The sequence below is a fragment of the Ambystoma mexicanum genome, chromosome 4q (genome assembly GCF_040938575.1).
Source record: "Ambystoma mexicanum isolate Mex_15411 chromosome 4q, UKY_AmexF1_1, whole genome shotgun sequence".
NCBI lineage: Eukaryota > Metazoa > Chordata > Amphibia > Caudata > Ambystomatidae > Ambystoma > Ambystoma mexicanum.
Genome location: NC_090928.1, coordinates 775,546,182 through 775,618,270, shown reverse-complemented (window position 1 = coordinate 775,618,270; position 72,089 = coordinate 775,546,182).

The following is a 72,089-nucleotide window of genomic DNA, read 5'->3' as shown; positions in this document are numbered from 1 at the left end:
CAGACACGGGGCATGAGCGGGGGTGGGGGGAACAGGAGACAGACACGGAGCATGAGCAGGGGGTGGGGAGAACAGGAGACAGACACGGGGCATGAGCGGGGGGTGAGGGGAACAGGAGACAGACACGGGGCATGAGCGGGGGGTGGGGGGAACAACAGACACGGGGCATGAGCGGGGGGTGGGAGAGAACAGACACGGGGCATGAGCGGGGGGTGTGGAGGGCAACAGGAGACAGACACGGGACATGAGCGGGGGTGGGAGGAACAGGAGACAGACACGGGGCATGAGCGGGGGATGGGGGAACAGGAGACAGACACGGGGCATGAGTGGGGGTGGGGGGAACAACAGACACGGGGCATGAGCGGGGGGTGGGAGGCAACAGGAGACTGACACGGGGCATGAGCGGGGGGGTAGGGGGCAACAGGAGAGAGACACAGGCATGAGCGTGGAGTGGGGGGGTACAGGATACAGGACACGGGGCATGGGTGGGGGCAACAGGAGACAGACACGGGGCATGAGCAGGGGTGGGGGGAACAGGAGACAGACACGGGGCATGAGCGGGGGAGTGGGGGGCAACAGGAGAGAGACACGGGGCATGAGCAGGGGGTGGGGTGTCAGGAGACAGACACGGGGCATGAGCAGGGGGTGGGGGGCAACAGGAGAGAGAAACGGGCATTAGCGGGGGGTGGTGGGTACAGGAGACAGACACAGGGCATGAGCGGGGGTTGGGGGGCCACAGGAGAGAGACACGGGACATGAGCGGGTGGGGGAACAGGAGACAGACACGGGGCATGAGCGGGGGGCAACAGGAGGCAGACACGGGGCATGAGCAGGGGGTGGGGGGTACAGGAGACAGACAAGGGGCATGAGCGGGGAGTGGGGGGCAACAGGAGAGAGACACAGGGCTTGAGCGGGGGGTGGGGGGCAACAGGAGACAGACATGGGGCATGAGCGGGGGGTGGGGGGCAACAGGAGACAGACTTGGGCCATGAGCAGGGGGTGGGGGGCAACAGGAGACAGACACGGGGCATGAGCGGGGGGTGGGGGGGAACAGGAGACAGACACGGAGCATGAGCAGGGGGTGGGGAGAACAGGAGACAGACACGGGGCATGAGCGGGTGGGTGGGGGGCAACAAGAGACAGACACGGGGCATGAGCGGGGGGTGGGGAGAACAGACACGGGGCATGAGGGGGGGTGTGGGGCCAACAGGAGACAGACACAGGGCATGAGCGGGGGGTGGCAGGAACAGGAGACAGACACGGTGCATGATCGGGGGATTGTGGGGAACAGGAGATAGCTACGGGGCATGAGCGGGGGTGGGGAGAACAGGAGACAGACACGGGGCATGAGTGGGGGGGTGGGGGGCAACAGGAGACAGACACGGGGCATGAGCAGGGGGGTGGGGGCAACAGGAGACAGACACGGGGCATGAGCGGGGGGGTTGGGGGCAACAGGAGAGAGACACGGGGCATGAGCGCGGAGTGGGGGGGTACAGGAGACAGACACGGGGCATGGGTAGGGGCAAGGAGAGAGACACGGGACATGAGCGGGTGGGGGCAACAGGAGACAGACACGGGGCATGAGTGGGGGGTGGGGGTACAGGAGACAGACACGGGGCATGAGCAGGGGGTGGGGGGCAACAGGAGAGAGACACGGGGCATGAGCGGGGGATGGGGGGAACAGGAGACAGACACGGGGCATGAGCGGGGGTGGGGGGAACAACAGAGACAGACACGGGGCATGAGCGGGGGCTGGGGGGCAACAGGAGACAGACACGGGGCATGAGCAGGGGGTGGGGGGCAACAGAAGACAGACACGGGGCATGAGCAGGGGGTGGGGGGAAACAGGAGACAGACATGGGCCATGAGTGGGGGTGGGGGCAACAGGAGACAGACATGGAGCATGAGCGGGGGGTGGGGAGAACAGGAGACAGACACGGGGCATGAGCGGGGGGCAACAAGAGACAGACATGGGGCATGAGCAGGGGGTGGGGGGCAACAGGAGAGACACGGGGCATGAGCAGGGGGTGGGGGGCAACAGGAGACAGACACGGGGCATGAGCGGGGGTGGGAGGAACAGGAGACAGACACAGAGCATGAGCAGGGGGTGGGGAGAACAGGAGACACACACGGGCATGAGCGGGGGGTGGGGTGCAACAGGAGACAGGCACGGGGCATGAGCGGAGGGTGGGGGAACACTAGACAGACACGGGGCATGAGCGGGGGGTGGGGGGAACAACAGACATGGGGCATGAGCGGGGGGTGTGGAGAACAGACACGGGGCATGAGCGGTTGGTGTGGGGGCAACAGGAGACAGACACGGGACATGAGCGGGGGGTGGGAGGAACAGGAAACAGACACGGGGCATGAGCGGGGGATGGGGAGAACAGGAGACAGACACGGGGCATGAGTGGGGGGTGCGGGGCAACAGGAGACAGACACGGGGCATAAGCAGGGGGTGGGTGGCAACAGGAGACAGACACGGGGCATGAGCGGGGGGGTGCGGGCCAACAGGAGAGAGACACGGGGCATGAGCGCGGAGTGGGGGGGTACAGGAGACAGACACAGGGCATGGGTGGGGGCAACAGGAGACAGACACGGGGCATGAGCGGGGGGTGGGGGAACAGGAGACAGACACGGGGCATGAGCGGGGGGGTGGGGGGAACAGGAGACAAACACGGGGCATGAGCAGGGGAGTGGGGGGAAACAGGAGAGAGACACAGAGCATGAGCAGGGGGTGGGGGGGTCAGGAGACAGACATGGGGCATGAGCGGGGGGTGGGGTGCAACAGGAGACAGACACGGGGCATGAGTGGGGGGTGGGGGAACAGGAGACAGACACGGGGCATGAGCGGGGGTGGGGGGAACAACAGACATGGGGCATGAGCGGGGGGTGTGGAGAACAGACACGGGGCATGAGCGGGGGGTGTGGGGGGCAACAGGAGACAGACACGGGACATGAGCGGGGGGTGGGAGGAACAGGAAACAGACACGGGGCATGAGCAGGGGATGGGGAGAACAGGAGACAGACACGGGGCATGAGCGGGGGTGGGGGGCAACAGGAGACAGACACGGGGCATGAGCAGGGGGTGGGTGGCAACAGGAGAGAGACACGGGGCATGAGCGGGGGTGGGGGGAACAGGAGACAGACACGGGGAATGAGCGGGGGGTGGGGGGAACAACAGAGATAGACACAGGGCATGATTGGGGGTGTGGGGCAACAGGAGACAGACACGGGGCATGAGCGGGGGGTGGGGGGCAACAGGAGACAGACACAGGGTATGAGCATCGGGTGGGGGGCAACAGGAGACAGAAATGGGCCATGAGCGGGGGGTGGGGGACAACAGGAGACAGACACGGGGCATGAGCGGGGGTGGGGGGCAACAGGAGACAGACACGGGGCATGAGCAGGGGGTGGGGGGCAACAGGAGACAGACACGGGCCATGAGCGGGGGGTGGGGGGCAACAGGAGACAGACACGGGGCATGAGCGGGGAGTGGGGGGAACAGGAGACAGACACGGAGCATGAGCAGGGGGTGGGGAGAACAGGAGACAGACACGGGGCATGAGCAGGGGGTGGGGGGCAACAGGAGACAGACACGGGGCATGAGCGTGGGGTGGGGGGAACAGGAGACAGACACGGGGCATGAGCGGGGTAGGGGGGAACAACAGACACGGGGCATGAGCGGGGGATGGGGAGAACAGACACGGTGCATGAGCCGTGGGGGTGTGGGGGGCAACAGGAGACAGACACGGGGCATGAGCGGGGGGTTGCAGGAACAGGAGACAGACACGGGGCATGAGCGGGGGATGGGGGAACAGGAGACAGATACGGGGCATGAGCTGGGGTGGGGAGAACAGGAGACAGACACGGGGCATGAGCGGGGGGGTGGGGCGCAACAGACATGGGGCATGAGTGGGGGGTGGGGAGAACAGACACGGGGCATGAGCGGTGGGTGTGGGGGGCAACAGCAGACAGACACGGGACATGAGCAGGAGGTGGGAGGAACAGGAGACAGACACGGGGAATGAGTGGGGGATGGGGGAACAAGAGACAAATACGGGGCATGAGCGGGGGTGGGGAGAACAAGAGACAGACACGGGGCATGAGCAGGGGGGTGGAGGGCAACAGGAGACAGACACGGGGCATGAGCGGGGGGTGGGGGGCAACAGGAGAGAGACATGGGGCATGAGCGCGGAGTGGGGGGTACAGGAGACAGACACGGGGCATGGGTGGAGACAACAGGAGACAGACACGGGGCATGAGCAGGGGTGGGGGAACAGGAGACAGACATGGGGCATGAGCGGGGGGGTGGGGGGAACAGGAGACAGACACGGGGCATGAGCGGGGAGTGGGGGGCAACAGGAGAGAGACACGGGGCATGAGCAGGGGGTGGGGGGGTCAGGAGACAGACACGGGGCATGAGCAGGGGGTGGGGGGCAACAGGGGAGAGACACAGGCATGAGCGGGGGGTGGCAGGTACAGGAGACAGACACAAGGCATGAGCGGGGAGTGGGGGGCAACAGGAGAGAGACACGGGGCATGAGCGGGGGTCGGGGGAACAGGAGACAGACACGGGGAATGAGCGGGGGGTGGGGGGAACAACAGAGACAGGGCAGGCATGATTGGGGGTGGGGGGCAACAGGAGACAGACACGGGGCATGAACGGGGGGTGGGGGGCAACAGGAGACAGACACGGGGCATGAGCGGGGGGTAGGGGGCAACAGGAGACAGACACGGGCCATGAGCGGGGGGTGGGGGGAAAAAGGAGACAGACACGGGGCATGAGCGGGGGGTGGGGAGGAACAAGAGACAGACACTGAGCATGAGCAGGTGGTGGGGAGAACAGGAGACAGACACGGGGCATGTGCGGGGGGTGGGGGGCAACAGGAGACAGACACGGGCATGAGCGTGGGGTGGGGGGAACAGGAGACAGACACGGGGCATGAGCGGGGGTGGGGGGAACAACAGACACGGGGCATGAGTGGGGGGTGCGGAGAACAGACACGGGGCATGAGCGGGAGGGTGTGGGGGGCAACAGGAGACAGACACAGGGCATGAGCGGGGGGTGGCAGGAACAGGAGACAGACACGGGGCATGAGCGGGGGATTGTGGCGAACAGGAGACAGATACGGGGCATGAGAGGGGGTGGGGAGAACAGGAGACAGACACGGGACATGAGTGGGGGGGTGGGGGGCAACAGGAGACAGACACGGGGCATGGGTGGGGGCAACAGGAGACAGACACGGGGCATGAGCGGGGGGTGGGGGAACAGGAGACAGACACAGGCATGATCGGGGAGTGGGGGGCAACAGGAGAGAGACCACGGGACATGAGCGGGGGTGTAGGGGTCAGGAGACAGACACGGGGCATGAGCAGGGGGTGGGGGCAACAGGAGAGAAACACAGGGCATGAGCGGGGGGGTGGGGGGGTACAGGAGACAGACACAGGGCATGAGCGGGGGGTGGGGGGCAACAGGAGAGAGACACGGGACATGAGCAGGTGGGGGGAACAGGAGACAGGCACGGGGCATGAGCGGGGGGGCAACAGGAGACAGACACGGGGCATGAGCGGGGGTGGGGGGTACAGGAGACAGACACAGGGCATGAGCAGGGGGTAGGGGCAACAGGAGAGAGACACGGGTCATGAGCGGGGGGTGGGGGGAACAGGAGACAGACACGGGGCATGAGCAGGGGTGCGGGGAACAACAGAGACAGACACGGGGCATGAGCGGGGGTGGGGGCAACAGGAGACAGACACGGGGCATGAGCAGGGGGTGGGGGGCAACAGGAGACAGACACGGGGCATGAGCAGGGGGTGGGGGGCAACAGGAGACAGACACGGGCCATGAGCGGGGGTGGGGGGCAACAGGAGACAGACATGGAGCATGAGCGGGGGGTGGGGAGAACAGGAGACAGACACGGGGCATGAGCGGGGGGTGGGGGGCAACAGGAGAGACACGGGCATGAGCAGGGGGTGGGGGGCAACAGGAGAGACACGGGGCATTAGCGGGGGGTGGGGGGAACAGGAGACAGACACGGGGCATGAGCGAGGGGTGGGGGAACAGGAGACAGACACGGGGCATGAGCGGAGGGTGGGGGGAACAACAGACACGGGGCATGAGCGGGGGTGGGGAGAACAGACACGGGGCATGAGCGGGGGGGTGGGGGCAACAGGAGACAGACACGGGCATGAGCGGGGGGTGGGAGGAACAGGAGACAGACACGGGGCATGAGTGGGGGTTGGGGAGAACCGGAGACAGACACGGGGCACGAGCGGGGGAGTGGGGGGAGGGAGAGAGACACACAGGACAAGAGCGGGGTTGGGGAGGAGGGAGAGAGACACACGGGGCAAGAGCAGGGGTGGGGGGTAGCGAGAGAGACACACGAGGCATGAGCGGGGGGTGGGGAGAACAGGAGACAGACACGGGGCATGAGCGGGGGAGTGGGGGGAGGGAGAGAGACACACGGGGCAAGAGCGGGGGTGGGGAGGAGGGAGAGAGACACGGGACATGAGCGGGTGGGGGAACAGGAGACAGACACGGGGCATGAGCGGGGGGCAACAGGAGACATACACGGAGCATGAGCGGGGTGTGGGGGGTACAGGAGACAGACATGGGGCATGAGCGGGGAGTGGGGGGCAACAGGAGAGAGACACGGGGCATGAGCGGGGGTGGGGGGAACAGGAGACAGACACGGGGAATGAGCGGGGGGTGGGGGGAACAACAGAGACAGACACAGGGCATGATTGGGGGTGTGGGGCAACAGGAGACAGACACGGGGCATGAGCGGGGGGTGGGGGGCAACAGGAGACAGACACAGGGCATGAGCATCGGGTGGGGGGCAACAGGAGACAGAAATGGGCCATGAGCGGGGGGTGGGGGGCAACAGGAGACAGACACGGGGCATGAGCGGGGGGTGGGGGGCAACAGGAGACAGACACGGGGCATGAGCAGGGGGTGGGGGGCAACAGGAGACAGACACAGGCCATGAGTGGGGGGTGGGGGGCAACAGGAGACAGACACGGGGCATGAGCGGGGAGTGGGGGGAACAGGAGACAGACTCGGAGCATGAGCAGGGGGTGGGGAGAACAGCAGACAGACACGGGGCATGAGCAGGGGGTGGGGGGCAACAGGAGACAGACACGGGGCATGAGCGTGGGGTGGGGGGAACAGGAGACAGACACGGGGCATGAGCGGGGTAGGGGGGAACAACAGACACGGTGCATGAGCCGTGGGGGCGTGGGGGGCAACAGGAGACAGACACGGGGCATGAGCGGGGGGTTGCAGGAACAGGAGACAGACACGGGGCATGAGCGGGGGATGGGGGAACAGGAGACAGATACGGGGCATGAGCTGGGGTGGGGAGAACAGGAGACAGACACGGGGCATGAGCGGGGGGGTGGGGGGCAACAGACACGGGGCATGAGTGGGGGGTGGGGAGAACAGACACGGGGCATGAGCGGGGGGTGTGGGGGGCAACAGGAGACAGACACGGGACATGAGCGGGAGGTGGGAGGAACAGGAGACAGACACGGGGAATGAGTGGGGGATGGGGGGAACAAGAGACAAATACGGGGCATGAGCGGGGGTGGGGAGAACAAGAGACAGACACGGGGCATGAGCAGGGGGGTGGAGGGCAACAGGAGACAGACACGGGGCATGAGCGGGGGGTGGGGGGCAACAGGAGACAGACACGGGGCATGAGCGGGGGGTTGGGGGGCAACAGGAGAGAGACATGGGGCATGAGCGCGGAGTGGGGGGTACAGGAGACAGACACGGGGCATGGGTGGGGACAACAGGAGACAGACACGGGGCATGAGCAGGGGTGGGGGAACAGGAGACAGACATGGGGCATGAGCGGGGGGGTGGGGGGAACAGGAGACAGACATGGGGCATGAGCGGGGAGTGGGGGGCAACAGGAGAGAGACACGGGGCATGAGCAGGGGGTGGGGGGGTCAGGAGACAGACACGGGGCATGAGCAGGGGGTGGGGGGCAACAGGAGAGAGACACAGGCATGAGCGGGGGGTGGGGGGTACAGGAGACAGACACAAGGCATGAGCGGGGAGTGGGGGGCAACAGGAGAGAGACACGGGGCATGAGAGGGGGTCGGGGGAACAGGAGACAGACACGGGGAATGAGCGGGGGGTGGGGGGAACAACAGAGACAGGGCAGGCATGATTGGGGGTGGGGGGCAACAGGAGACAGACACGGGGCATGAGCGGGGGGTAGGGGGCAACAGGAGACAGACACGGGCCATGAGCGGGGGGTGGGGGGCAAAAGGAGACAGACACGGGGCATGAGCGGGGGGTGGGGAGGAACAGGAGACAGACACTGAGCATGAGCAGGGGGTGGGGAGAACAGGAGACAGACACGGGGCATGTGCGGGGGGTGGGGGGCAACAGGAGACAGACACGGGGCATGAGCGTGGGGTGGGGGGAACAGGAGACAGACACGGGGCATGAGCGGGGGTGGGGGGAACAACAGACACGGGGCATGAGTGGGGGGTGCGGAGAACAGACACGGGGCATGAGCGGGAGGGTGTGGGGGGCAACAGGAGACAGACACGGGGCATGAGCGGGGGGTGGCAGGAACAGGAGACAGACACGGGGCATGAGCGGGGGATTGTGGCAAACAGGAGACAGATACGGGGCATGAGAGGGGGTGGGGAGAACAGGAGACAGACACGGGACATGAGTGGGGGGTGGGGGGCAACAGGAGACAGACACGGGGCATGAGCAGGGGGTGGGGGGCAACAGGAGACAGACACGGGGCATGAGCAGGGGGGTGGGGGGCAACAGGAGAGAGACACGGGGCATGAGCGCGGAGTGGGGGGGTACAGGAGACAGACACGGGGCATGGGTGGGGGCAACAGGAGACAGACACGGGGCATGAGCGGGGGGTGTGGGAACAGGAGACAGAAACAGGCATGATCGGGGGAGTGGGGGGCAACAGGAGAGAGACCACGGGACATGAGCGGGGGTGTAGGGGTCAGGAGACAGACACGGGGCATGAGCGGGGGTGGGGGCAACAGGAGATAAACACAGGGCATGAGCGGGGGGGTGGGGGGTACAGGAGACAGACACAGGGCATGAGCGGGGGGTGGGGGGCAACAGGAGAGAGACACGGGACATGAGCAGGTGGGGGGAACAGGAGACAGGCACAGGGCATGAGCGGGGGGGCAACAGGAGACAGACACGGGGCATGAGCGGGGGGTGGGGGGTACAGGAGACAGACACAGGGCATGAGCAGGGGGTAGGGGCAACAGGAGAGAGACACGGGTCATGAGCGGGGGTTGGGGGAACAGGAGACAGACACGGGGCATGAGCAGGGGTGGGGGGAACAACAGAGACAGACACGGGGCATGAGCGGGGGGTGGGGGCAACAGGAGACAGACACGGGGCATGAGCAGGGGGTGGGGGGCAACAGGAGACAGACACGGGTCATGAGCAGGGGGTGGGGGGCAACAGGAGACAGACACGGGCCATGAGCGGGGTTGGGGGGCAACAGGAGACAGACATGGAGCATGAGCGGGGGGTGGGGAGAACAGGAGACAGACACGGGGCATGAGCGGGGGGTGGGGGGCAACAGGAGACAGACACGGGCCATGAGCGGGGGTGGGGGGCAACAGGAGACAGACATGGAGCATGAGCGGGGGGTGGGGAGAACAGGAGACAGACACGGGGCATGAGCGGGGGGTGGGGGGCAACAGGAGAGACACGGGCATGAGCAGGGGGTGGGGGGCAACAGGAGAGACACGGGGCATTAGCAGGGGGTGGGGGGAACAGGAGACAGACACGGGGCATGAGCGAGGGGTGGGGGGAACAGGAGACAGACACGGAGCATGAGCGGAGGGTGGGGGGAACAACAGACACGGGGCATGAGCGGGGGGTGGGGAGAACAGACACGGGGCATGAGCGGGGGGGTGGGGGGCAACAGGAGACAGACACGGGGCACGAGCGGGGGAGTGGGGGGAGGGAGAGAGACACACAGGGCAAGAGCGGGGTTGGGGAGGAGGGAGAGAGACACACGGGGCAAGAGCAGGGGTGGGGGGTAGCGAGAGAGACACACGAGGCATGAGCGGGGGGTGGGGAGAACAGGAGACAGACACGGGGCATGAGCGGGGGAGTGGGGGGAGGGAGAGAGACACACGGGGCAAGAGCGGGGGTGGGGAGGAGGGAGAGAGACACACGGGGCAAGAGCAGGGGTGGGGGGTAGGGAGAGAGACACACGAGGCATGAGCGGGGGGTGGGGGGAAGGGGAGAGAGACACGGGGCATGAGCGGGGGTGGAGGGGAGGGAGAGAGACACACGGGGCATGAGCAGGGGGTGGGCGGGAGAGACACACGGAGCATGAGCAGGGGGTGGGCAGGAGGGGGAGAGACACACGGGGCATGAGCGTGGGGTGGATGGGAGGGGGAGACACACACAGGGCATGAGCGGGGGTTGGTGGGAGGGAGAGAGACACGGGGCATGAGCGGGGGGTGGGGGAAGGGGAGAGAGACACACGGGGCATGAGCGGCGGGTGGGTGGGAGGGGGAGAGACACACGGGGCCTGAGCGGGGGGTGGGCGGCGGGTGAGGAGAGACACATGGACATGAGCGGGGGGTGGGCGGCGGGTGAGGAGAGACACACGGGACATGAGCGGGGGGTGGGCGGCGGGTGGGGAGAGACACACGGACATGAGCGGGGGGTTGGCGGCGGGTGGGGAGAGACACACGGACATGAGCGGGGGGTGGACGGCGGCTGGGGAGAGACACACGGACATGAGCAGGGGGTGGGGCGGCATGTGGGGAGAGACACACAGACATGAGCAGGGCGTGGGCGGCGGGTGGGGAGAGACACACAGACATGAGCGGAGGGTGGGTGGCGGGAGGGGAGAGACACACGGACATGAGCGGGGGGTGGGAGAGACACATGGCTGTGGGGGAGACACACGGGGCATGAGCGGGGGGTGGGCGGGTGGGAGAGACGATCAGGGCATGAGCGGGGGTCGGCGGGAGGGAGAAAGACACACGGACATGAGCGGGGGGTAGGCAGGAGGTCGAAAGACACACGGACATGAGCGGGGGTCGGCGGGAGGGAGAAAGACACACGGACATGAGCGGGGGGTAGGCAGGAGGTCGAAAGACACACGGACATGAGTGGGGGTGGGCGGGAGGGAGAAAGACACATGGCCTTCGTGTGTAGGCGGCAGATCCCGCTCCTCGGCCCTCCGCTGGCCACCGTGTGCCGATGGCATGAGCGGGGGGCTGGAGGAAAAGGGAAGACATGGAGCATGAGTGGGGGTGACAAGAAGGACACACTGGGCATGAGCGGGGGGGTAGGAGGAACAGGAGACAGACACAGGCATGAGCGGGGGTGGGGGACTTACTGTGCAGGCAGGATACAAAGCCTCTCATGCGAGGAACAAAGATGGCGGGCGTCTCTGAAGCCAGACGCACTGCATGCTTTCACCGCATCCAATGAGAGAGCACGTCAGATGTCTGCAGACATCACACAAGCTGCTTGCCCAATCACCGTCCTGTCCGCGGAGCGAACAGGGAAGTGTGTCCGCGAAGCGAACACAGATATCACTAATTTTTTCACTTAAATTTTTTTCATTTTTTAAAAAACTACTGGACGGATTTACACCAAATAACGCAAAGTACAATTTTGGGACCAAGCCGCCGCTCCTGCCGCGAATTTGGTGTAAATCCGTCCAGCGGTTTGGGCTGTCGGCGTGAGCAAAGTTTTTTCCCATTATGTCTATGGGAAAAAAAAAGTTTTGGGACCCCCCCGGATGAATCCTCACCAAACTTTGCAAAAAGATTCAGAGTGACCCAAATACTTGTTTTTGCAAAGTTTGGTGAGGATTCGTCCAGGGAGAGCGAAGTTATAAGCCGCCCAAAAAGGGCTCTTCCTATGGAAACAGCAACTTAACCATAACTACATGGCCACTACCGTGGCCATGTAATATGTATATTTTATACGGCCTAGCTATGGTTGAGTTGCTGTTTCCATAGGAAGACCACTTTTTGGGTGGCTTATAACTCCACTCCCATGGACGAATCCTCACCAAACTTTGCAGAAAAAGTATATGGCCCACTCTGATTTTTTTTTGCAAAGTTTGGTGAGGTTTGGTCAAGGGGGGGAAAAGTTATAGGGGGGATCCCATAAATTCTGTTTTTCCCATAGACATAATGGGAAAAAACTTTGCTCACATTAACGGCCCAAACTGCTGGACGGATTTTCACCAAATTTGCGGCAGGAGCAGTGGCTTGGTCCCGAAAGTGTGCTTTTGTTAATTTAGTGTAAATCCGTCCAGTAGTTTATTTTTAAATGACCAAAACGCAAGGTAAAAAAATTAGTGATATCAATGTCCTCTCTGCGGACACACTTCCCTGTTCGCTCAGCGGACAGGACACGGATTGGCCAAACAACGGCTTGCATCATGTCTGCGGACATGTGATGTGCTCTCCGATTGGCTGGGGCGAAGCGTGAAGTGCGTCAGATTTTTGGAGATGCCAACCATCTTGGATTATCTTCCAGTGTCCGCGGACATCACGATAAAACACATAAAAAAACATAACATTGCACTCGTCAAACTTATCACATAATGTTTGGGGAGGTGAGGGGTGATGAGGATGGGATGTAATATGGCTGCAAGAAGCAAAAAAACATGTTAACTAAAAAACATCCGAACATGAAGAAAGCACGTAGCAGTGTAGACCACGCTTAGGCAGTAAAGCGCATGCGCACAACTAATTCACCCGCTTTTGACATATACCGCGCCAGTCAAAATGCGCAGACACTTTATTTTTCAAACTCACACGCGCGCCTCACATAGCTGCGAAGACCACACACACGCGCTGCAGATAACACATAGCTGAGAATACCACGCACACGCATTGAATGAAGCACGCACACGCATTGAAGGAAGCACGTAGCAGTGTATCTTTTTCAAACTCGCACTGTGCTTTTAAACAGATGAATCAGAGCTCACATGCGCCTTATCCAAACATGCACACACGTGGAAGAAAAACACGCAGAAATTAGATGAATCCGAGCTCACACGCGCCTCATCCAAACACGCACATACGTTGTAGAAAACACGTAGCTGCGAAGACCGCTCACACATGCTTTAGATAACACGTAGCTGTGAAGAGCATGCACACGTGTTGTAGAAAACACGTAGGTGCGAAGACTGCACACACGCGATGTAGATAACACGTAGCTGCGAAGACCACGCACACACGCTGTAGATAACACGTAGCTGAGAAGACCACGCACATGCGTTGAATGAAGCACACACACGCATTGAAGGAAGCACGTAGCAGTGTATCTTTTTCAAACTTGCACGCATGCTCTTAACAGATGAATCCGAGGTCACACGCGCCTCATCCAAACACACACACGCGCTGTTGAAAACACATAGCTGCGAAGACCACTCACACGCACTGTAGATAACACTTAGCTGCGAAGAGCACGCACACGTGTTGTAGAAAGCACGTAGCTGCAAAGACTGCACACACACAATGTAGATAACACATAGCTGTGAAGACCATGCACATGCGTTGTAGATAACAAGCAGCTGAGAAGACCACGCACACGCATTGAATGAAGCACGCACACGCGTTGAAGGAAGCACAAAGTGGTATATCTTTTTCAAACTCGCACGTGCGCTCTTTACAGATGAATCCGAACTCACACGCGCCTCATCCGAACATGCACACTCGTTGAAGAAAAACACTCAGAAATTAGATGAATCCGAGCTCACACGCGCCTCATCCGAACATGCACACATGCTGTAGAGAACACGTAGCTGTGAAGAGCACGCACACGTGTTGTAGAAAACATGTAGCTGCGAAGAATGCACACACACAATGTAGATAACACGTAGCTGCGAAGACTACACACACGCGCTGTAGATAACACATAGCTGAGAAGACCTCGCACACGCGTTGAATGAAGCACGCACACGTGTTGAAGGAAGCACGTAGCAGTGTATCTTTTTCAAACTCGCACGCTTCACTGAATTTCATAGGTTTTTAGCAGCGCAACTTAACCATAACGTCCCTTTAAGGAAGTTTTTTCACTGAATTTCTTAGGTTTTTAGTAGTGCAACTTAACCATAACGTCCATTTAACAAAGTTTTTTCACTGAATTTCTTAGGTTTTTATCAGCGCAACTTAACCATAACGTCCCTTTAAGGAAGTTTTTTCACTGAATTTCTTAGGTTTTTAGTAGTGCAACTTAACAATAATGACTTTGACTTTATATACATGTCATATGTAACTGACTGAATCTCTTCTACTGTACTTGATGTCCACGAACTCATTTAATGTTCGCGGACATGTTCGAAGAACAGTACCACTACCTAAAAACTCTGGGGGGGGTATGGTTGATTATTATATCGTAACATAGGAACATTTAACAAATTCAAAAAGGAGCACACAAACACATTATATGTACTAATGCATAAGAAATGTAACCCATATATATAACACACTAACCATTCATTTAAATGCACTATGTTCTAAAATGGAATATACCACAAGAAGGTAAATTGGCTTCCAACATAATGACCTCACAAACACGACAGAACTGAGAACAAGAGCAGACCCACTGAGTGCATAGGACATATCTTACCTGAAATAGTAAGTGTACTTAATTGTATTCATATATTTATAAACTTTCTGTATTAGACAAAAAAATATATTATCTTTTTTTTTTCTCTCACAGAAATGTCTAGTACTCTGGAATGGCTAGAGGAGCATTTCCCACATGAAGAAATGTCACAAGATAGTGAAACTAATGGTAAACACTTTATAATATAAACCATTTAATTATTATTATTTTGTATACATTTAACATATATATTTTTTCTTTTTGTACAGAGCATACCAAAATAGAAAATACTTCAGAAAAACCTGTTATGGATAACAGTTTTCACAGTATAGAAGAAAAAATGGATTTATTGTTGACTAATTTTGATAATTTGAAAACTTTTGTGGAAGATCATTTTAAACCAAAAACCTCGTACCATTGTCCCACATGTACTTGTCCCTCCTCACCATATCCCAGTCAATTATCCCCAAACCCTCTCCATAACCCAAAACGTTTTGATGAGACTTCCATCCCTTCTTCACCTAATAACAATCATGTTGAAACCCCTAATTCTCCTGTTTTTTGTTTCTGTTTCTGCCTCACCTTCTCCGTCATAAATTATTAATATATGTTAAATAAAGTTTAATTTTTATATTGTGTTGTAAATAGTTTTTTTTAAAAAAAAAAAACAATGCAGGTGTCCCCGGACAGTGCAGGTGTCCTGAAATGTTCGTAAAAAAAAAAATTAAATTAAAGTGTCCTAAAGAACACTATATCTGTCCGTAGTGTTCGCTATCAAGTTTAAACTGTTCTAAGAACACAATTGGTGTCCTGAAATGTTCGTACGTAATTGAAAATGGAGGTGTCCTGAAGAACACTAGACCTGTTCGTAGTGTTCGCTAACAAGTTCAAACTGTTCTAAGAACACATGCTGTGTCCTGAAATGTTCATACATAAACGAAATTGCACGTGTCCTGAAGAGCACTATATCTGTCCTTACTGTTCACTAGCAAGTTTAAACTGTTCTAAGAACACACGCAGTGTCCTGAAATAATCGTTTCACGTGTGATGCATTTTTAATTAGTTCAGGACCCGAACAGTGTCCGTAGAACATCAACGCGCATGTGCTAGCCAATCTCCGTGCATTTGGTGTCCTTCGGACATGCGCTTCCTTCGCGGACTTGTTCACGAATGGATCATATGACCGCACCCCCGCTGATCACATGTTCGGAATGCGGACACTGTTCGTGTCCCCGAACAATTTAAAAGTACATTTTCAATGAATCCATAATATTTTTCAATAAAATCTCACCATGTAACAAGTCCCACATAGTAATCCTGAGTTTCTACATAGCTTTTGAAACTTTTCAAACTTTTTTTTGTTTTCGATCTGTCCGTGGACAGCGCGCATATCCACGGACCGCACACAAGCACCCCTATAAAAGACCATGCCCTAGAGCTTATTCTCATTGTGTTTCTGGCTATTCTTCAGAACACAGCGATTTTTGCTGCCACCTGCAGATTACACCATCATCAAGATGGCATCCCTGGCTGCACCTGCTTCAGCACCACCCCCACCCCCTCCACCACCACCACCTCCCCAAGGGCCTGAAGAGGGGAACAGGAGTGAGGATGCAGAGGAGGAAGAAGAGGATGATGAGAATGAGGTAGAGGAAATCCCTACTACCCGCACTAGGCATGAGTCTTGGGTCTGGCGGTTATTTACCATTCATGGGAATGTTCCTAAGGCTCGTGCGAACCGTGTTACCTGCAATGAGTGCAAAATGATACTCAGTACAGCTTTGGGACCACTACTATGAAGCGACACCTGAGGTCATTTCACTCTGGGGCTATTCGCAGGGTTGTACCTTGCGAAGAACGTAGCACGTTGATTTCCTCTACTTCATCCTCTGTTTCTAATCCTGTCCCCACAAGGACCACCTCTGTGGGACAGCGTCTTCCTCAAGCTGCCTCACAGGCCATACAGAATGCTGATGACCCTTACCTTTCGAGGGTCACAGTTGTATGTATGTACTGTGACACAGTAGTCTGCAGGGGGGAGCAACTTCGTAGTGCTTTTGAGACTATCGTCTCAGAGCACGAGAAGATCTGCTCACTACCCAAATAAAACCCACTCTACATCTTCCACTCTCAGCTCGCCCTTTCTTATCCCTGTGGTTGGTGTCCCCCCTTTTAACTTCCTTTCCCCTCCGCTCCTAGTGTGTCGTGTATAAAAACAAAAAAAAATACAAAATATCAAAAATAAAAAAAAAATAAGGCTCTTTTCAGAGCCGCCTTTCACAGTTAAAAAATAGAAGTGAAAATAAATGAAGCAGGGCCCTTTGTATTTTTTAGAAGTCCGCGGACAGTTCGCGAACATTTAAAAAATTGGGTTGCTACCCTATCACAAACATTGCAATTTTCTCTGGGAGGAAGTGGTGGCTCTGAAAAGAGCCTTTGGGAGGTGTTTGTAAGTCAAAAATTATAAATGCTTAGCACCTACTTCAAAATGGATGTTGTAATTCCAAAAAAGGTCGCAATGCATTTTCTACATTTCTCAGAAAAATCTGATTGCCACCATAAGTAAGATGGACTCCATCTCTGCGAAAAATGTTTGTACTACGAAACAGAATATTTTCATTGTGAAAAGAAGACATGCCAAAATCTTTTAGAAAGGCACAAACAGCTTTATTAACATTGCGCCTTGCTTTTTCCATTTGTGAACCAAATGAAGAAGAACGAAGCCACATTTTCCTTCTTTCATAGCAAATTGCAAAGAAATTCCAGTCACATGTCCTAAACTGTTCCCTCCACAATGAATTACAATTATGTCTGGATGTTGCTCTGTCTCCAAAGTAGCACAGAGAGGTAGCAAGTCCAACCACTTCATTCCACGTACTCCATGCCAGTGTACTTCCACATGTGGGAATCCAAGATCTACAGCTACTCCACAGCTTTCTGCATGCACCTTCAACCAATATATCCATGAATCTCCCAAAATCCATACAATCTTTTTCCTAAAACACACAGACAAAGCTCTATCTGTTGTTCTCTCAGCAAAAACAGTATATAAGAAACTCTCTTCTGGCACAACACACCCACTAAACTTTCCTGACCAATCCCTTTCAGTACTCATTCTCATTTGCATGACTTCTGAACCCAAAAATCCCCGGATGTAACTCCCGATGTCCGCGAACTACCGCCATGTCCGCGGACATATCGTAACATGAACAGCCCTTCTACCATTTCCACTTCACTCTCTCTGCCATTCCCTCATTGGATGTAGCTAAGAAATCACATGACCATGCACCAATCACATTCAAGACCTCTACATCTAACTGCATCATCATAGATCAGCACTGCAAATGTACTGTGAATCTCTCTGAGTACAAGTGTCATATCATTGGCAAGCACCATCTACCAGAAATACAGTACAAGTCTTCAAGAGATTTCTACTTGCAGCTCCTTGCATATCCATATGCATGAACACAAACTTCAGGTATGCATATTTTCTGTACAGTAGATGAACACATTTTCAAACAGACATTTAGCTTGTGTAATCTGTAAAATGAATTTACTGTATTTTTTCAATTTCCTAAAATCAACTATCACTTATAAACCTTTATACTATTTACTTTCTTTATACACACACACTCAAATCATGTTAAACTAACATTTTTTAAATGAAATATATAGACTACATATATTTAAACAAAATTGCATGCAAGCACAATCTATGTTTAAATCTTTAAAAAAAATACTTATACAATTTCATATTTTTTTGGTTTTATTTATTTATTTACTTAATTACTTTAATTTAGACATGACATTGAGGCGCTATTACCTAGAACAGCTTAGTTACAGAAATAGTGGTATTCACTGGTATATTATAAATTTCACAAGACAAAGTAAAGATATTTTTTTTGCTACAGTTAGTCATTCAAAACAATTTGTTCATTAAGAACATATTATATGTACTGAATTGATGCAATGTATCTTATGTAAATAAATTAGTTTAATGGTTTTAAAGAAAGCGCTGAGGATTTCAATAAAAAAAATCAATATCTAAATTAAAAACAGCGCTATATACAAACAAAGTTACTAATTTGAAGCTTTTACAATTGCAGTGAAGGCCAGTCTCCGGAAAAGAAGCAGCCGAATTCGAAGAACAAAGAAGAACTAAGAAGTTACCTGTTCATTTAAGAAAAAAAGTAAGTAGAATATCACCATAATATTTGTATTATTACTCAAACATACTGTAAAGTTAATACAAGCTATTTCTGTGCCTAAAAATAGAGACTGTGTACCATTTTGTCCAAAAATCTCCATGTCTTAAACAGCGATTTACAGTCAGAATGGCCCACAAATTCCTATTTTTGGACACACAAATTACCCAACTGAACCGCTACAATTTTCATATTATAGAACAAACAACTGTTTTAATTGTATACATTAGATTTACTATTTGAACTTTTCCACACCACTAGCTTACTTTGTGTTTGTCATCTGAACCCCAGTTTAGTAACACATAAATTCAAGAATACCTATCCCTACAGGTTGTAGTTCCCAATGCACAATCACACACCATTACATACATCTTTATCATCTTACTCAAACACTCATGCACACAGCACACATACATTGAAGAACACCCCAACCCATACCTTCTTTATTTTTTTCAACAGACCCTACAGAATGCCTACCAAAAGTCAAGTCCGTAGAAAGCAATGCAAAAGTAGAGCAAATGAAAATAAAAGTGTCCAACATAGGCATCCATCTCTAGCAGAATTTGTAAAAAAAAGTTGAAACAAAACAGCTAATACAGTCATTTAGTGAAACACAAGAAGTTTCAAGTACAAAAACTTTGCCTCCTCTATCAAAATGTAAAACAAACCAAAAAACAATTAACAGAAAATCAGCTATCACTACAGATAAAACTACTTCTTTAAATTTTAATATAGTGCAAAGTAAGCATACCAAGAAAAGTATTTTAGCCAAAATGTACCATCACAAAGTCCTTTAAAATCTTATAAAAATAGAAGAGAAATCAGGTTCAATGCTTAAAACCTATCGTAGGAAATTAATCTTAGAAGCAATGATGTACAGTGCAATTCTTCTCAAAAGAAAGTTATTTATTTTACTGTTAAACAAAATGAAACCACTAACAAAACTAATAACTAAATTACAAAAAAGACTTCTCAATAAGCGAAATGTCAACAGAAAGAACTTCTTAAGTGTCTGCGGAGGTGAATGGAATCACACTACGAGCACAGAACCATATTTTAATGAAGAAGCGTACAAAAAAAAGCAAACAAATACAATTGCCATACATAGCAGTGGTCGAGGTTATGAAAAAGTGAATAATACCATAATGGAACAAGAAGTACTCCTTACAAAAACATGCCCTGAAAACTTAGAATTACCCCTCCATTCAACTGAATCAGAATGTCTAGTGTACAAATGGCCATGCATGTCAATGTGTAACATTCCCAAACAATGTTTCAAATCTTTACACCAATTCCTCAAAAAATATGTAAAAAGCAAAGACAAAATCAAAATTAAATTACTGCAAAATATGGATACCTGTCCAGTGCGCAAGTACACAGGACTACAAGGACATTCATTGGCCTGCATTACAGGACCTACTTGTAAAACCACTTTCCATGATATCAAACGGATATCAACACATCATTCAACTATAAGAAATCTAGTCTATAAACTGTACTATGCTAAAAGTCCTGCTTTAGCACTAGCAAATTTAAATAACATCCTTCTACATGGTACAGCAAAAGACCTACTTGAAGAAATTGACTATATCCAGAAAAAATATTTTGGAAGTGAAAGCCATTTATAGAATGAAATAGCTTTAAACCAATTAAGCAACAATTCTACACATAGCATTGCTAAACACATACAAAAAAGAAATACTAAAATTCAAAAGTACATCAGCTGAAGTACCAAACCATGTATGTGTATGTTGCCGTAGAACTTTTTATAAAAGTAACAAAAAAACTGTAGACCTATCATACAAAATAGAAGACAATGAAGATTCTAAATGGTTTGAATTAGCTCTCTACCTTGTAGCAGAAAACAAATACGAAATAACTGAGCCCTTAATACTTTGCAGTTACTGCACTACAAAACTTGACAACAACCAAACTCCTTTACGTGCTATCACAAATAATTTGGAATTATACCCAGTACCAAAACCCCCACAACAACTTAATTTATATGAGAGCATCATAATTCAAACAGTACACCCATTTCAAGCAATACTACGCCTTCAACCAAAAACAGCAAAATTACCTCCCTCTGAATTGGTAAAAGGCATTAGTGGAAAAGTAGTTTATTTACCATTAGATCTAAAAGAAAATGTGCATACTGTAGGAGTGCAACGTCCAATGCAGCAATCTTTAATTATCTTAGTAAATGGAGTACCTACAAAAGAGAAAAAAATATGGCAACAGCTGGTAGATTTACTTAAAGTTAGACAAGCCTTCCAATATCTTAAAGAGAATAATTAATATTACAAAGAAATTAATATTGAAGAAAACTTGAAAGATACAACTGAAATAATTCAAGAAACACAAGAAGCTGGTCAATTTGAGCTACTAGATCCTGCTACAATATCAAATACTTTAGACCATTATACAATTCATCCTTTGCACTCTAATGACACTGTAGAAGATGTACTGGGAACGTACCAAATGCGTCAAACAAAAGGATCGCCAATCAGCATATGGGAAAAAAGTATAAAAGCACGTGCTTTTCCTCTACTCTTTCCTACTGGCAAAGGAGGAAGGTATGATGATAGACCTATTCAAATATCAGCTTCAGAATACCGCTCATTACGGATGTATTCTGAATATCCCAGATTTAGACAAAATGTGGAATACATATTCCACCTACTCTTTGAAAGTGAACTAGCAACGTTATGTTACGGAGTTGCACACATATTAAAATCAGGATCTCACTTTCAAAATATGACAGCTACACAATTATTAGAAAAAGTGCAACAAAAGGATGAGGTTTTACAATCAAATATTACGAATCTATTAGCAAATATGCGTGGTACTAAAGAGTACTGGTTTCGACGTCATGGAGATGTACGTTGTATGATCAGAAACCTTGGCCCACCCACTTGGTTTGTTACATTAAGTTGTGCAGAATATGCATGGGAAGATTTACATGATTTCCTACGCATATCAAATTAAAACAAAACAAACATAGATATACTAACACCTGGAGAACTTTGTTCTTTGGATCCTGTTAATGTTTCAAGATATTTTCACCATCGCTTCATTGCTATGCTACATTTTATTTGTAATAAACTGTACCTCCCCTTGGAGAAGTGCAACACTTCTTTTGGAGAAAAGAATACCAAGCCAGAGGAGCACCACATATCCACATGCTTTTATGGATTAAAGATGCTCCTAAATTTGGTCAAGACAGTGATACCACTGTTTTACAGTTTATTGAAAAATATGTCACTTGTGAAATTCCATCAGAAGCCACAAATAGTGATCGCCATGCACACATTTTACAATTTCAAAGACACATATTTGGAAAATATTGTCGCCGCAAATACAAAAACAAAGGGAAATACTACACCAAATGCCGATTTGGTTTCCCTGGACCATTTACAAATACAGGTGAAGTGAACAACCTCATGTCTTCAGTTAGACATAGTGTTAAAGGTAAGTCACCTAAAAATACATATTACATAAAAAGAAAAGAAGAAGAAAAATATATCAATGATTATAATGCAATCATTGCCCACTTATGGAATGCAAACATAGATGTGCAGTACATTGCAGACAATTCTACTGCAGTTGCACGATATGTCACAGCATACTTAACTAAAGCAGAAAAGACAGAGCTCCAAGACCTCTGGAATGACCTGTCATCAGATAAAACAGTGTCTCAGAAATTATACAGCTTGGGCATAAAAATGCTCACCCATAGAGAATGTGGATCATATGAAGCAGCTGATCGTTTAACTGGTACTGCATTGTATGGTAAATCTGAAAATATAGTATGGCTAAGTCTTGGTCCAGCTAAATCTAGAAAAAGAGTTCTAAAATCATATGAAGATATAGAAACAATAGCCAAACGTGATCCCAACAGCCAAACATGTTATAAAACAATTTATTGGACACATACTACCCAAACAGAAGTAATACTTTGGAAAACATGTGTCTATACCACACAGCCCAAAACTACACATACAAAATTAATATGAAACCTGATGAAAAAAAGGTAAATATAGAGTGACAAACTGTGAAGGCAGCTTAGTTAAACTCACTAAACCAAATTTAATTAATCATATCAAATTGTCATTAAAGACTCCTCAACATAAAGAAGTATATTACATGTCCCTGGTACAACTCTTCAAACCATGGAGAAAAGAAGAACAAATACTAGATAACTATGACTCATATGAGGATGCTTTCAAAGCAAATGAAAGCACTATAACTGATGTAAACTGTACACAGTACAAAACAATGTTGCACAATGAACAGCAACATGAAGAAGAACTCCAAGCCCAATTAGATAAGGACACTCCTGACAGTAGTCAACCTTCTGTAACAGGAAGCCAAGAACCACTGGGAGAACCACTAATAATAAATGAGGCAGAATTAGCTATAATAGAAGTAGAAAACACCATGTGTCAGTATGAAGATAAAGAAGACTTAACTATACTACAATCATAACTAAACAATGAGCAACGTAGCATTTTTCAAGAAGTAACAAAACAAATTGCACATGGTTTAAAACATGAAAATAAAGAATGTTCCTGCCATAATTATAAACCTATACTACTGTACGTCAGTGGTGAAGCTGGTTCTGGCAAAACATTCCTAATCAAAATCATTAGTAAGTTCCTTCAACAATTGACAAAAAACAAACTATCAGCTGTTGTCACTGCCCCCACAGGTTTAGCTGCCTACAACATAGGTGGTGTTACATTACACCGATTACTACTATTACCAGTAGAACACCAGAACAAATTAGACTATTGCAAACTTTCTGCAGAAGCTGCAATGGAACTACGCAGAGTATTGAAACAAATGAAAATGCTACTAATAGATGAAGTGAGCATGGTCTACTGATGTTAGCTTTGATTCACCTCAGATTACAAGAAGTACTCAAAACAGACTATGAAGAGCTCTTTGCAGGAAAACACATTATTGTTTTTGGAGATCTGCTTCAATTAACACCAGTAAAAGGTGAGCCTATTTTTAAAACATTAGGACACAAACTCTGCCGTAAAACTGTTGGCAGCATTGGAAATGTCAACATTTGGCAACATTTCCAATACAGAGAATTAACAGAAAACATGTGGAAATCTGCAGATCTCACTTATGCCAACATTTTAAAAAGTATCAATGTTGGTATACTTTCTAAAGAAGCAGAAGCAATATTGAAAACCCGGCACATTAATGCACTTTATGGCGATAATGCATGTGCTACAGATGTTATGGAACAATTAGCCCACAAAAATGTCAATTGTATGGCCTTAATGCCAACTCTTGCAGGCTGTTTCAAATTCAATGAAATCATGCTAGGCAAAGAAATGCAACCAATCATGGAAATTAGCTCCACAGACAAACTAGATGTACATGGTATGACACTACCAATGTGTGACCAAGCCACAACAAGACTAAATAGTTTAGAAAAATCAATCTCAAACACAGTAGGCTTAGAAAAGATATTAAAATTATCCTTAAATTGCAGAGTAATGCTTAAACGTAACCTTGACGTGGACCAAGGACTAGTTAATGGAGCACTGGGTACAGTTATTGGCTTTCAAACATACCCACGCGACAACAAATTCAGTTTGTCAATATACTCCTTCACAAACTTTCAGAAGTAAAAAGGATAGGACACTCAACAGCTAGATTCCTTCTCTTCAAAGATATGTATGTACGCAGAGAACAATTTTCTCTAACTCTTGCATACGCGGTCATGATTCATAAATCACAAGGTCTTACCCTAGACAAAGCAATGATAGATATTGGTAACACAGTCTTTAAAGAAGGCATGAGCTACGTAGCACTATCACGCTTACGTACACTTGACGGTCTATTTCTAATCAACTTTGATGCAAGTAAAATAAACACTGATATTCCTTGCATTTTAGAATACAATAGACTTCGCTCACTATACACCCTCCACCTAAACACATATTCTGTTCCACAAAAAGTAAAACGTTATAAAAGAAAAATAAATCAAACAGAAATGCAACAGGATGTCACTGCAAATCCTCCAAAGAGAGTAAAAGAAACTAATACTTCATCAAGTACCACAAGCAAAAAAGAATCAATTAGGGAAAGTAAACCAGGTACTTCTTTAAAGAAGGAAGACAAACTCCAAAAAAAGCAGTTGGATACAGAACTACCTGGACCATTTAAATTCTCAAATATAGTTGGGGTAAGTTGCTACGCAAATGTAGCAATGAATATTCTATTTCAATTACCACCAATTGTTGACAACATTTACTTACACAGTACAGACCCATTGTGTTTGCAAATGTTAGTACTTCACAGAAATGCAGCAAACAATCCTGACAACACTTATAGTGTTTATGGAATAAGACAACAATTGGACTACTGTGCTGGAATGGTGAAATTCACTATAAACTCACAGGAAGATCCACAAGAATTTCTAATGTACTTACTACAAGTACTGGAAAACAAAAACATACATATAAATGAAATCTTTCAGATTTCATACATGTGGAAAAATACATGCACTCTCTGCAACAATGTGACGCAAGAAGAAATCCCCAATGAATGCTTCATATATATATCAATACCAAATTGTGAATCCATTCAATTTCAGCAACTTGTACAAAATGCAAACCATGGTAGATTATGCTCTACCTGCAATTCAGATAATCGCTCCACGTTAGTAATACAAACACATAGTAAATACATAATACTAATGCTTCTACGTTACAATGCAGATGGTACCAAAAACAACTGCAAGCTGACTGGATTCACACACGGTCAAATATCACTTGGTAAGAAAACCTTCACAACAATAGGTATAATGTACCACGCAGGAGCCACAACCAATTCAGGGCACTACACTGCATATATAAAAAAAGAAATGTGGATGGTTTGAATGTAATGATAGTACCATTACTCTAAAGCAGAGATTACCAGCAAATCTTACAAACGCTTATTTGATGTTCTTAAAACCAAAATTTGATAACTAAATTGGTATCTAACTGCTCCAAAATTTTATAATATCCAAACAAATAAATACCATGTTACTGCTCCAAAAAAATGCAACAAGACAAAGTATAACGCATTAGCCAGAAACAACAAGTGAACACTGAAAACAAACAAACAAATAAACTGTAGCATAACAGAAAAAGTTTATTTTTTTAATCCAACATGGATTTTTTTTCTCCCACAGACCCAATGATTTTAACAACAAATACAGTAACTGAGCAAATTGCACAGTACTCTGATTTGTAATCTACTAAATATGCGGGTCCAAAACAAAAAAAAGTATGTTGATTATACAATGTAATAAGTCATTACAAAATACTAATACTAACATGCTATTTTCTTTTATCACAGAAATTAACAAGAAATACATGTACTCCGGTTACTAGACCAAACAGTAAGTATGCAATAATAAGGAGAACCATAGCAGCATATCACATCCATAGTATCTAATACCTTTGTTCCTTTTGCATTTGTTTTTCACCCAAAGTTATAAGCAAATATGAATGTGATATGCTGCGGTGGTTGTTGCCAGGGCATAGAGTCTTGGGTGCATGGCCAAATGGCCATGCACCCAAGACTCTATGCCCTGGCAACAACCACTGCAGCATATCACATCCATAGAGTCAAACATTTCAACTATGGTCTATGGAAACTTTTAATGTCTGCGGACATTATGAGTGTTCTTAGAACACTTTCCACTGGCCAGCGAACAATACAGACAACATTTTCAGGACACCCCCTACGAACATTTCAGAACAACGCAATAGTTCTTAGAACACTTTCAACTTGACAATGAACAATACGGACAGTGTCCTCAGAACACCCCCATTTCGTTTATTTGCAAACATTTCAGGACACCTTGAGTGTTCTAAGAACACATTCAACTTGCCATCGAACAATACGAACAGCATCTTCAGGACACCCCCTACGAACATTTCAGAACAACGCGAGAGTTCTTAGAACACATTCAACTTGATAGAGAACAATACGGACAGCGATCTCAGGACACCCCCATTTTGTTTATTTGCAAACATTTCTGGACACCGCGAGTGTTCTTAGAACACATTCAACTTGACAGAGAACAATACGGACAGCGTCCTCAGGACACCCCCTACGAACATTCCCCGGACACTGCGGGTGTTCTTAGAAGCGTCTGCAGAACACCCCCATTTTGTTTATTTGCGAACATTTCAGGACACCGCGAGTGTTCTTAGAACACATTCAACGTGACAGAGAACAATACGGACAGCGTCCTCAGAACACCCCCATTTTGTTTATTTGCGAACATTTCAGGACACCGCGAGAGTTCTTAGAAGCGTCTTCAGAACACCACCATCTTGTTTATTTGTGAACATTTCAGGACACCGCGACTGTTCTTAGAACACATTCAACTTGACAGATTACAATACGGACAGCGTCCTCAGGACACCCCCAGTTTGTGTATTTACAAACATTTAAATACACCGCAAGTGTTTTTAGCTCAATTTTACCTTCCTTGTGAACAAAAAGGACACATACTCTGTCCTCTGAACACCCCACCATTTAGTTTATTTACAAAATGTCAGAACAGCCGTGTTCTCCGCGGACAAATCGAACACAACAAAAGCATATAGCACATAAAAAAACAAAACATTGAACCTATCTCATACTCCCCCACCCTCCCCAAACACTCTTACACACCAACACACTCCACTAAATACAATTTTGAATCCAAGTTTCACCGCGCTGTCCGCGGTCGACGGCGAATACAAGATGGCGGGCGCCACAGAAAATCTGACGCGCTCCATGCCCCTTGCCGTCCAATCAGCAAACACGTTGCATGTCCGCAGACTTGACGCAAGCCCATGGGCCAATCGGGGTGCTGTCCGCGGAGCGAACAGGGAAGTCCGTCCGCGAAGCGAACACAGATATCACTAATTTTTTTGCCTTATATTTTGGTCATTTTTTTAAAAAACTACTGGACGGATTTACACCAAATTTGCAAACGCACGCTTTTGGGACCAAGCCGCCACTCCTGCCGCAAATTTGGTGTAAATCCGTCCAGCGGTTCGGGCTGTAGCTTGCGCAAAGTTTTTTCCCATTATGTCTATAGGAAAAAACAAAAGTTTTGGGACCCCCTCTATAACTTTGCCCCCTCTGGACCAAACCTCTCCAAACTAATTCAGCTCGGGCCATGTACTTTTTTTGCAAAGTTTGGTGAGGATTCGTCCAGAGGGAGCGAAGTTATAAGCTACCCAAAAGTGCTCTTCCTATCGAAACACCAACTTAACCATAACTGCATGGACGCTGCCGCGTCCATGTAATATATTCAAAATAGAACGGCCTAGACATGTCCATGAACAAACACAAGTGACCCAGGTATGTGATGTCATCAGTGATGTCATCAATGTCATTGGTGATGTCATCTTTCATGTCCTGGGTGTTAGTTTTAGCAGTTCATGGTGGTGGCGCGAGGTATGATTGCTTAGCTTACCATAACTGGTGAATTGCAAGGGTTTTTCGGTTTTACTTGTAACCACAACATCCTTTTAACAACATTCTTTCATTGAATTTCATAGGCTTTTATTAGTGCAACTTAACCATAATGTCCCTTTAACACATTTCTTTCACAGAACTTCATAGGTTTCTATTAGTGTAATTTAACCATTATGTCCCTTTATCAAAGTTTATTCACTGAATTTCATGGGTTTTTAAAAGTGCACCCTAATTTGCTACACTTTCCGGACAGTGTCACCTGACCGTGCACGGGTGCGCGGTATGATGACGTGTTTGCGAACGGGTCTGCGCTTCGCGGATGGGTCTGTGCTTCGTGAACAGTTTGAAACTGCATTTTAAGCAAATCTAGGAAGTTTTAAGCTGAAAGTTTACCCTGGCTCATCTCTTAAACCTATTCTTACTGATATTCCATCTGCAATCCAGGAGAGAGCACATACCTGGAAAAGTATTAACACAACTACTATTTCACTTCAAAAATGGCATCAGCCATGGCCCTTCCTCCTCCCCAAGAACCACCAACACCACCACCAGATGGAATGCCTATAAAATGGAAAAAGCGCAATGTTGCAGTGAAGATGAGATAGAGGAAATGCCTACTTCCAGCACCCAGAGAGAATCATGGGTGTGGCGGTTCTTTACCACCGTTGGGGGTGTACTGAAAGCTCAGGGTACCAAGGTATAATGCATTGAGTGCAATGTTGTACTCAGTCATAAGAGGGGAGTCTTAAGGAGCTTCCAGAATTTAAGAAGACCCTGCTCGAGGCACAGAGGGAGGGGAGGCTGTTCCATAGGAGGGAGCTAGCGGAGGAAAGCGAACAACCACCTGCCCTCTGTTTAGCAAAATGCTTTACACACAGAGAATTGGAGCAAGAGGAGCATAGTGGTCTAGAGGGAGAGTATTTAGTAAGATAAAGTTGGACATAGTGTGGTCCCCGGGCCCAGACGACCTTGTGCAGCAACCAGGAGCCACTGAAGACTTTTTAATGCAGTAGAGATGCAATCCCTGGGCTTAAGGCCAAGGATAAGTCTTGCTGTCCTATTCTGGATTAGCTGGAGGGGTTGCAGAGTGGAAGATGGTAGATTCAGGAGGAGTCTATTGCAATGGTGAAGCCTAGAGAGAACAATGGCTTGGGTCACATTGAGCCTCTGGGCGAAAGTGAGAAAAGGGAGAATTACTTTGAGATGGAAGAGCTGAAAGTGTGACTTCTTGGCAATGTCCTGAGTGTGAGGGAGGAAAGAGAGAGAGTAGTCAAAGATGACTGCAAGGTTTCTGGCTTCAGAAGAGGGTGTAGGGGGAGAGCCCAAAGAGGAAGGCCAGAGTGAAGGGATGAAGGAGGGAGCAGTGGTCCTGATGGGAAGAATCACATTTTTACAGGTGTTGAGGCAGAGATAATTGGCGGTGCACCAGGACTGGATGGCAGATAGGCAGTCAGTAATGATGAAGAGTTCAAGAGGGTCGGCAGGGAGTTTGAAAAAGAGCTGTGTGTTGTCTGCATAACACAGGAAGTTGGAAGAGAAGGAGGAGATGAGGCATGCAAGCAGAGCAAGGTAGATGTTAAAGAGCCAGGGGCAGAGGATAGAACCCTGGGGGACACCACAGGTAGAGATGGAAATAGGAGAGGGGAAGGTGCCCAGGATGACTTGGGAAGAGCAGTCAGTAAGGAAGGATGTCAGCCAGTTCAGTGCCCGTTCCGAGATACCAAGGTTATCGTGGAGCCATTGTATGAGGATGGAATGGTTGACTCTGTCAAAGGCAGAGGAGAGATAGAGAAGGGTAAGAACAGCTGGTGAGTTGGAGTCCAGAGATGGGAGCAGTTCTTCACGGGTTTTCAGAAGAGCAGTTTCTGTGTCTCTGGATGCTCGGAATCCAGATTGATGGTCGTGAAGACCACCAACAAATTCAGTGTGTGAGTTGAGTTGGGGCAAAAACAACTTCTCAAGCTGTTTCCCCAGGAAGGGTGTGATAGAAATAGGGTGGTAGTTGGCAGGGCAGGTAGGATCTGATGAAGATTTCTTCAGGAACAAGCACACAAGGAAGTGGTAAGGAGGAGGGGAAAGATCCTGTGACGAAGGAATGATTGAAGAAATCAGCGAGAGCAGGGGCAAGAGAGCCAAGGTTATCCTTGATGGTCCTGGATGAGCAGGGGGAAACCGACTTAGAAGAGGCCTTCATGGAGTGGACAACTTCTTCATGTGTGACAGGGGTGAAGGAGAAGAATAAGGATGGAGGAAGGATTGGGGATGGAGGTGAGGGGGTGTGGGAGGGTGGTAAGGATGCCCTGTGTTTTGGAGGCAGAGTGTGTGGCCAGTGCATTGCAGAGAGCCTGGGAGAGAGACGGGGAGGAGGAAGCTGATGTTATTGGATGCACCAGATACCAGTGCCTGAATGTGGGTTCTTTTCCTGGAACGGATGGAATGTCTGTATTGTCTTTGGTAATAAAGCAAAAGAAGGGGTCAGTTTCAACTGTACCCGTGTCCCAAAAGTTAATTGTGTAAAAAGTACACAACACTCAGTATTAAGTTGGTATGTTAGTGTATATATTCAAGGGTAGCGACCAAATGGTCTAATAGCACACAATATAAATAGAGTTATCCCTTATGAAACATAAAACAAATATGATGTTTGTCAAACAAGCAATTTGAGATACAGTTGAACTCAATGGGCCTCATTACGCGGTAGGTGGTAAGGGATTACCGGCACCGGTAAGGGTGCCGGTGCCAGTAATCCCTTACCACACTATTCCGAGGTCCCTTAGCGGGTCCCTTCCTTAACGCCTGGTTTTACCAGGTGTTAAGGACGGGAGCTGTTAAGGGACTTCACAGCTAATAACGGTACCGCAAATTGCGGTACCGTTATTAGCTCCATCCCCATTCCCATTGAGCCCTACGGGGCTCGAATCGGAATGGGGAATGGTTCCCGGAATGGGGACTTACCGGGTACTCCAAGGTTGGAATGACCTGGTAAGTCCCTATTTCGGGAACCCAGACCCGGAATGTGGTAAGGGGGTAGCCATGGTGCTAACAGCACCATGGCTACCTCCTACCGCGTAATGAGGCCCAATGTTCAACACAATGTGGATAAAACAATCCAAAGCCTACTGGTGTGAAAGAGTCACAGACAGGGTCGACATACAATGGTTATGTAAATGAAGAAAAAAGCATATGAATTGGCAATGAACAACAGTATGAACAATTTAACGCTGAACCTCTGGTTGAGGACTTCAAAGAGCCAGAAGGACTGCTCTATGTGTGTGCTGCCTATGGGATGAAACAAATGGGCAAATGTCAGTACTTGGGTACTTGGGTATAAGAAAAACGCAGTGACTTGATTTTTAACTTTGTGTATATGAATGATTCACTTTCTTACCGTGTCTCGGAAAGTGGTTCCACACAGATTCGAGAAAGGAGGTGTAGCCAGTGGTAAGTTGGATAACCTCTCTGTATGAACTTTTCAACAGAGAAGGAGCAACCTGTGTGGCGAAGACAGGTATCAATTTTAAATAAAGGGAAACAGAATCAATGCTGTTACATCTCGTCATGGTGGGCTTAAGTCAAAATCTAGTAAGCTTACCTGTATAGACTACAGTCTAAAAAGGAAAGGGCATTCGTCCCATTTAAATTCAAGTGTGTTGTATAGTTGTATCCACACCAGAAAAGGGCAAGCCGCTGGTGGGTTGCTCAATAGCTTCGGAAACCTCAACAACCTTTTTATTCCTGTGGGGTCGCAAAAAAGGGGAGGTCGATTAGAACACTAAAGTCCCTAAGGCAGGGGATCTCGTGTATGTGAACGCATGGGTGAGAGCGACACATGTGCTATTTTTACCTGAGTGTAGCTCTATCAACGTGGATCTGGAAGGGCACTGCAGCGTTTATGTCACTGTCGCCATGTCGCCCGGAGCGTTACTATTCGTTCGGGTGTCGAACTCTGGGCAGAACTCAGGGTGGATTTCTGAGGAAAAATAATATGGAGCGAGGCTCTGTGAGTTGGTGAGGGGCTTGATGTCCCCAAGCGGGCACAAGTGTGCCCCATATCATTAATAAAACGCTGTGAGTAGCGGCCGCTCACCTGTGCAGCTATGCTTGTTTCCTCGAGTGCATCTAGCATCGCAGCGTTTCCATAGCTACCGGTGTTTAAATTCTGGACGCCCATTTTGAATTTCGTACATGGCCGTATATCAGGAATTGTCGGGCTGTATCTAATGATAAAGTGCAGCATGTGCTGTCGTTGTTGTGGTGCTAATGTGCAGCATACAAATTATTGCATGCACGCTTTGCTGGTGAATTAATAAAGGAAGTGTATACACGGTTGTCATGGCAAACGTTATGCTTGCTTAGTCTTTCTTCTCACTCGATATATCAATTTAAGTAAAGGAAAATATTTAATTTGAATTAACAAAAATCAATTGAGTCCGAAGGACCCAGAGACCCTCTGAATGGGTTGAAAATGTACCATAAAGAGTTTGTATTCATTGGTGGGGGCTCTCACTGTTTGTGTTGTGCCCCAGTTGTCATGGCAATACTTGAGCATGCATAGTCTGTTATTTCAGCGACTATGGGGGATGTCTTTGATCTTAGTGACTGTGTGGGTTCCTGTCAAAGGGTGGGGTGAGCCCTAAAGGAAACTAATTGGAATAATGGACCTCTAGTGCAAAATGACTCAAAATAGGGTGTGGTGGCATAGTAGAGCATCAAAGGCACCTAGGAGTGGTCCTCTCTACATTTGATATGCGCAAGTGGGGAGCAGTCCTGGGCCTGTTGCTACAGACTCCTGACAATGGGCCTCATTACGAGGTGGGCGGTAAGGGATTACCAGCACCGGTAAGGACACCGGTGCCGGTAATCCCTTACCACCCTATTCCGAGGTCCCTTAGCGGTCCCATCTGCAGGCGTTATGGAAGGCACGCGTTAAGGGACTTCAGAGCTAATAACTGACCGCTAATAGTGGGCCCGTTATTAGCTCCATCCCCATTCCCATTGAGCCCTATTTGAGGTCTGCGTCACTGTACTTTTTCAGTATATAATGCTCCACTGGGGGCTTGTCTGGGACCTTCTTAGGGATGCATGAACGATGTTCAGAAATCCTCATTTTGACAGGTCTGATAGTTTTTCTCACATAGAGTTAACCACACAGGCACTCTATCACATATATCACTAACTTGGAGTTGCAATTTCTTTGTTCAAGTAGTTTCCATTTGATGGTTTTTCTATTCGAAAGTTTGTATTTGCACTGTTAGGTCACAAGCTACACAGTGTCTGCATTTTAAGTGACTCTGTACGGGAGGAAGATTCCAGAGGGTGTTGGTCGGTGTTGTCGGTTCCTGGAAAGTATGTACCAATGATTGTTTCAAATTTCTGTTTTTTTTTAAAGTGAAACACGGTACCTTGTTTAAAGTTTCAGGGTGTTTGACTAAGTGCAATGTTTTTTCACCGTTTTTTGGATTAGGCTTCTCAGAGGGCTAAAGGTAGTGACACATACAAGACGAGCCATGTCCTCGTTTGTTTTTGTTTCAAGGCATATCTCTTGGGGAGTGTTTTCTGCTCTCTTCTTGGCAACTTTTATCGCCTTTCTAGGGTATACTCTGTGGGCCAACCTTTCCTTGAGCTTTGTGGCATGTCTGTGAAAGTTCTCGGGCTCTGTGCAGTTACGTCTTAGACATAAAAATTGCCCATAGAGCAGATTGTATTTCAGTCCCTCTGGATGATAACTTCAAAAGTGCAATAGACTATTTCGATCCAATGATTTTCTGTACAATTCAGTAGCCAGTGTGTTACCTGATCTGTAAATGTGTAGGTCAAGAAAGTCAACAGTGTGGTAGTTCCATTCTGTAGTCAAGTTGATGTGCTGGTTACGTCGGTTCAGCCATTCATGAATATGCATCAAGCGTTCTGAGGTTGCTTTCGACGCCAGGAGGACATCGTCTATATACTGCTTCCAAGTAGTTATATTGTCCCGGTATGGGTTGTCTGTTGAGTAGATGTTATCCATTTCATATTTAGCCATGTATAGATTGGCGACGTCGGGGGCGAATGTCGCCCCCATGCTCACCCCTTTGGTCTGTTTATATATCTGGGTTTTGAACAGAAAGAAATTTTCCGACATTGCTATGCTGATATACTCTAAAATGAAATTCGTAGGTGTAGAGTTGATGGCATCTCTCTGGTTGAGGACAATCTGCATGGCTTCTAGGCCTTCATGTTGAGGTACTGACGTGTAGAGGGCCTCAACATCCATCCTGGCCAGTATCTGATCATCTTCCATGGTGATATTATTTAGTAATAGGATGGTGCCTGTTGTATCTTTCAAATAGGAGGGCATCTTGTTGACAAAAGGTTTTAGGAACACATCACAGTATAGGGACAAAGGCAAGCCGATACAATTGGTCTTCCCAGGGATTGATGATGTGTTTGTGTACTTTAGGTAAAATGTAGAATGCCGGTGTGCGTGGGTACATTCCATTGAGAAAGGTCAGTTCATCCTTGCAGATCCAACCTTGGCGTAGTGCATGTTGAGTCAAGCTCTTGATCTCTTCTTGTATAGTTCTGGTTGGATCATGAGTGAGCCTCCTGTATGCATTTTGGTCGCTAAGTAGATGTAAACATTCGGTATCATACTTGTTGGTGTCCATTGTGACAATCCTCCCACCCTTGTCAGTGGGTTTTATGATGATGCTGTGATCGTCTTGTAGAGTTTTCAGAGTGTGTCTTTCTTCTTGGTCTAGATTATCTGGATAATGGTTTCTTGTTTTGAAACCAGTCATCACGGTTCTGGTGACTATTTTTTCGAAAGCCTCTATTTCACAGGGTATGGTGTGAGGTGGTGGATAAAATGTTGATTTTGTCTTAAATCCAGTTATGTTATCTGTCTTCGGTTGGGCATCTATGGATGCCCTGGGATCGCTTTTTTTGTTATTCAGGAAGGTGTACTTCAAAAAAGTATTTCAAACAGATGTTTCTGAAAGATCTCATCAACTCCTGTTCTGTGTCGAATTGTCTGGCCTTGGTAGCAGGCACAAAAGAGAGTCCTTTCTCCAATAGTTTCAGTTCTGCATTGGTGATTATGTGTTGGGAAAGGTTGAAGACTGGTATCCCTGGCCCTGGTTCTGGTGTTGGTACCATTGGCGTGTTCTCATCTGTGGGGGTCAGGGGGCGGGTCTCCTTCTGGTTCGACCCCTTTGCCTGTCCCGTTGAAAAAAGGGTGCTGTTGTGGGGGACCTGATGTACCCGGCTTGATGCTACTGCCACTGCTTGAGGAGGAGCCTGAGAAAGTCACACCCCTATTCCTCCTGTTGGTGCCTTGGTTCTGTTGTAGGTCAGTATAATATGTGGGGCGTAGGTAGGGATAGGTTTGTTCTTCTGTGTAATTTTGGAGGTCTGTTCTGAATTTTTGTACCTTTCTGTCTATTGTAATGTTCTTAAATTTCTCGATCTCTATCTCTAGTTTGTTGAGTTTGTCCTTTGATTCTTGTACTGTTGCATCCTCTAAGAATTTATTTTCCAAGTCTTGTAATTCCGTACATTTCTTCTTGCACTCTTCCTCTGCAGTGTCAATGACTAAGATTAACAAGTCTCTACTGCATTTGTACCTGACTCCACTGAAGTTGTTGATGAACTTTGGGTTTTCGGTGAAGACCCTGGGTATGTTTCTAACTTGTTAGCCTTCCGGAATGATGCCTGCTTTCAGATACTCGAGCATGAACTTCCCGTACATTTTGGATCTAATCAGTTTCTTCTTCTTCTGATTGAGGATTTCCAGATCATCTTTGGAAATACCTCTATTCATTATTCCTTCGTCGCTGCTCAGGATCGACATTGCACCCAAAAGCTTTTTAAAGTAATCATCGGTATAGGATACAATGTTCACCTTATCCATTTTGTTTTCTGCCCACTTGGGGACATCAAGCCCCTCCCCATATCACAGAGCCTAGCTCTGTATTATTTTTCCTCAAAAATCCGCCCTGAGTTTTGCCCAGAGGTCGACACCCGAACGAAAAGTAACGTTTCAGGCGACATGGCGACAGTGACATAAACGCTGCAGTGCCCTTCCAGATCCACGGTGATAGAGCTACACTCAGGTAAAAATAGCACATGTGTCGCACTCAGCCATGCGTTCACAGACATGAGATCCCCTGCATTAGGGACTTTAGTGTTCTAATGGACCTCCCCTTTCTTTGCGACCCCACAGGAATCAAAAGGTTGTTGAGGTTTTCAAAGCTATTGAGCACCCCACATCCACTGGCGGTTTGCCCTTTTCTGGTGTGGATACAACTATACAACACACTTGACGTGGTTAAATGGAGCAGATATATTCTTTTTCAATTTCTGTGATAAAAGAAAAGATCATGTTAGTGTAGGTAGTTTATAAAGACTTATTAGATTGAAATCTACATCTAATAATAGACATTTCTGCTTTATTTCGACCCTCATATTTAAAAGTTTACAAAGCAGTGTACTGTGCAATTTGCTCAGTTTCTGTGCTTGATGCTTAAATCATTGGGTCTTTGGGAAAAATATCCATGTTGGATTTAAAAATAACTTTTTTGTTATGGTACAGTACATTTCTTTCTTTGTTTTCAGTGTTTACTTGTTGTTTCTGGCTAATGTTCTATCTGTTGGCTTGTTGCAGATTGTTAGATACCTGTTGTCAAATTGCAACTGGTTATAGTTTTTTATTTATATTCTCAAGTTGCTAATCTATCTATTAGGTTGTTGCAGATTCTTGGGGTAGTTAGATACATGTTGGCGTATTCTAACAGTTTATTTCTTTTTATAATTTAGTGGTATTGATTTATCTGTTTGGTTGTTGCTGAATTTTGGGGCAGTTAGATACCTTTTGGCGTACTGTAGCTGTTTAAAGCTTTCTAATTGAAGTTTTATTAATGTTTATGCACAGATTAGTTATTGGTGGTATTGATTTATTTGTTTGGTTGTTGCAAAATCTTGGGGCTGTTAGATACCTGTTGGCGTATTCTAACTGTTTATTTCTTCTTATAATTTAGTGGCATTGATTTATCTGTTTGGTTGTTGCAGAATCATGGGGCAGTTAGATACCTGTTGGCGTATTCTAACTCTTTATAGTTTTCTAATTGAAGTTTTATTAATGTTTATGCACAGGTAAGTTATAAAATTTTGGATTTTAAGAATATTAAATAAGCGTTTATAAGATTTGCTGGTAATATTTGCTTTAGAGTAATGGTACTATAATTACATTCGAACCATCCACAATTCTTTTTTATATGAAGAGTAGTGACCTGCATTGGTTGTGGCTCCTGCATGGTAGATTATACCTATTGTTGTGATGGTTTTCTTACTAAGTGATACTTGACCATGCATGAATCCAGTCAGCTTGCAGTTGTTTTTGGTACCATCTGCATTGTAACATAAAGGAATTAGTATTACGTGTTTACTATGTGTTTGTATTGGTAAGGTGGAACGATTATCTGAATTGCAGGTAGTACATAATTTGCCATGGTTTGCATTTTGTACAAGTTGCTGAAATGGACCGGATTCACAGTTAGGTATGGATACATACACAAAACGTTCATTAGGGATTTGTTCCTGTGCCATATTGTTGCACAGAGTGCATGTATGTTTCCACATGTATGAAATCTGGAAGATTTCATTTATAGGCATGTTTTTGTTTTCCAATACTTGTAGTGAGTACATTAGACATTCTTGTGGAACATCTTGTGAGTTTATAGTGAATTTCACCATTCCAGCACAGTAGTCTAATTCTTGTCTTATTCCATGAACACTATATGTGTTGTCAGGATTTGTGCTTGCATTTCTATGAAGGACTAACATTTGCAAACACAATTGGTCTGTATTGTGTAAGTAAATGTTGTCAACAATTGGTGGCAATTGAAATAGAATGTGTTTTGCTACATTTGTGTAGTAATTTACACCAGTTATATTTGAAAATTTGAATGGACTAGATGGTTCTGTGTCTAAGTAATTTCTTCGGAGTGCGTGTTGCTTCTTTGAAGAAGTACCTGAGTTACTTTGAGTAGTACATTTTTTTTTGGTTGTAGTAATTAATGAAGTTTTAGCTTCTTTTATTCTCTTTGGAGGATTTGCAGTGAGATCCTGTTGCATTTTTGTTTGAAGTAGTTTTCTTATACAATGTTTTGCTTTTTTGTGGAAAAGGATAGGTTTTTAGATGGGGAGGTGTATAGTGAACGTAGTCTATTGTATTCTAAAATGCAAGGAATATCAGCTTTTACTTTACTTGCATCAAAGTTGATTAGAAATAGACCGTTAAGTGTACATAAGCGTGATAGTGCTACGTAGCTCATGCCTTCTTTAAAGACTGTGTTCCCAATATCTATCAATGCTTTATCTAGGGTAAGACCTTGTGATTTGTGAATGGTGACTGTATATGCTAGAGTTAGAGAAAATTGTTCTCTGCGTACATACAGGTCTTTGAAAAGAAGGAATCGAGCTGGTGAGCATCCTATCCTTTTTACTTCTGATAGTTTGTCAAGAGAATATTGACAAACTGAATGTTGTTGTCACGTGGGTATGTTTGAAAGCCAACACCTGTACCAAGTGCTCCATTAACTAGTCCTTGCTCCATGTCAAGGTCATGTTTAAGCATTACTCTACAGTTTAAAGGTAATTTTAATATTTTTCAAACCAGCTGTGTCGGAGATAGAGTTTTCTAAGGTATTTAGTCTTGTTGTGGCTTGTTGACACATGGGTAGTGTCATACCATGTATGTCCAGTTTGTCTGTGGAGCAAATTTCAATTATTGGTTGCATTTCTTTTTTCAACATTGTTTCTTTGAATTGGGAACAGCTTGCAAGAGTTGGCATCAAGGACATACAATTGACATTGATGTGTGCTAATTGTTCCATGACATCAGTAGCACATGAGTTATGGCCATAAAGTGCATGGATGTGCCAGGTTTTTAATATTGCTTGTGCTTCTTGAAATAGTACACAAACTCTAATACTTTTTAAAATGTTGGCGTAGGTGAGGTCTGCAGACTGGCGCATGTTTTCTGTTAATTCTCTGTATTGGAAATGTTGCCAAAGGTTAACATTTCCTATGCTGCCAACAGTTTTACGGCAGAGTTTGTGTCCTTCCTAAGGTTTTAAAAATAGGTTAAATAGGTTCACATTTCACTGGTGTCAATTGAAGAAGATCTCCGAAGACAATAATGTGTTTTCTTCCAAAGAGCTCTTTGTAGTTTGTTTTAAGTACTTCTTGTAATCTGAGGTGAATCAAAGCCAACATTAGGTTGGATACCATGCTCATTTCATCTATTATTAGCATTTTCATTTGTTTTAACACTCTGCATAGTTCCATTGCAGCTTCTGTAGAAAGTTTGTAATATTCTAATTTGTTTTGGTGTTCTACTGGAAGGAGTAGTAATCGGTGTAAAGTGACACCGCCTATGTTGTAGACAGCTAAACCTTTGGGGGCAGTTACAACAGCTGACAGTTTGTTGTTTGTCAATTGTTGAAGGAACTTGCTGATGATTTTGATTAAGAATGTTTTGCCTGAACCAGCTTCACCACTGACGTATAGTAGCATAGGTTTGTAATTTTGGCGGGTACATTCTTTATGTTCATGTTGTACACCATTTGCAATTTCTTGTGTTACTTCTTGAAAAATGGTACGCTGCTCTTTGTTCAGTTTTGATTGTAGTACAGTTAAGTCTTCTGTATCTTCTTCATAGTGACACATGGTGTTTTCTTCTTCTGTCATAGCTAATTCTGCCTCATTTGCTATTAGTGGCTGTACCAGTGGTCCTTGGCTTCCTGTTACAGAAGGTTGACTACTGTCGGGAGTGTCCTTATCTAGTTGGGTCTGGAGTTCTTCTTTGTTTTGCTGTTCATTGTGCAACATTGTTTTGTACTGTATAAAGTTTACATCGGTTATAGTGCTTTCATTTTCTTTGAAAGCGTCTTCATAGGAGTCATAGATATCTAGTATATCTTCTTCTTTTCTCCATGGTTTAAAAAGTTGTAGCAGGGACTTGTAATATAGTTCTTTATGTTGAGGAGTTTTTAATGACAATTTGATATGATTAGTTAAGCTTTGTTTGGTAAGTTTCACTAAGCTGCCTTCACAATTTGTCACTCTGTATCTACCTTTATTTTCATCGGGTTTTATATTATTTTTGTATGTGAAGTTTTGGGCTATGTGGTATAGACACATTGTTTCCAAAGTGGTAATCCTGTTTGGGTAGTATGTGTCTAGTAAATTGTTTTTCAAAATGTCTTGGCTGTTGGGATCATTTTTGGCTATTGTTTCTATGTCGTCGTATGATTTGAGAACTCTTTTTCTAGATTTAGCAGGACCAAGACTTAGCCATACTATATTTTCAGATATTCCATACAAAGCAGTACCAATTAAATGATCTGCAGCTTCATAGCAGCCCCATTCTCTATGTCAGAGCATTGTTATGCCTAAGCTGTACAATTTCTGAGACAATGTTTTGTCCGATGATAGGTCATTCCAGAGGTCTTGAAGCTCTGTTTTTTCTGCTTTGGTTAAGTAGGCTGTAACATATCGTGCAACTGCAGTGAAATTATCTGCAATGTACTGCACATCTATGTTTGCATCCCATAAGAGGGTAATGATTGCATTGTAATCATTGATATATTTTGCTTCTTCTGTTCTTTTTATGTAATATGTGTTCTTAGGTGATTTACCTTTAACACTATGTCTAACTGAAGACATGAAGTTGTTCACTTCACCTGTTTCTGTAACTGGTCTAGGGAAACCAAAGCAGCATTTGGTGTAGTATTTCCCTTTGTTTGTATATTTGTGATGACAATATTTCATACATTTGTGTCTTTGAAATTTTACAATTTGTGCATGAAGATCACTATTTGTTGCTTCTGATGGAATTTCATAAGTGACATGTTTTTCGAAAAACTGTAAAACAGTGGCATCACTGTCTTGCCCAAATTTAGGAGCATCTTTAATCCATAAAAGCACGTGGATATGTGGTGCTTCTTTGGCTTGATATTCTTTTCTCCAAAAGAAGTGTTGCACTTCTCAGAGGGGAGGAACAGTTTTATTACAAATAAAGTGTAGTATAGCAATGAAGCGATGAAGGAAATATCTTGAAACATTAACAGGATCTAGAGAGCAAAGTTCTCCAGGTGTTAGTATATATATGTTTGTTTTGTTTTTGTTTGATATGCGTAGGAAATCATGTAAATCTTCCCATGCATATTCTGCACAACTTAATGTAACAAACCAAGTGGGTGGGCCAATGTTTCTTATCATGCAAAGTACATCTCTGTGACGTCGGAACGAGTACTCTTTAGTACCACGCATGTTTGCTAAGAGATTTGTAATGCTTGATTGTAAAACCTCATCTTTTTCTTGCACTTTTTGTAGTAATTGTGTAGCTGACATATTTTGAAAGTGGGTACCTGATTTCAATGTGTGTGCAACTCTGTAACATAGAGTTGCTAATTCACTTTCAAAGAGTAGGTAGAATATTCCACATTTTGTCTAAATCTGGGATCTTCAGAATACATTCGTAACGAGCGATATTCTGATGCTGTTATCTGAATGGGTCTGTCATCATACCTTCCTCCTTTCCCAGTAGGAAAGAGCAGAGGAAAAGCACGTGTTTCTATACTTTTTTCCGCATATGCTGATTGGTGATCCTTTGGTTTGTCGCATTTGGTATGTTTCTAGTGCATCATCTATGGTGTCATTAGAGTGTAATGGATGAACTGTATAATGGTCTAAAATATTGGATACTGTAGCAGGATCTAGAAGTTCAAATAGACCAGTTTCTGGTGACTCTTCAATTATTTCAGTGGTTTCCCTCAAGTTTTCTTCAATATTCATTTCTTTGTTGTATTCATTATTGTCTTTTAGATATTGTAAGGCTTGTCTAACTTTATGTAAGTCTGCGAGTTGTTGTCAAATTTATTTGTCTTTTGTAGGTACACCATTTACTAAGACAATTAAAGATTGCTCTATTGGACGTTGCACTCCCAGAGTGTGCACATTTTCTTTCAGATCTAATGGTAAATAAACTACTTTGCCATGAATACCTTTCACTAATTCAGATGGAGGTAATTTCTCTGTTTTTGGTTGAAGGCGTATTATTGCTTGAAATGGGTGCACTGTTGAATTATGATGCTCTCATATAAATTGAGTTGTTGCAAGGGTTTTGGTAGTGGGAATAATTCCAAGTTATTTGTGATAGCACGTGAAGGAGTTTGGTTTTTGTCAAGTTTTGTAGTGCAGTAACTGCAAAGTATTAAGGGGTCAGTTATTTCGTATTTGTTTTCTTCTATAAGGTAGAGAGCTAATTCAAACCATTTGGAATCTTCATTATCTTCTATTTTGTATGGTATGTCTACAGTTTTTGCGTTACTTTTATAAAATGTTCTGCAGCGACACACACACACACACACACACACCTGGTTTAGTACTTCAGCAGATGTACTTTTAAATGTTAGTATTTCTTTTTTGTATGTCTGTAGTAGAAGGTTGCCAAATGTACAATTGTTGGTAGTCTGTTGTAAAGCTATTCCATTTTGTAAGTGGCTTTCACTTCCAAAATATTTCCTCTGGATATGCTCTATTTCTTCGAGTAGGTCTTTAGCTGTACCATGTAGAAGATTTTTATTTAAATTGGCTAGTGCTGAAGCAGGACTTTTAGCATAGTACAGTTTATAGACTAGATTTCTTATAGTTGAATGATGTGTTGATATCATTTTGATATGATGGAAGGTGCTTTTTCAAATAGGTCCTGAAATGCCGGCTAATGAATGTCCTTGTAGTCCTGTGTATTTGCACACTGGACAGGTATCCATATTTTGTAGTAGTTTCATTTTGATTGTGTCTTTGCCTTTCACATACTGATTGAGGAACTGGCGTAAAGATTTGAAAGATTTTTTGGCAATGTTACACATTGACTTGCATGGCCATTTGTATATTGGACGTTCTGGTTCAGTCGAATGGAGAGGTGATACTGAGTTTTCTGGGGATATTTTTGTAAGCAGTATTTCTTGTTGCATTATGGTATTATTAAGTTTTTCATATCCTCATCCACTGCTATGTATGGCAATTGTGTTTGTTTGCTTTTGTTTGTATGCTTCTTCATTGAAATATGGTTCTGTGCTCTTGGTGTGACTCCATTCACATTCACAGATATTTAAGAAGTTATTTCTGTTGACATTCCGTTTATTGAGAAGTCTTTTTTGTAATTTAGTAGCTAGTTTTGTTAGTGGTTTCATTCTGTTTAACACTAAAATAAATAACTTCCTTTTGAGAAGGATTGCACTGTCTATCAAAGCTTCTAAGATTAATTTTCTACGGTAGGTTTTAAGGGTATGTGTGCTGTGTGCATGAGTGTCTGAGTATGATGGTAAGGATTATGTGGTGATGTGTGTTTGTGCATTGGGCAGCTACAACTAGTTGGGAAGGCTATTCTTGTATTTGTGTGTTACTATACTGGGGTTCAGATGACAGTAGAAAGTAAGCTGGTGGTGAGGAGAAGCACTAATACTAAATCTAATGGTATAGAATTAAAACAGTTCTTTGTTCTGTAATACTAACATTCTAGGGGCTGAGTTACGTCATTTGTGCGATGAAAAACTGGGATTTTCTGCGCCATTCTGCCTGCTAATCCCTGTTTAACAAATGGTGATTTGTGGGCAGAATTGTGCACAGATCTCTGTTTTTTGGCACACAAATTACATGAATCTACCCCACAGTGTGTCTGAGTAACAGTAAGAATATTATGGTAGTATTGTACTTACTCTTTTTGTGTGGAATGAGCAGGTTTCTTCTGAGTTGTTGTTTGTACTTCAGAAGCTGCTGCTTTTCAGTAGAGTGGCCTTCACTGCAATAGTAAAAGAAATAAGTTAGTAATTTTGTGTGTTTATAGCACTGATTTGTATGTTTTTGTAGTAGTATTCTTGTTTGATATCTGAACATACTGTGTGCATGCAGTGTCCTTTGACTATGTCAAGCCTTTATATTTTACTTACAATATGTTAGTTCAACGTGCTTTGTAGATGAGTAGAATACTAAGGGGGTAATTCATAGAATGCAGCGCACAAGTGGCGCACGCGGCTGGCGCACAGTGTGCGCGTGCGAATCCCTGCGCCAGCCGCGTGCGCTAAAATCCATTTCCGCGCACAGCGTATTCATGGATTCCAGCCACCAAAACCAGCCGTGGCACACATTGGCGCAGCGACCCTGCAGCAGCGCCAGTTACGCCCCCAAGAACGCCTCTCGCGCAGTGAAAAGCCATCAAAATCCCCAATCCAGCGCAAAGGGCTGCGCTAACCCTGTACCAGCACGGCAAGCGGGCTACGTGTATCACTGGGGTGCGCGGGAAGTACCTCACGCGATTGGCCCCGTGCGAGCAGGGTATGCGTATTTCAGGGGTGCACGGGAGTTCCACACGTGATTGCCGCAGGGTACGTGTATTTCAGGGGTGCGGGGGAAGTTCCACATGCGATTTCAGCAGGGTACGTGTATTTCAGGGGTGCGCGGGAAGTTCCACACGCGATTGGCCCACGTGCGAGCAGGGTACGTGTATTTCAGGGGTGCGCGGAAAGTTCCACACGCAATTTCAGCAGGGTACGTGTATTTCAGGGTGCGGGGGAAGTTTCACACGCGACATCAGCAGGGTATGTGTATTTCAGGGGTGCGCGGGAAGTTCCACATGCGATTGGCCAAGTGCCAGCAGGGTACGCGTATTTCAGGGGTGCACGGGAAGTTCCACACGCGATTCCAGCAGGGTACGTGTATTTCAGGGGTGCGCGGGAAGTTCCACACGAGATTTCAGCAGGGTACGCGTATTTCAGGGGTGCGCGGGAAGTTCCACACGCGATTTCAGCAGGGTACGTCTATTTCGGGGTGCGGGGGAAGTTTCACACACGACATCAGCAGGTTACGTGTGTTTCAGGGGTGCGCAGGAAGTTCCACACGCGATTGGCCCCGTGCGAGCAGGGTACGCGTATTTCAGGGGTGCGCGGGAAGTTCCACATGCGATTCCAGCAGGGTACGTGTATTTCAGGGGTGCGCCGGAAGTTCCACACGCGATTTCAGCAGGGTACGTGTATTTCAGGGTGCGGGGGAAGTTTCACACGCGACATCAGCAGGGTACGTGTATATCAGGGGTGCGCGGGAAGTTCCCCACGCGATCTCATCAGGGTACGTGTACTTCGGGGTGCGGGGGAAGTATCACACGCAACATCAGCAGGGTACGTGTATTCCAGGGGTGCGCGGGAGGTTCCACAAGCGATTCCATCAGGGTACGTGTATTACAGGGGTGCGTGGGGAGCACCACACGTGAATTGCACGTGTGGGTCCTCCCAGGTGTTCCCTCTACACCCTCCACGGCCCCTGCAGGTGGCTCACACCACAGGGGCCTACCCTGCACATGTCCTGCAGGCACCCCATCCACCATGGCCATGCCCCCCAGCCAACCCACATGTCAACTTGCACTACTGCCCACCAACGCATGTCCCCCTGCACCCCCAGCCACCAGGGGCACCTGCCAGCAGGCCCCCACCCATGTCTCCCACCCCCCCACTCCCCAGCACTGTGGGGCACCTGCCAGCAGGCCCCCACCCATGTCCAACTCGTGTTCCCCACCACCCCCACCCCCCAGCAGTGCAGGGGCACCTGCCAGCAGGCCCCCACCCATGTCTCCCATCCCCCCACCCCCCAGCACTGTGGGGCACCTGCCAGCAGGCCCCAACCCATGTCCAACTCATGTTCCCCACCACCCCCATCCCCCAGCACTGTGGGGCACCTGCCAGTAGGCCCCCACCCATGTCTCCCACCCCCCAACCCCCAGCACTGTGGGGCACCTGCCAGCAGGCCCCCACCCATGTCCAACTGATGTTCCCCACCACCCCCACCCCCCAGCACTGTGGAACACCTGCCAGCAGGCCCCCACCCATGTCTCCCACCCCCACCCCCCAGCAGTGCAGGGGCACCCACCACCAGGCCCCCACCCATGTCCAACTCATGTTCCCCACCACCCCCACCCCCCAGCACTGTGGGGCACCTGCCAGCAGGCCCCCACCCATGTCCAACTCATGTTCCCCACCCCCCACCCCCCAGCACTGTGGGGCACCTGCCAGCAGGCCCCCACCCATGTCCAACTCATGTTCCCCATCCCCCACCCCCCAGCAGTGCAGGGGCACCCTCCACCAGGCCCCCACCCATGTCTCCCACCCCCCCACCCCCCAGCACTGTGGGGCACCTGCCAGCAGGCCCCCACCCATGTCTCCCACCCCCCCCACCCCCCAGCAGTGCAGGGGCACCCACCACCAGGCCCCCACCCATGTCCAACTCATGTTCCCCACCCCCCCACCCCCCAGCACTGTGGGGCACCTGCCAGCAGGCCCCCACCCATGTTCCCCACCCCCCTACCCCCCAGCACTGTGGGGCACCTGCGAGCAGGCCCCCACCCATGTCCAACTCATGTTCCCCACCACCCCCACCCCCCAGCACTGTGGGGCACCTGCCAGCAGGCCCCCACCCATGTCCAACTCATGTTCCCCACCACCCCCACCCCCCAGCACTGTGGGGCACCTGCCAGAAGGCCCCCACCCATGTCCAACTCATGTTCCACACCCCCCAGCAGTGCAGGGGCACCCACCACCAGGCCCCCACCCATGCCTCCCACCCCCCCATCCCCCAGCACTGTGGGGCACCTGCCAGCAGGCCCCCACCCATGTCCAACTCATGTTCCCCAGCCAACATGTCATCACAATCTAGTTCCCTGGTCCCTATGGTCAGCCTCCAAATGCAAAACACCCACCCGAGTATTGCATCCACCCACTCATAATTGGCAATTACATGACAGAACACCAATTGCAAGTTCCGAAATAAACACATTTCCCTCACATACACCCAATCGGTGTCAGTGAATCTCAAAACCCATATCATGATATGCATGAAACCAATGAGATGATACTACACATTGAAGTTTGATAAAAAATATGTATTAAAGGAAACATAAATAGAATCAAAAATAAAGAAACATAAATGGGAATGTACAAAAATGAAAAGAAGCATGTCCGTGAAAAAAAGCAAAACCAAAAATCAAAATCCAAAGTAATGGTGTCCAAAGTCACTGTCCACAAAACAAAATCCAATGGGAAATAAAAAAGAAAGCCATTGCTCCATGGTTAAAATGTGAAAGAAAAATACAATCCAACAGTGAACTATGTACATACAAACAAGCCAGGGTCCATTATCCCAACAAAAGAAAGGAAACCTATCTAACTACACTAACTAATAAAATAAACTATATACAAAAATGTGGCCAATGTCCAAAAGGTCCAAAATAAATCCCCAAAAAAATGAAACCTAACACTACCTACATAACTATATACAAGGGCAGCGGGCAAGTTTGACGGCTCACTTTTGGATGTCCCGGGCCAGGGCATCATCGAACTCCTGCTCAATGTCCCGGAGGCGGTCCTCCTCCATGGCCCCGAGGCACTCGGCCCGCCTCAGGGCCCTCCGCATGGAATTCTCCGCCCTGACCATTGTGAACCGTGCCTCTTCCGCCCACTGCCGCTCCGCATCTATGGCGTGGCCCAACCGCTGCCACACGGAAGACACTCTCTGTCCTGGGTCCTCCTGCCCTCCGGCCGATGCCTGCCCCTCCGATGTTGAAGGCCCCAAGCCTTCATGGCTCCCACCACATTGCTGCTGCTGCTGTGCCTCTGCCCGTGCACTGCCTCCTGCTGCCTGCACATCCTCTGCCGGCTGGGGTGCAGTCGTTGATGTGGCCACCCCTGCTGGACGTCCGACTCCCGACTGTGGCAGGGATGCCTCCTCGACCAGCCAGGCCGCACCGTCAGAGGCAGCTCCACAGGGCACCCAGGTGACTGATGGGTGGGAAGATGGCACGGAGGACGACTGGCGCGTAGGGGGTTCAGTTGAGGAGGGGGTCGTAGCAAGCCCCATCATACGGAGGAATCCGGCCTGGGTGACCTGTCCCAGCAGGCTGACGTGGTCAACGAGCCATTCGAGATGATGTGCAGTCTCCTCATGAAAAGACTGCAGGTCACCTCGCATGGCCCATTGACGCAACACCACACCACTCAGAACAGACTCAACCCGGACCCGGATAGCCACGTCCGCAGGCAGAGGAAGGCCAGTTGACGTGAACTCATCCCCTGCCTGAAAACGGGTCTGGACGTAGGCATCCCTGCTGGTGCAAGATGATGCAGGGACAGGATCAGGGACAGGATTGCACACAGGCACCTCCGCGGCGGCCTGTGCTGCCTCCTGTCCCTGGTCCTGCACTGCACCACTAGCACCAGTGGGATCCCCACCTCCAGACCCCGTCTCTGTTGCTTGCACGGCCTCCTCCTCCACCAAACCCCCCACCAACCTGGATGACTCCGTGCCATCTTCCCCTGTTGGGCCTTGTGGGGTCCCAGCTGCCCCTTCTGCTGCCGAGGAGTCCAACTCCAACCTCCGCCTCTTGGCCCTCCCCCCGGCAGCTTCAGCCTGGGACGCGGCACCGGACTCCTCACTCCCCGACGAGATGACAACATGAGAGGGGAGCCGGGCCTTGCGTCTCCGGCTGGCGGTGGGATCCCCGCCGCAGTGCTCCACAGCACCTTCTCCGCCCTCTTCATCAGTTGACGCTGCAGACAGGGAGAAATAAAACACAGGCATCAGGGCACTGTACAATGGACACATACACACATGACAGTTGTACATGAGTGGCATTGGCAAACCTCAGACATGTCATCACAATCCCCAACACACATGTCATTTCAACTCCCACACATGAGCCATACCACAGCCATATCGCAACTGCCAGCACCATCCATACACATACAACAGCATGAGCAGGCAAAGGTGAGCCAGACCTCACATGCAACACAGGAAGTGCACCACACATGTACACACACCACCACACTTGCATGCATGTGTACACCTCTGCCAAGTGTCGCAGTGTTCAGATGGGCATCCATGTCACATCTGCCGATCAGGCTTCCACATACCGCTGTCACATGCATCCATGTTGCATCACTGTTGCACCCTTGTCAAATACACACAGATGCACATGTACACAGTGCTGATACATGCAGCTGAAAACAACATACATGCATGACATCACGGACATATCTACTTACATACACATTCATCCAAACATGTATGCCCACACAACTGCATTTGGCATGCAAGCCTACACACACAAGCACCATCCATGTCTCACACATTCCAGCCCTCGCATGTGTTAGCCCCATGGCCCTGTACACCCCCACCCATACTCGACCCCATACAAACAGATGTGCAACCTGCACACTACTGAAAAATCACCACACGCACATCTCACAATCAGGATGCATGTACACTTACCGCTCGACTCCAGATGGGTCTGCCTCTCAAGGACCTGGACGTGGAGCGCTGGGGATATGCTTTCCAGGACCCTCATCTGTTCTTCCGACAAGTGGCCCCGGCGCCCCTTGGCATCCGCTGCCGTCAAGAGGCGCCGGGCCTTGTTCAGGGTCCTAGACCTGAAGTCCTCCCAGCGCTTCTTGACATGTTGTAAGTCAAGGACTGCCACCCCCTCCGCGTTGATGGCAGTCACGATGTCAGTCCAGATCCGAGTCTGTCCTTCCTTGTCAGCGCGGGAACTTCCGAAGAGGGCATCATACTGCCCCAGGACTTGCTCCACCAGGACACCAACTTCGGTGGCACTGAAGCTGGTGCCCCTCTGCCTCTCTGGCCGGGGGTTGTCAGTGGTCTCAGATGGTGTTTGCCCCGACATGACAACCCCAGAGGCAGGAGTGGGTGGGCAACTGGGTCCCGGGGCTGGGCTGTGGAGCGATGGAATCCCAGTCGGGAGTCTTCGGTTCCAGCAGGGGTGGTCACAGCAACAGCACCCCTGGCTGATGTGCAGGCAGCAAATGGCAGGGCACGTGGGCAGCAGGCAGCAGCAGATGGCAGGTGGGAGTGTGCTCGGTGCTCTGGGGGGCAGTAGTTCGGCCTTCTGGGCAGGAGCGTGGTCTTCCGTGTGCTTACGCGTGGCCAGCTTGATGCAGAGTGATTTGGCACGTGAAAATTCGGCACGTCAGCGTGTAATTCAAGGAAAGGCCCTTAGCGCGTAAGCGCGTCTGCACGCATACGCATTTTCATTGGACAGAAGGCCCCTCAAGCGCAAGCGCCCCTGTGACGTGACACGTGCAGGCGTGCATGGGCATTTCAGCGCGTGTGAAAAACTGCACGTCCGCGTGTAATACGAGGAAAGGGCCCATGCACGTAAGTGACGTGACACACGCGTGCGTTTCCCTCAGCACGGGTTAAAGGTGAGCGGGCCCAGCAGTTCGCTGCACGTGCCTTTCGTGGAGACCGACGTGTGTTGCTGCTTCCTGTTGTTTCACGCGCCATCACAACTTCACAGCTATCAAGGACGTATCTCTTCTTTTGGCGGGGGTATTGGCTACGCATGTTTTTCTGCATCGCGCTAGGCAGACGGTGAGTCGCACACGCTCTTTTTCCCACTGCGGGTGCCCCTGTGTATCGCACCCATTTTCGATGTCATAGTAGCCTGCGTGTCCCACGCGTACGCGTTATTCGTGTTACTGGGTGCCACCGCGTACTGCGGGAGGTTGAATCCACGCACGTAGGCTGCAGGGTTGCGTGCACGGTTTTACTGCAGTTTTGGGGTGCCTGAGCATTGCGTGACCCATCACCACATCACCGGGGTCACATACAGCCTTGCAGGTGCAGGGGGGCTGTTAACATCTTGCTTCCCACCCCCTTCACCCCAATTGCCCAGGTCAATTGTGGTGTACACCTCCTATTGATTGGCACCACTCCATCTGTGCCAGCACTTCTACATCAGTGCCATGGTTGGGAGGCCACCAAAGGTGAGGGGCGTCTCAGCTGGGCGTCCTCCTCGTGGCGGGCATGGTCGGGGACGTGGCCGCGGTGACCAGGGAGTAGGGGGACTCCAGGGTGTCCAGGGCGGCACCAGAGGGGGAAGAGGCAGGGGTGCGCCACTTGAGCACAATGTTGTGCCATGTGTCGGTGCAGTCATGCCACCACCCCCTGTGGTTCCGGGGGATACAGCTCCTGCATCTGGCGCTGGCACCCGTTTGACCCGGCAGTCCATTCCATCGACTGCCAAGGGCCCAAGGGTAGTGGTAGCTGCAGGTGCAGCTGTGGACACCGCCACCCAGGCTCAGGGTCTGCCAGCGCAGGCTGCGTTGGCACTTGAAGAGCCCTTGGTAGATCTCCAACAGGCCAGGATGGAAACCATAGGGGCAGGCCGGGCTGCTCAGACCAAGACACGTGTCCCTGGGGCAGTCATGTCATCTGCTGCCCCGAACAGCCGGGTGTTGGCAAGTGCAGGGGCAGATGCACCGAACAGCACCCCGGTTGTGAGTCTGCCAACCAGGAACGTTGCGGTCAATGACCCTGCCACAGCTGATGTTGCTGCGCAGGGTCCATTAGTGGGCACCCAGCTGCCACTGACACGAGTCAGGCCTTTGGCCATCCCTCCACCTGCCACTCCCTTGGCTCAATCCACCGAACCACTGGCCATACTGGTCAGGGCGGCATTAGCCAGCCAGGGTCTGCGCCACAGTCCAAGAGGAGGAAGGTTGCACCTGCAGCACAGGCTGGGACCCCACACACAGCCACGACCTCCTGCACGTCGAGGAAGAAGCCTTTCTGTAAGCAGGAACTGGACTTCCTCATGGACTACGTGCGGGGCCACAGCCGTGACGTGCTAGTGGGTGCCAATAGTCAGACTACGGCTGCCCAACGTGACACCCACTGGAAGCATGTTGCGGAACATGTCAGTTCATTCGGCCATGAGGTGCGCACGGCGCAAGAGTGCAAAAAGCGTTGGAATGACATCAAGCGCAGCACTAAGGCTAAGCGTGCCTCTAATTACAACTTGACTCTGGTGACTGGCGGTAGGCCTGCACCAGAGGAGGAAGAGCTCACTCCGCATGAGGCTCTCGTTGCGGAGTTCATACCACCTGAATTGGTCGAAGGAGTGGGAGAGATGCTGGACTTTGATGCGCAGTCCAGTGAGTGTTGATGCGTGTTTGTTGAGGACGTGTGTGTTTCACTTGTGGGATGTGTTGTGCATGATTGCTGCTACATGTGACATGTACATGGTTCTGATGTGTAAGTAATGCAATGCTTCCATCATGCATGTCTCCTCTGCCTGCATGCGGGACTCCATGTAGGCATGCCCCCTTGCCCCTCCTCCGCCACTCTGCACCCCAGTTCCACCTTTGCACTGGTCTGCTTCAATCTTGCCAATGTGTAGTTTCTTGTTCATGTGTCCTGTGTAGGTGCTAACTTCCAGCGTAGAATCTGCCAGACATATGCCGTGTGGTACAGCCTTAGTACTCGATGCAGGGTATCTCACTTGTACTCTGCATGGGTCAGATGTCCCACAGGGACATGAGTGCCCATTCATGCTCCATGTGCATTGCATGCATGCCCCTATGTGTCCTTGACTGGATGATCACTGTAATATAGGTCCTTGGTTACATACATTGCCTGCCATCTCATCAGCCTTCCCATGTCAACTGTGGCTCAGTCCTGCGTTGCACACATGTTTAGGCTCTGACAATCTGTATGGCTCACAGGCCTCAGCCTGTTCAATGGCCAATGACTCTGTCCAACTCTTGTTGTGTCTTCTTCACACGTGGGCAGCCTCTGGAGTTTTCATCATGTGTCCTGCCTACTGTCCCAGCATCATTTGCAGTGTTGTCATTGGAATCAACACTGCCTGTCAATACACAGGTGTATGGTCAGCCTTTTGATACCATGCTAGGCATCCCTGCTTTGGTACTGGGGTGGAGGGGTGCTTGGCTTCTAGATATGGTACACATTGAATGCACAATGCACGTGATGTGTGAATTTGACATTGCACTGCCTTCACATTTCCTGGCACACACCATGGAGTGCTTGTACATGTAGGTAGTGAGTGGCGTACACATTTTCTGCACTGCATAGACCCACTTCCATGGAAACTGCCACCTTTCAACAGGTCTGATCACAGAAGCTATTCAAAGTAGACCCAGCATGCATGCCAGGTTATATGTTGTGTGTCACATGTCTGCCGGATGCATTTGCTCTCGGTGTGTGTGTGTGTCGTGTGCTTCTGACATGTGTAGTGACCTTTTTTCTCTCTATTTTTCAGGTGATGACGCAATGGAGGCGGAAGATTGTGTTGTCATGCCAGACACAGGGTGGGTAACACCACATCAACCCGGCACTAGTGGGGGTCGTGGGGTGGTAGTACACGAAAACCCCCAAGTGCTGCAGTCCATCTTGTCTCTGGCTGCCTATGAGTCCAGCTTTGATGACGACTCTGACGTTCATGTTGAGTTAGATGAGCATCAAGTCCATGTGTCAGGGGTGAGTGATTCTGATGTGGACACTCCTCTGTCTGCGACTCCTGCACTGAGGGATCAGACAGTCTTGGTTCCTCCGCCCGTGGTGGATCGGGACGCAGGGTCACCCTCCACACCAGTCACTGATGTGCCTGCGACATCACGTCGATGGGGGCATATAGTCGTGCAGCCACGGGCAGTGCCAACACAGCGAGGACCCCCGGGCCTTGGGTCCCGCAGGGGTCAAGCCCGGCAACGCGGTCGCCGCGCGCAACCGCTGTATACTGAGTGGGAGCAAGACATGACTGCCAATTCCGAACGGCAGGGGGCAGCAATGGAGAACATCGCTGAGAGCATGGAGCGTGTGGCCCGATCTGTGCTCCCCCCTGCTAGGCAGGTGCTTCTCCAGCAGCAGGCGGCCCGGTCCACGGCCCGCTCGCTCAGGCTGGGCATGGCGGCCTCAGACAGGGCACGCCAGGCTGAAATGTCGTCTCTGCGTCAAGCAATTGCTGCTCACACAGAGGCGCACATGGATGCCCTGAGGGAGGAGTATGCTTCCCTCAGATCCACTCTGGGTGTCCTTATGATGTCCCAGGGGCAGCAGGCAGAGGAGAGGTTTGCACAGCTTGAGCGTACCATCTCGGCTGAGCTACAGGCTTGCCGGGAGGTGCAGCGGTTGTCCAGCCAGGCCTTGCAGGCCTTGGATGATAACTTCAAAAGTGCAATAGACTATTTCGATCCAATGATTTTCTGTACAATTCAGTAGCCAGTGTGTTACCTGATCTGTAAATGTGTAGGTCAAGAAAGTCAACAGTGTGGTAGTTCCATTCTGTAGTCAAGTTGATGTGCTGGTTACGTCGGTTCAGCCATTCATGAATATGCATCAAGCGTTCTGAGGTTGCTTTCGACGCCAGGAGGACATCGTCTATATACTGCTTCCAAGTAGTTATATTGTCCCGGTATGGGTTGTCTGTTGAGTAGATGTTATCCATTTCATATTTAGCCATGTATAGATTGGCGACGTCGGGGGCGAATGTCGCCCCCATGCTCACCCCTTTGGTCTGTTTATATATCTGGGTTTTGAACAGAAAGAAATTTTCCGACATTGCTATGCTGATATACTCTAAAATGAAATTCGTAGGTGTAGAGTTGATGGCATCTCTCTGGTTGAGGACAATCTGCATGGCTTCTAGGCCTTCATGTTGAGGTACTGACGTGTAGAGGGCCTCAACATCCATCCTGGCCAGTATCTGATCATCTTCCATGGTGATATTATTTAGTAATAGGATGGTGCCTGTTGTATCTTTCAAATAGGAGGGCATCTTGTTGACAAAAGGTTTTAGGAACACATCACAGTATAGGGACAAAGGCAAGCCGATACAATTGGTCTTCCCAGGGATTGATGATGTTTTTGTGTACTTTAGGTAAAATGTAGAATGCCGGTGTGCGTGGGTACATTCCATTGAGAAAGGTCAGTTCATCCTTGCAGATCCAACCTTGGCGTAGTGCATGTTGAGTCAAGCTCTTGATCTCTTCTTGTATAGTTCTGGTTGGATCATGAGTGAGCCTCCTGTATGCATTTTGGTCGCTAAGTAGATGTAAACATTCGGTATCATACTTGTTGGTGTCCATTGTGACAATCCTCCCACCCTTGTCAGTGGGTTTTATGATGATGCTGTGATCGTCTTGTAGAGTTTTCAGAGTGTGTCTTTCTTCTTGGCCTAGATTATCTGGATAATGGTTTCTTGTTTTGAAACCAGTCATCACGGTTCTGGTGACTATTTTTTCGAAAGCCTCTATTTCACAGGGTATGGTGTGAGGTGGTGGATAAAATGTTGATTTTGTCTTAAATCCAGTTATGTTATCTGTCTTCGGTTGGGCATCTATGGATGCCCTGGGATCACTTTTTTTGTTATTCAGGAAGGTGTACTTCAAAAAAGTATTTCAAACAGATGTTTCTGAAAGATCTCATCAACTCCTGTTCTGTGTCGAATTGTCTGGCCTTGGTAGCAGGCACAAAAGAGAGTCCTTTCTCCAATAGTTTCAGTTCTGCATTGGTGATTATGTGTTGGGAAAGGTTGAAGACTGGTATCCCTGGCCCTGGTTCTGGTGTTGGTACCATTGGCGTGTTCTCATCTGTGGGGGTCAGGGGGCGGGTCTCCTTCTGGTTCGACCCCTTTGCCTGTCCCGTTGAAAAAAGGGTGCTGTTGTGGGGGACCTGATGTACCCGGCTTGATGCTACTGCCACTGCTTGAGGAGGAGCCTGAGAAAGTCACACCCCTATTCCTCCTGTTGGTGCCTTGGTTCTGTTGTAGGTCAGTATAATATGTGGGGCGTAGGTAGGGATAGGTTTGTTCTTCTGTGTAATTTTGGAGGTCTGTTCTGAATTTTTGTACCTTTCTGTCTATTGTAATGTTCTTAAATTTCTCGATCTCTATCTCTAGTTTGTTGAGTTTGTCCTTTGATTCTTGTACTGTTGCATCCTCTAAGAATTTATTTTCCAAGTCTTGTAATTCCGTACATTTCTTCTTGCACTCTTCCTCTGCAGTGTCAATGACTAAGATTAACAAGTCTCTACTGCATTTGTACCTGACTCCACTGAAGTTGTTGATGAACTTTGGGTTTTCGGTGAAGACCCTGGGTATGTTTCTAACTTGTTAGCCTTCCGGAATGATGCCTGCTTTCAGATACTCGAGCATGAACTTCCCGTACATTTTGGATCTAATCAGTTTCTTCTTCTTCTGATTGAGGATTTCCAGATCATCTTTGGAAATACCTCTATTCATTATTCCTTCGTCGCTGCTCAGGATCGATATTGCACCCAAAAGCTTTTTAAAGTAATCATCGGTATAGGATACAATGTTCACCTTATCCATTTTGTTTTCTGCCCACTTGGGGACATCAAGCCCCTCCCCATATCACAGAGCCTAGCTCTGTATTATTTTTCCTCAAAAATCCGCCCTGAGTTTTGCCCAGAGGTCGACACCCGAACGAAAAGTAACGCTTCAGGCGACATGGCGACAGTGACATAAACGCTGCAGCGCCCTTCCAGATCCACGGTGATAGAGCTACACTCAGGTAAAAATAGCACATGTGTCGCTCTCAGCCATGCGTTCACAGACATGAGATCCCCTGCATTAGGGACTTTAGTGTTCTAATGGACCTCCCCTTTCTTTGCGACCCCACAGGAATCAAAAGGTTGTTGAGGTTTTCAAAGCTATTGAGCACCCCACATCCACTGGCGGTTTGCCCTTTTCTGGTGTGGATACAACTATACAACACACTTGACGTGGTTAAATGGAGCAGATATATTCTTTTTCAATTTCTGTGATAAAAGAAAAGATCATGTTAGTGTAGGTAGTTTATAAAGACTTATTAGATTGAAATCTACATCTAATAATAGACATTTCTGCTTTATTTCGACCCTCATATTTAGTAGTTTACAAAGCAGTGTACTGTGCAATTTGCTCAGTTTCTGTGCTTGATGCTTAAATCATTGGGTCTTTGGGAAAAATATCCATGTTGGATTTAAAAATAACTTTTTTGTTATGGTACAGTACATTTCTTTCTTTGTTTTCAGTGTTTACTTGTTGTTTCTGGCTAATGTTCTATCTGTTGGCTTGTTGCAGATTGTTAGATACCTGTTGTCAAATTGCAACTGGTTATAGTTTTTTATTTATATTCTCAAGTTGCTAATCTATCTATTAGGTTGTTGCAGATTCTTGGGGTAGTTAGATACATGTTGGCGTATTCTAACAGTTTATTTCTTTTTATAATTTAGTGGTATTGATTTATCTGTTTGGTTGTTGCTGAATTTTGGGGCAGTTAGATACCTTTTGGCGTACTGTAGCTGTTTAAAGTTTTCTAATTGAAGTTTTATTAATGTTTATGCACAGATTAGTTATTGGTGGTATTGATTTATTTGTTTGGTTGTTGCAAAATCTTGGGGCTGTTAGATACCTGTTGGCGTATTCTAACTGTTTATTTCTTCTTATAATTTAGTGGTATTGATTTATCTGTTTGGTTGTTGCAGAATCATGGGGCAGTTAGATACCTGTTGGCGTATTCTAACTCTTTATAGTTTTCTAATTGAAGTTTTATTAATGTTTATGCACAGGTAAGTTATAAAATTTTGGATTTTAAGAATATTAAATAAGCGTTTATAAGATTTGCTGGTAATATTTGCTTTAGAGTAATGGTACTATAATTACATTCGAACCATCCACAATTCTTTTTTATATGAAGAGTAGTGACCTGCATTGGTTGTGGCTCCTGCATGGTAGATTATACCTATTGTTGTGATGGTTTTCTTACTAAGTGATACTTGACCATGCATGAATCCAGTCAGCTTGCAGTTGTTTTTGGTACCATCTGCATTGTAACATAAAGGAATTAGTATTACGTGTTTACTATGTGTTTGTATTGGTAAGGTGGAACGATTATCTGAATTGCAGGTAGTACATAATTTGCCATGGTTTGCATTTTGTACAAGTTGCTGAAATGGACCGGATTCACAGTTAGGTATGGATACATACACAAAACGTTCATTAGGGATTTGTTCCTGTGCCATATTGTTGCACAGAGTGCATGTATGTTTCCACATGTATGAAATCTGGAAGATTTCATTTATAGGCATGTTTTTGTTTTCCAATACTTGTAGTGAGTACATTAGACATTCTTGTGGAACATCTTGTGAGTTTATAGTGAATTTCACCATTCCAGCACAGTAGTCTAATTCTTGTCTTATTCCATGAACACTATATGTGTTGTCAGGATTTGTGCTTGCATTTCTATGAAGGACTAACATTTGCAAACACAATTGGTCTGTATTGTGTAAGTAAATGTTGTCAACAATTGGTGGCAATTGAAATAGAATGTGTATTGCTACATTTGTGTAGTAATTTACACCAGTTATATTTGAAAATTTGAATGGACTAGATGGTTCTGTGTCTAAGTAATTTCTTCGGAGTGCGTGTTGCTTCTTTGAAGAAGTACCTGAGTTACTTTGAGTAGTACATTCTTCTTTGGTTGTAGTAATTAATGAAGTTTTAGCTTCTTTTATTCTCTTTGGAGGATTTGCAGTGAGATCCTGTTGCATTTCTGTTTGAAGTAGTTTTCTTATACAATGTTTTGCTTTTTTGTGGAAAAGGATAGGTTTTTAGATGGGGGGGTGTATAGTGAACGTAGTCTATTGTATTCTAAAATGCAAGGAATATCAGCTTTTACTTTACTTGCATCAAAGTTGATTAGAAATAGACCGTTAAGTGTACATAAGCGTGATAGTGCTACGTAGCTCATGCCTTCTTTAAAGACTGTGTTCCCAATATCTATCAATGCTTTATCTAGGGTAAGACCTTGTGATTTGTGAATGGTGACTGTATATGCTAGAGTTAGAGAAAATTGTTCTCTGCGTACATACAGGTCTTTGAAAAGAAGGAATCGAGCTGGTGAGCATCCTATCCTTTTTACTTCTGATAGTTTGTCAAGAGAATATTGACAAACTGAATGTTGTTGTCACGTGGGTATGTTTGAAAGCCAACACCTGTACCAAGTGCTCCATTAACTAGTCCTTGCTCCATGTCAAGGTCATGTTTAAGCATTACTCTACAGTTTAAAGGTAATTTTAATATTTTTCAAACCAGCTGTGTCGGAGATAGAGTTTTCTAAGGTATTTAGTCTTGTTGTGGCTTGTTGACACATGGGTAGTGTCATACCATGTATGTCCAGTTTGTCTGTGGAGCAAATTTCAATTATTGGTTGCATTTCTTTTTTCAACATTGTTTCTTTGAATTGGGAACAGCTTGCAAGAGTTGGCATCAAGGACATACAATTGACATTGATGTGTGCTAATTGTTCCATGACATCAGTAGCACATGAGTTATGGCCATAAAGTGCATGGATGTGCCAGGTTTTTAATATTGCTTGTGCTTCTTGAAATAGTACACAAACTCTAATACTTTTTAAAATGTTGGCGTAGGTGAGGTCTGCAGACTGGCGCATGTTTTCTGTTAATTCTCTGTATTGGAAATGTTGCCAAAGGTTAACATTTCCTATGCTGCCAACAGTTTTACGGCAGAGTTTGTGTCCTTCCTAAGGTTTTAAAAATAGGTTAAATAGGTTCACATTTCACTGGTGTCAATTGAAGAAGATCTCCGAAGACAATAATGTGTTTTCTTCCAAAGAGCTCTTTGTAGTTTGTTTTAAGTACTTCTTGTAATCTGAGGTGAATCAAAGCCAACATTAGGTTGGATACCATGCTCATTTCATCTATTATTAGCATTTTCATTTGTTTTAACACTCTGCATAGTTCCATTGCAGCTTCTGTAGAAAGTTTGTAATATTCTAATTTGTTTTGGTGTTCTACTGGAAGGAGTAGTAATCGGTGTAAAGTGACACCGCCTATGTTGTAGACAGCTAAACCTTTGGGGGCAGTTACAACAGCTGACAGTTTGTTGTTTGTCAATTGTTGAAGGAACTTGCTGATGATTTTGATTAAGAATGTTTTGCCTGAACCAGCTTCACCACTGACGTATAGTAGCATAGGTTTGTAATTTTGGCGGGTACATTCTTTATGTTCATGTTGTACACCATTTGCAATTTCTTGTGTTACTTCTTGAAAAATGGTACGCTGCTCTTTATTCAGTTTTGATTGTAGTACAGTTAAGTCTTCTGTATCTTCTTCATAGTGACACATGGTGTTTTCTTCTTCTGTCATAGCTAATTCTGCCTCATTTGCTATTAGTGGCTGTACCAGTGGTCCTTGGCTTCCTGTTACAGAAGGTTGACTACTGTCGGGAGTGTCCTTATCTAGTTGGGTCTGGAGTTCTTCTTTGTTTTGCTGTTCATTGTGCAACATTGTTTTGTACTGTATAAAGTTTACATCGGTTATAGTGCTTTCATTTTCTTTGAAAGCGTCTTCATAGGAGTCATAGATATCTAGTATATCTTCTTCTTTTCTCCATGGTTTAAAAAGTTGTAGCAGGGACTTGTAATATAGTTCTTTATGTTGAGGAGTTTTAAATGACAATTTGATATGATTAGTTAAGCTTTGTTTGGTAAGTTTCACTAAGCTGCCTTCACAATTTGTCACTCTGTATCTACCTTTATTTTCATCGGGTTTTATATTATTTTTGTATGTGAAGTTTTGGGCTATGTGGTATAGACACATTGTTTCCAAAGTGGTAATCCTGTTTGGGTAGTATGTGTCTAGTAAATTGTTTTTCAAAATGTCTTGGCTGTTGGGATCATTTTTGGCTATTGTTTCTATGTCGTCGTATGATTTGAGAACTCTTTTTCTAGATTTAGCAGGACCAAGACTTAGCCATACTATATTTTCAGATATTCCATACAAAGCAGTACCAATTAAATGATCTGCAGCTTCATAGCAGCCCCATTCTCTATGTCAGAGCATTTTTATGGCTAAGCTGTACAATTTCTGAGACAATGTTTTGTCCGATGATAGGTCATTCCAGAGGTCTTGAAGCTCTGTTTTTTCTGCTTTGGTTAAGTAGGCTGTAACATATCGTGCAACTGCAGTGAAATTATCTGCAATGTACTGCACATCTATGTTTGCATCCCATAAGAGGGTAATGATTGCATTGTAATCATTGATATATTTTGCTTCTTCTGTTCTTTTTATGTAATATGTGTTCTTAGGTGATTTACCTTTAACACTATGTCTAACTGAAGACATGAAGTTGTTCACTTCACCTGTTCCTGTAACTGGTCTAGGGAAACCAAAGCAGCATTTGGTGTAGTATTTCCCTTTGTTTGTATATTTGTGATGACAATATTTCATACATTTGTGTCTTTGAAATTTTACAATTTGTGCATGAAGATCACTATTTGTTGCTTCTGATGGAATTTCACAAGTGACATGTTTTTCGATAAACTGTAAAACAGTGGCATCACTGTCTTGCCCAAATTTAGGAGCATCTTTAATCCATAAAAGCACGTGGATATGTGGTGCTCCTTTGGCTTGATATTCTTTTCTCCAAAAGAAGTGTTGCACTTCTCAGAGGGGAGGAACAGTTTTATTACAAATAAAGTGTAGCATAGCAATGAAGCGATGATGGAAATATCTTGAAACATTAACAGGATCTAGAGAGCAAAGTTCTCCAGGTGTTAGTATATATATGTTTGTTTTGTTTTTGTTTGATATGCGTAGGAAATCATGTAAATCTTCCCATGCATATTCTGCACAACTTAATGTAACAAACCAAGTGGGTGGGCCAATGTTTCTTATCATGCAAAGTACATCTCTGTGACGTCGGAACGAGTACTCTTTAGTACCACGCATGTTTGCTAAGAGATTTGTAATGCTTGATTGTAAAACCTCATCTTTTTCTTGCACTTTTTGTAGTAATTGTGTAGCTGACATATTTTGAAAGTGGGTACCTGATTTCAATGTGTGTGCAACTCTGTAACATAGAGTTGCTAATTCACTTTCAAAGACTAGGTAGAATATTCCACATTTTGTCTAAATCTGGGATCTTCAGAATACATTCGTAACGAGCGATATTCTGATGCTGTTATCTGAATGGGTCTGTCATCATACCTTCCTCCTTTCCCAGTAGGAAAGAGCAGAGGAAAAGCACGTGTTTCTATACTTTTTTCGCATATGCTGATTGGTGATCCTTTGGTTTGTCGCATTTGGTATGTTTCTAGTGCATCATCTATGGTGTCATTAGAGTGTAATGGATGAACTGTATAATGGTCTAAAATATTGGATACTGTAGCAGGATCTAGAAGTTCAAATAGACCAGTTTCTGGTGACTCTTCAATTATTTCAGTGGTTTCCCTCAAGTTTTCTTCAATATTCATTTCTTTGTTGTATTCATTATTGTCTTTTAGATATTGTAAGGCTTGTCTAACTTTATGTAAGTCTGCGAGTTGTTGTCAAATTTATTTGTCTTTTGTAGGTACACCATTTACTAAGACAATTAAAGATTGCTCTATTGGACGTTGCACTCCCAGAGTGTGCACATTTTCTTTCAGATCTAATGGTAAATAAACTACTTTGCCATGAATACCTTTCACTAATTCAGATGGAGGTAATTTCTCTGTTTTTGGTTGAAGGCGTATTATTGCTTGAAATGGGTGCACTGTTGAATTATGATGCTCTCATATAAATTGAGTTGTTGCAAGGGTTTTGGTAGTGGGAATAATTCCAAGTTATTTGTGATAGCACGTGAAGGAGTTTGGTTTTTGTCAAGTTTTGTAGTGCAGTAACTGCAAAGTATTAAGGGGTCAGTTATTTCGTATTTGTTTTCTTCTATAAGGTAGAGAGCTAATTCAAACCATTTGGAATCTTCATTATCTTCTATTTTGTATGGTATGTCTACAGTTTTTGCGTTACTTTTATAAAATGTTCTGCAGCGACACACACACACACACACCTGGTTTAGTACTTCAGCAGATGTACTTTTAAATGTTAGTATTTCTTTTTTGTATGTCTGTAGTAGAAGGTTGCCAAATGTACAATTGTTGGTAGTCTGTTGTAAAGCTATTCCATTTTGTAAGTGGCTTTCACTTCCAAAATATTTCCTCTGGATATGCTCTATTTCTTCTAGTAGGTCTTTAGCTCTACCATGTAGAAGATTTTTATTTAAATTGGCTAGTGCTGAAGCAGGACTTTTAGCATAGTACAGTTTATAGACTAGATTTCTTATAGTTGAATGATGTGTTGATATCATTTTGATATGATGGAAGGTGCTTTTTCAAATAGGTCCTGAAATGCCGGCTAATGAATGTCCTTGTAGTCCTGTGTATTTGCACACTGGACAGGTATCCATATTTTGTAGTAGTTTCATTTTGATTGTGTCTTTGCCTTTCACATACTGATTGAGGAACTGGCGTAAAGATTTGAAAGATTTTTTGGCAATGTTACACATTGACTTGCATGGCCATTTGTATATTGGACGTTCTGGTTCAGTCGAATGGAGAGGTGATACTGAGTTTTCTGGGGATATTTTTGTAAGCAGTATTTCTTGTTGCATTATGGTATTATTAAGTTTTTCATATCCTCATCCACTGCTATGTATGGCAATTGTGTTTGTTTGCTTTTGTTTGTATGCTTCTTCATTGAAATATGGTTCTGTGCTCTTGGTGTGACTCCATTCACATTCACAGATATTTAAGAAGTTATTTCTGTTGACATTCCGTTTATTGAGAAGTCTTTTTTGTAATTTAGTAGCTAGTTTTGTTAGTGGTTTCATTCTGTTTAACACTAAAATAAATAACTTCCTTTTGAGAAGGATTGCACTGTCTATCAAAGCTTCTAAGATTAATTTTCTACGGTAGGTTTTAAGGGTATGTGTGCTGTGTGCATGAGTGTCTGAGTATGATGGTAAGGATTATGTGGTGATGTGTGTTTGTGCATTGGGCAGCTACAACTAGTTGGGAAGGCTATTCTTGTATTTGTGTGTTACTATACTGGGGTTCAGATGACAGTAGAAAGTAAGCTGGTGGTGAGGAGAAGCACTAATACTAAATCTAATGGTATAGAATTAAAACAGTTCTTTGTTCTGTAATACTAACATTCTAGGGGCTGAGTTACGTCATTTGTGCGATGAAAAACTGGGATTTTCTGCGCCATTCTGCCTGCTAATCCCTGTTTAACAAATGGTGATTTGTGGGCAGAATTGTGCACAGATCTCTGTTTTTTGGCACACAAATTACATGAATCTTCCCCACAGTGTGTCTGAGTAACAGTAAGAATATTATGGTAGTATTGTACTTACTCTTTTTGTGTAGAATGAGCAGGTTTCTTCTGAGTTGTTGTTTGTACTTCAGAAGCTGCTGCTTTTCAGTAGAGTGGCCTTCACTGCAATAGTAAAAGAAATAAGTTAGTAATTTTGTGTGTTTATAGCACTGATTTGTATGTTTTTGTAGTAGTATTCTTGTTTGATATCTGAACATACTGTGTGCATGCAGTGTCCTTTGACTATGTCAAGCCTTTATATTTTACTTACAATATGTTAGTTCAACGTGCTTTGTAGATGAGTAGAATACTAAGGGGGTAATTCATAGAATGCAGCGCACAAGTGGCGCACGCGGCTGGCGCACAGTGTGCGCGTGCGAATCCCTGCGCCAGCCGCGTGCGCTAAAATCCATTTCCGCGCACAGCGTATTCATGGATTCCAGCCACCAAAACCAGCCGTGGCACACATTGGCGCAGCGACCCTGCAGCAGCGCCATTTACACCCCCAAGAACGCCTCTCGCGCAGGGAAAAGCCATCAAAATCCCCAATCCAGCGCAAAGGGCTGCGCTAACCCTGTACCAGCACGGCAAGCGGGCTACGTGTATCACTGGGGTGCGCGGGAAGTACCTCACGCGATTGGCCCCGTGCGAGCAGGGTATGCGTATTTCAGGGGTGCACGGGAGTTCCACACGTGATTGCCGCAGGGTACGTGTATTTCAGGGGTGCGGGGGAAGTTCCACATGCGATTTCAGCAGGGTACGTGTATTTCAGGGGTGCGCGGGAAGTTCCACACGCGATTGGCCCACGTGCGAGCAGGGTACGCGTATTTCAGGGGTGCGCGGAAAGTTCCACACGCGATTTCAGCAGGGTACGTGTATTTCAGGGTGCGGGGGAAGTTTCACACGCGACATCAGCAGGGTATGTGTATTTCAGGGGTGCGCGGGAAGTTCCACATGCGATTGGCCAAGTGCCAGCAGGGTACGCGTATTTCAGGGGTGCACGGGAAGTTCCACACGCGATTCCAGCAGGGTACGTGTATTTCAGGGGTGCGCGGGAAGTTCCACACGCGATTTCAGCAGGGTACGCGTATTTCAGGGGTGCGCGGGAAGTTCCACACGCGATTTCAGCAGGGTACGTCTATTTCGGGGTGCGGGGGAAGTTTCACACATGACATCAGCAGGTTTTGTGTATTTCAGGGGTGCGCAGGAAGTTCCACACGCGATTGGCCCCGTGCGAGCAGGGTACGCGTATTTCAGGGGTGCGCGGGAAGTTCCACATGCGATTCCAGCAGGGTACGTGTATTTCAGGGGTGCGCCGGAAGTTCCACACGCGATTTCAGCAGGGTACGTGTATTTCAGGGTGCGGGGGAAGTTTCACACGCGACATCAGCAGGGTACGTGTATATCAGGGGTGCGCGGGAAGTTCCCCACGCGATCTCATCAGGGTACGTGTACTTCAGGGTGCGGGGGAAGTATCACACGCAACATCAGCAGGGTACGTGTATTCCAGGGGTGCGCGGGAAGTTCCACAAGCGATTCCATCAGGGTACGTGTATTACAGGGGTGCGTGGGGAGCACCACACGTGAATTGCACGTGTGGGTCCTCCCAGGTGTTCCCTCTACACCCTCCACGGCCCCTGCAAGTGGCTCACACCACAGGGGCCTACCCTGCACATGTCCTGCAGGCACCCCATCCACCATGGCCATGCCCCCCAGCCAACCCACATGTCAACTTGCACTACTGCCCACCAACGCATGTCCCCCTGCACCCCCAGCCACCAGGGGCACCTGCCAGCAGGCCCCCACCCATGTCTCCCACCCCCCCACTCCCCAGCACTGTGGGGCACCTGCCAGCAGGCCTCCACCCATGTCCAACTCATGTTCCCCACCACCCCCACCCCCCAGCAGTGCAGGGGCACCTGCCAGCAGGCCCCCACCCATGTCTCCCACCCCTCCACCCCCCAGCACTGTGGGGCACCTGCCAGCAGGCCCCAACCCATGTCCAACTCATGTTCCCCACCACCCCCATCCCCCAGCACTGTGGGGCACCTGCCAGTAGGCCCCCACCCATGTCTCCCACCCCCCAACCCCCAGCACTGTGGGGCACCTGCCAGCAGGCCCCCACCCATGTCCAACTGATGTTCCCCACCACCCCCACCCCCCAGCACTGTGGGGCACCTGCCAGCAGGCCCCCACCCATGTCTCCCACCCCCCCACCCCCCAGCAGTGCAGGGGCACCCACCACCAGGCCCCCACCCATGTCCAACTCATGTTCCCCACCACCCCCACCCCCCAGCACTGTGGGGCACCTGCCAGCAGGCCCCCACCCATGTCCAACTCATGTTCCCCACCACCCCCACCCCCCAGCACTGTGGGGCACCTGCCAGCAGGCCCCCACCCATGTTCCCCACCCCCCCACCCCCCAGCACTGTGGGGCACCTGCCAGCAGGCCCCCACCCATGTCCAACTCATGTTCCCCATCCCCCCACCCCCCAGCAGTGCAGGGGCACCCTCCACCAGGCCCCCACCCATGTCTCCCACCCCCCCCACCCCCCAGCACTGTGGGGCACCTGCCAGCAGGCCCCCACCCATGTCTCCCACCCCCCCCACCCCCCAGCAGTGCAGGGGCACCCACCACCAGGCCCCCACCCATGTCCAACTCATGTTCCCCACCCCCCCACCCCCCAGCACTGTGGGGCACCTGCCAGCAGGCCCCCACCCATGTTCCCCACCCCCCTACCCCCCAGCACTGTGGGGCACCTGCGAGCAGGCCCCCACCCATGTCCAACTCATGTTCCCCACCACCCCCACCCCCCAGCACTGTGGGGCACCTGCCAGCAGGCCCCCACCCATGTCCAACTCATGTTCCCCACCACCCCCACCCCCCAGCACTGTGGGGCACCTGCCAGAAGGCCCCCACCCATGTCCAACTCATGTTCCCCACCCCACAGCAGTGCAGGGGCACCCTCCACCAGGCCCCCACCCATGCCTCCCACCCCCCCATCCCCCAGCACTGTGGGGCACCTGCCAGCAGGCCCCCACCCATGTCCAACTCATGTTCCCCAGCCAACATGTCATCACAATCTAGATCCCTGGTCCCTATGGTCAGCCTCCAAATGCAAAACACCCACCCGAGTATTGCATCCACCCACTCATAATTGGCAATTACATGACAGAACACCAATTGCAAGTTCCGAAATAAACACATTTCCCTCACATACACCCAATCGGTGTCAGTGAATCTCAAAACCCATATCATGATATGCATGAAACCAATGAGATGATACTACACATTGAAGTTTGATAAAAAAATATGTATTAAAGGAAACATAAATAGAATCAAAAATAAAGAAACATAAATGGGAATGTACAAAAATGAAAAGAAGCATGTCCGTGAAAAAAAGCAAAACCAAAAATCAAAATCCAAAGTAATGGTGTCCAAAGTCACTGTCCACAAAACAAAATCCAATGGGAAATAAAAAAGAAAGCCATTGCTCCATGGTTAAAATGTGAAAGAAAAATACAATCCAACAGTGAACTATGTACATACAAACAAGCCAGGGTCCATTATCCCAACAAAAGAAAGGAAACCTATCTAACTACACTAACTAATAAAATAAACTATATACAAAAATGTGGCCAATGTCCAAAAGGTCCAAAATAAATCCCCAAAAAAATGAAACCTAACACTACCTACATAACTATATACAAGGGCAGCGGGCAAGTTTGACGGCTCACTTTTGGATGTCCCGGGCCAGGGCATCATCGAACTCCTGCTCAATGTCCCGGAGGCGGTCCTCCTCCATGGCCCCGAGGCACTCGGCCCGCCTCAGGGCCCTCCGCATGGAATTCTCCGCCCTGACCATTGTGAACCGTGCCTCTTCCGCCCACTGCCGCTCCGCATCTATGGCGTGGCCCAACCGCTGCCACACGGAAGACACTCTCTGTCCTGGGTCCTCCTGCCCTCCGGCCGATGCCTGCCCCTCCGATGTTGAAGGCCCCGAGCCTTCATGGCTCCCACCACATTGCTGCTGCTGCTGTGCCTCTGCCCGTGCACTGCCTCCTGCTGCCTGCACATCCTCTGCCGGCTGGGGTGCAGTCATTGATGTGGCCACCCCTGCTGGACGTCCGACTCCCGACTGTGGCAGGGATGCCTCCTCGACCAGCCAGGCCGCACCGTCAGAGGCAGCTCCACAGGGCACCCAGGTGACTGATGGGTGGGAAGATGGCACGGAGGACGACTGGCGCGTAGGGGGTTCAGTTGAGGAGGGGGTCGTAGCAAGCCCCATCATACGGAGGAATCCGGCCTGGGTGACCTGTCCCAGCAGGCTAACGTGGTCAACGAGCCATTCGAGATGACGTGCAGTCTCCTCATGAAAAGACTGCAGGACACCTCGCATGGCCCATTGACGCAACACCACACCACTCAGAACAGACTCAACCCAGACCCGGATAGCCACGTCCGCAGGCAGAGGAAGGCCAGTTGACGTGAGCTCATCCCCTGCCTGAAAACGGGTCTGGACGTAGGCATCCCTGCTGGTGCAAGATGATGCAGGGACAGGATCAGGGACAGGATTGCACACAGGCACCTCCGCGGCGGCCTGTGCTGCCTCCTGTCCCTGGTCCTGCACTGCACCACTAGCACCAGTGGGATCCCCACCTCCAGACCCCGTCTCTGTTGCTTGCACGGCCTCCTCCTCCACCAAACCCCCCACCAACCTGGATGACTCCGTGCCATCTTCCCCTGTTGGGCCTTGTGGGGTCCCAGCTGCCCCTTCTGCTGCCGAGGAGTCCAACTCCAACCTCCGCCTCTTGGCCCTCCCCCCGGCAGCTGCGGCCTGGGACGCGGCACCGGACTCCTCACTCCCCGACGAGATGACAACATGAGAGGGGAGCCGGGCCTTGCGTCTCCGGCTGGCGGTGGGATCCCCGCCGCAGTGCTCCACAGCACCTTCTCCGCCCTCTTCATCAGTTGACGCTGCAGACAGGGAGAAATAAAACACAGGCATCAGGGCACTGTACAATGGACACATACACACATGACAGTTGTACATGAGTGGCATTGGCAAACCTCAGACATGTCATCACAATCCCCAACACACATGTCATTTCAACTCCCACACATGAGCCATACCACAGCCATATCGCAACTGCCAGCACCATCCATACACATACAACAGCATGAGCAGGCAAAGGTGAGCCAGACCTCACATGCAACACAGGAAGTGCACCACACATGTACACACACCACCACAATTGCATGCATGTGTACACCTCTGCCAAGTGTCGCAGTGTTCAGATGGGCATCCATGTCACATCTGCCGATCAGGCTTCCACATACCGCTGTCACATGCATCCATGTTGCATCACTGTTGCACCCTTGTCAAATACACACAGATGCACATGTACACAGTGCTGATACATGCAGCTGAAAACAACATACATGCGTGACATCACGGACATATCTACTTACATACACATTCATCCAAACATGTGTGCCCACACAACTGCATTTGGCATGCAAGCCTACACACACAAGCACCATCCATATCTCACACATTCCAGCCCTCGCATGTGTTAGCCCCATGGCCCTGTACACCCCCACCCATACTCGACCACATACAAACAGATGTGCAACCTGCACACTACTGAAAAATCACCAAACGCACATCTCACAATCAGGATGCATGTACACTTACCGCTCGACTCCAGATGGGTCTGCCTCTCAAGGACCTGGACGTGGAGCGCTGGGGATATGCGTTCCAGGACCCTCATCTGTTCTTCCGACAAGTGGCCCCGGCGCCCCTTGGCATCCGCTGCCGTCAAGAGGCGCCGGGCCTTGTTCAGGGTCCTAGACCTGAAGTCCTCCCAGCGCTTCTTGACATGTTGTAAGTCAAGGACTGCCACCCCCTCCGCGTTGATGGCAGTCACGATGTCAGTCCAGATCCGAGTCTGTCCTTCCTTGTCAGCGCGGGAACTTCCGAAGAGGGCATCATACTGCCCCAGGACTTGCTCCACCAGGACACCAACTTCGGTGGCACTGAAGCTGGTGCCCCTCTGCCTCTCTGGCCGGGGGTTGTCAGTGGTCTCAGATGGTGTTTGCCCCGACATGACAACCCCAGAGGCAGGAGTGGGTGGGCAACTGGGTCCCGGGGCTGGGCTGTGGAGCGATGGAATCCCAGTCGGGAGTCTTCGGTTCCAGCAGGGGTGGTCACAGCAACAGCACCCCTGGCTGATGTGCAGGCAGCAAATGGCAGGGCACGTGGGCAGCAGGCAGCAGCAGATGGCAGGTGGGAGCGTGCTCGGTGCTCTGGGGGGCAGTAGTTCGGCCTTCTGGGCAGGAGCGTGGTCTTCCGTGTGCTTACACGTGGCCAGCTTGATGCAGAGTGATTTGGCACGTGAAAATTCGGCACGTCAGCGTGTAATTCAAGGAAAGGCCCTTAGCGCGTAAGCGCGTCTGCACGCATACGCATTTTCATTGGACAGAAGGCCCCTCAAGCGCAAGCGCCCCTGTGACGTGACGCGTACAGGCGTGCATGGGCATTTCAGCGCGTGTGAAAAACTGCACGTCCGCGTGTAATACGAGGAAAGGGCCCATGCGCGTAAGTGACGTGACACGCGCGTGCGTTTCCCTCAGCACGGGTTAAAGGTGAGCGGGCCCAGCAGTTCCTGCACGTGCCTTTCGTGGAGACCGACGTGTGTTGCTGCTTCCTGTTGTTTCACGCGCCATCACAACTTCACAGCTATCAAGGACGTATCTCTTCTTTTGGCGGGGGTATTGGCTACACATGTTTTTCTGCATCGCGCTAGGCAGACGGTGAGTCGCACACGCTCTTTTTCCCACTGCGGGTGCCCCTGTGTATCGCACCCATTTTCGATGTCATAGTAGCCTGCGTGTCCCACGCGTACGCGTTATTCGTGTTACTGGGTGCCACCGCGTACTGCGGGAGGTTGAATCCACGCACGTAGGCTGCAGGGTTGCGTGCACGGTTTTACTGCAGTTTTGGGGTGCCTGAGCATTGCGTGACCCGTCACCACATCACCGGGGTCACATACAGCCTTGCAGGTGCAGGGGGGCTGTTAACATCTTGCTTCCCACCCCCTTCACCCCAATTGCCCAGGTCAATTGTGGTGTACACCTCCTATTGATTGGCACCACTCCATCTGTGCCAGCACTTCTACATCAGTGCCATGGTTGGGAGGCCACCAAAGGTGAGGGGCGTCTCAGCTGGGCGTCCTCCTCGTGGCGGGCATGGTCGGGGACGTGGCCGTGGTGACCAGGGAGTAGGGGGACTCCAGGGTGTCCAGGGCGGCCACAGAGGGGGAAGAGGCAGGGGTGCGCCACTTGAGCACAATGTTGTGCCATGTGTCGGTGCAGTCATGCCACCACCCCCTGTGGTTCCGGGGGATACAGCTCCTGCATCTGGCGCTGGCACCCGTTTGACCCGGCAGTCCATTCCATCGACTGCCACGGGCCCAAGGGTAGTGGTAGCTGCAGGTGCAGCTGTGGACACCGCCACCCAGGCTCAGGGTCTGCCAGCGCAGGCTGCGTTGGCACTTGAAGAGCCCTTGGTAGATCTCCAACAGGCCAGGATGGAAACCATAGGGGCAGGCTGGGCTGCTCAGACCAAGACACGTGTCCCTGGGGCAGTCATGTCATCTGCTGCCCCGAACAGCCGGGTGTTGGCAAGTGCAGGGGCAGATTCACCGAACAGCACCCC